Here is a 69,677-nt window from a genome sequence, read left to right as displayed (position 1 = left end):
AGGGAGCTGGGAAGGGAATGGAGAATCCCTGAGGGAGCTGGGAAGGGGCTCAGCCTGGAGCCAAGGAGGATCCCCAGGGATCTTTTCCCTCTCTGGAATTCCCTGCCAGGAGGGGACAGCCGGGGGGATTTGGGATCATCCCAGGGAATGGGACAGGAGCAGAGGGAACGGCCTCAGGCTGGCCCAGGGAGTTTTAGCTTGGATATTTGGGGAAATTCCACCATGGAAAGGGTTTTCCAGCCCTGGCACAGGCACCCAGAGGTGGAATCCCCATCCCTGGGAGTGTTCCCAAACCCGTGGATGTGGCACTTGGGGACAGGGTTAAGGGTGATGGTTCATGGCTCGTTCAGGTCTTTCCCAACCCAAACAATTCCATGATTTTGTATCAATTCCCCCATGAATTCCCAGACCTTTTCCCCATTCCACAGCCCAGAGCTGCTGTTCCAGGCCTCCCCAGGCCTTTAATCCAATTTCTGCCCCAGCTCCCTGGAAGCTTTGAGCTCTTTTAAAGCCAAGTTCATCATTTTTCCCAAAACCCTCACTTTAATTACTGTCTGGATTTTCCTGTTGTGTCCAAGGATGACCAAAGTCAGGGCTCATTAGCTAATTCCTGCTGGCCTCCATTTTCCAATAACATCCCCTTTTTTTCCCCAAGGGAAAAGGCTATCCCATGGATTTGCTTTGTTGCAGTTGTAATTCCTGCATTGGAATGGGCCTGGGAGAAGATGCTGTTGTTAAAATTTCACCCTGGAGGACTCAGGGAATTTTGGGATGAGAAAAACCAACCCTTCATTCCAACAGGTGCCTGAACATTTCAAAATAATTCCTGCAACGACCCTTTGACTCCAGAGTTTGGGAATTGAAATTGGAAAAGAGCAAAAAGGGATGGGAAGTGAAGGGAATGTGCAAAGAGAATTAAGATAATTCGTGGTTCCCTCGCTGCTGATATTCCAAAGGGGTTTGACTCATGGAATGAGGGATTATTTGCTCCTGGGATCCCACATTCCACACTCCTTTTCCATTTCTCTGTCCAAGGCCACACATTTTTATTTCGTGGATTTATTTCTTCATAACTTTTCCACATTCCTGGGGATTTTTGTTGCTGCTCCTCTCCCTTCCCAGTTCACGGGTGATATCCCAGTGAGATTTTGAGCTTCCATTATCCAGGATTGTGAATCCATTGCTAATTCCATGGCACATTCATAAATACAGCCCCAAACCAACCTGAGAATTCCTGTGCCAGGTTTTAATCCACGTTTACATTTTTCCCACTGTGAACTCATCCCTCTTTTCCTCTTAGGCCCAATATCCATGGGTGAATCCTCACGTTCCTCACTTCAGCTCCTTGCATGTTGCTGGAGATGAGAAGTCCCTGACTCCATCTCCTCCATCCTGGCTCCATTTATTTAATCCTGATTCCATCTCCTCCATCCCAATCTCCTCCATCCCCACTCCATTTATTTAATCCTGATTCCATCCCTACTTCATCTCCTCCATCTCATCCATCCCCTTCATCCCAATTCCATTTATTTAATCCTGATTCCATCTCCTTCATCCCAGCTCCATTTACGTTATTTCCATCTCCTTCATTTCCATTCCATCTCCTCCATCCCCACCTCCTCCACTCTGGCTCCATTTATTTAATCCTCATTCCATCTCTTCCATCCTGGCTCCATTTCCTTTATTTCCATCTCCTCCATCCCTGCTCCATCTCCTTCATCCTGGCTCCATTTATTTAATCCTGATTCCATCACTTACATCCTGGATCCATTTCCATTTTTTTCCATCTCCATCTCCTCCATCCCCATTCCATTCCTCATCCCGTCTCCATTTTCTTTATTTCCCATCCCATCTCCTCCATCCCTACTCCATATTTTCCATCCTTACTCCACCGCCTCCATTTCCTTCATCCCGATTCCATTTATTTCATCGTGATTCCATCCCCTCCATCCCCATCTCCCTCCCTGCTTGCTCCAGCCAGGCTCCCTGGAGACACTTCCCAAAGATCAGCGAGGAGCGGGGAGGTGAAGCGCTCCCGGTTTTGACGGAATAACAGCCGGGACAGTGATGGATGGCTCCGTGTGTTTGTCATATCAGGTGCTCCTGGCACTGCTTTTCCACGGGCTAAAAATACATCCCATAACTGTGGGAGAGGTCCCAAGCTGCCCGTGGCCAGATTGATGGATCTGCTCAGCCCTGGAAAGCTCCAGCTTCCTTCGGTTTCATCTTCCGAGGAAGCGTCTGGGCCCCAGAGATAAAAAATATTGGATTTTTGGCATCAAATAATAATACAGGTGTCCATGAAAAAACAGATCCCTATAAATGCATCAGCGAATATTGGATAAATCATGGAATTATGGGATGCTTTGGGATGGAAGGGACTTCAAACCACCACAATCCACCCCCTGCCATGGGCAGGAACACGTCCCACTGTGCCAGGCTGCTCCAGCCTGGCCTTGGGCACTGCCAGAGATCCAGGGGCTTCTCTGGGAATTCCAGCCCAGCCAGGAATTCCCAATTCCCAATCTCCCAGCCATCCCTGCCTCTGGCAGTGGGAGCCATTCCCTGGCTCCTGTCCCTCCATCCCTTGTCCCCAGTCCCTCTCCAGCTCTCCTGGAGCCCTTCAGGCCCTGCCAGGGGCTCTGAGCTCTGCCTGGATCCTTCCCTTCTCCAGGGGAACATTCCCGGGGCTCTGAGCTCTGCCTGGATCCTTCCCTTCTCCAGGGGAACATTCCCGGGGCTCTGAGCTCTGCCTGGATCCTTCCCTTCTCCAGGGGAACATTCCCGGGGCTCTGAGCTCTGCCTGGATCCTTCCCTTCTCCAGGGGAACATTCCCGGGGCTCTGAGCTCTGCCTGGATCCTTCCCTTCTCCAGGGGAACATTCCCGGGGCTCTGAGCTCTGCCTGGATCCTTCCCTTCTCCAGGGGAACATTCCCGGGGCTCTGAGCTCTGCCTGGATCCTTCCCTTCTCCAGGGGAACATTCCCGGGGCTCTGAGCTCTGCCTGGATCCTTCCCTTCTCCAGGGGAACATTCCCGGGGCTCTGAGCTCTGCCTGGATCCTTCCCTTCTCCAGGGGAACATTCCCGGGGCTCTGAGCTCTGCCTGGATCCTTCCCTTCTCCAGGGGAACATTCCCGGGGCTCTGAGCTCTGCCTGGATCCTTCCCTTCTCCAGGGGAACATTCCCGGGGCTCTGAGCTCTGCCTGGATCCTTCCCTTCTCCAGGGGAACATTCCCGGGGCTCTGAGCTCTGCCTGGATCCTTCCCTTCTCCAGGGGAACGTTCCCGGGGCTCTGAGCTCTGCCTGGATCCTTCCCTTCTCCAGGGGAACGTTCCCGGGGCTCTGAGCTCTGCCTGGATCCTTCCCTTCTCCAGGGGAACGTTCCCGGGGCTCTGAGCTCTGCCTGGATCCTTCCCTTCTCCAGGGGAACATTCCCGGGGCTCTGAGCTCTGCCTGGATCCTTCCCTTCTCCAGGGGAACATTCCCGGGGCTCTGAGCTCTGCCTGGACCCTTCCCTTCTCCAGAGGAACATTCCCAACTCTCCCAGTCTGGCTCCATATTCCAGAGGGAAGAAATTCTATATCCACCAATATTCCTTGGTCTGGAATTCAGTTCAGTGAAGGGAGAAGATGCTGTTGCTAAAATTTCACCTTGGAGGACTCAGGAATTTTGGGATGAGGAAAACCAACCCTTCATTCCAACAAGTGCCTGAACACTTCAAAATAATTCCTGCAACGACCATTTGACTCCAGAGTTTGGGAATTACAATTCCAGGCTCAGGGGCTGGGAATTGGCTGGAGAATTTTGGCTGCCAGGAACAGCTCCAAAATCCCGATTTTGAAAGAGCAGCTCTGGAGCTGGCGCTGCTGGGTCGGTTCCAGAGGAATCGAAGGGTCGCTGCCCCCGGGGCTCCCCAGCATCATTCCCGCTGGGATCAATGGGATCCGATCCATTCGAGGGCACAGACAGGCCCGGGAGGCGGAGCAGCCCCCTAATGAGCCGCTCGTTAATGAGCATTAATGGGCTCCTGCTAATGAGGAAGCCCACCTGAATATTGGGATTTTTAAAGTGGGTTCCCAGCTGAATATTGGAATTTTTAAAGTGGGGTCTCAGCTGAATATTGGGATTTTAAAGTGGGTTTCCAGATGAATATTGGGATTTTAAAGTGGGCTCCCAGCTGAATATTGGAATTTTTAAAGTGGGGTCTCAGCTGAATATTGGGATTTTTAAAGTGGGTTCCCAGCTGAATATTGGGATTTTTTACAGCGAGATTCCAGCTGAATAGTGGGGTTTTTTGAGGGGGTTCCCAGCTGAATATCAGGAATTCTATAGTGGTGAATATTTTACGGGTGAATATTGAACTATTTAAAGGGATTCCCAGCTGAATATTGGGATTCTTGAAGTGGGTTCCTAGCTGAATATTGGGAGTTTTTACAGCAGGATTCCAGCTGAATATCAGGAATTCTATGGTGGTAAATATTTTACAGGTGAATATTGGGCTTTTTAGAGGCATTCCCAGCTGAATATTGGGATTTTAAAGTGGGTTCCCAGCCGAATATTGGGATTTTTTGGGAACATCCTTCCATTACGAGCTGCAGGATCCAGGAGTGGATCCCACCTGGAAAAAGGAATATTAAAGCAAACCGGAAAGCTGAGCTGCTCCCTCCCTCCAAAATTTCACTTCTCAGCTCCAAATCAACTTGGGGTGCAGATTTCCCTGATTTCCCTCATTGGAGCCGAGCCGCTTTTAAAACTCGTTGGGAATTTGGCCCGAAGGGGGAATTGGAATTAACCCCTGCACGCCCGGAGTGGCAGCGCTGCCAAAGCGCTCCTGCCTCAGCCGGGGCTGGGCGAGGATGCCCGGGAAGAGGAGCGTGAAAATCCCGGAGCGTTCTCGGGGTTATCCAGAGGCGCTGGAAGCTCCGGCAGTGATGGGAAGGAATTTTTCCTGGCTGGAATATCGGCCCAGCCTCTCCAGAGGGGCTCTGGGAGCGCCCCGGGAGCCTCCGGGCTTGTCTGGAAGGGGAAAATCCGTTCCTGGGGCAGCAGCTGGCTCTGGGATCCGGGGGGATTTTGGGGGGTTTATTCCCAGCAGAGGGTTTTTTCCCAGGATTTTCCAGCTGGGAGCTGAGCGCTGAGGGGTGTGTGGCTCCCAGCTCTGCCCTGGAGCTGCTGGCGCTGGGATTCATCCATGGAAATGATGTCACAGGAATTGGGAATTCAGGGAGCCCGAGGTGAGAGCATTCCAGCCCTGTCTCCACAAAGTCACGCTGGAGTTTTCACTCCGTGAGAATTCCAAATATTCCATCGGGGGCCTGCTCTGCTTGGGGCTGCAGGGAATTTTTGGGTGTTGTTCACCTCAAAAAAGCCCTAAAAATCCAAAATTTGTCCATCCCACTGATTCTTCCTGCGGCTTTCCGGGTGTTTTCCTAAAAATGGTGGGAGCAGCTGGAAAACCTTTGTTCCCCATGAGGTTCCTGCTCCTCCATCGCCTCAAAAATGTGGGATTGAGGTGATCCCAGAGTCTGAGGGGTTCTTCCTCCCCCTCTGTCTCCCAGCCCATGCACAGGTTATAAATATCCCATCTGTTCTCCGTGCCAGATCCCAAATCCCCACGGGACAGAGGGAGAGAAGCCCAAATCCCATGGATGCACTGGATGTGTCCCAGCATCTCCGCATCACCCAGCAGGAAAAACCCTTTTCCCCGCATTTCCCTGCCTAAAATCAGGGATATTTTTAGGGATTAGAGCCACGAACACTGGATTAGAGTAGGGGCACCAGGCAAGGAGGGATCTTGGATTGAGGCTGAAAATTCCATCATTTTAGGTCAGAACCAGGAGTTTGCCTTGGCTTGGAATTCCGGTGGTGGGAATTAAGGTTCATTAAAATGTGTTCCACTCTAAGCACCCCGTGTAATTAATGAAGGATTCCTGATGAATTAACTCCCAAAAAGTGCCCAGGCATTCCAGGATTTGGGAATGCTCGTGTTCTCCACAACACCACCACAAACATTCCAGTTAAACAGCTGGAAATGCTTTGGAATGACTGAGACCTCTCTCTTCCTGATTTATCCAAAATTTCCTCTTTCCCTGGCGTTCCTCCGGCACTGAAGGGTAAAAAAGGGGAATTTTGGATGCGTCTCTGCAGCCAGCTCAGCCGGGATGCTCCGGGAACATTTCTGTTCTGCGATTCCCGATGCAGGGTGTGTTTGTTCCCGGGAGAACAGGCAGATCTGTTCTTTGTCCTTCCCTAAAGGCGGCTGGAAACGAGGGATCGCTGCCGAGATTCCTGCCGGGCTCGGGGGATTGATTCCATGGGGATGCTCTGCTCTGCCTCAGCCTCTCCCACAAGGGCCTCTGGCTTTTTCCACCCCTTCCAGCCCAGCTGCAAATGGATTTCACCTTCTCCATGCCCAGTTTCAACTCCCGATAACCTCTCCTAGGGGTGTCCATTAAATTTCGGGAGCCCGGCCATCTCCACCCCCGGGATAAACCGGGAAGCTCCAAAAGCTTCCAGCACTAAAAACGCGCACAATCGATATTTCCCGGCAGGAATCCGGGCGCCAGGAGAGCGATTTTCCCCCCGCAGGTTGTTGGAGCCTCTGCGACCCCATCCCGCTGCCGGGATTCCCGGGAAGCGCCTCTGGAGCTCCCGCTGCTCCCGGAGCCGCTGGGGAGGCGCGGATTTATCCAGGAGCCGCCGGGAATGGGAAAAACACCCCGGGAAGATCCCTGCGGAGGAATGGGGATGGACGGAGAAATCCAAATCCCGTGGGAGCAGCGGCTTCTCCCTCCCTGCACCGCATCGCGCCAAGTCACCTGTTGGTCCGGCTCGGAGCTGGGATAATAAATCCTGGATTTTGTGCTTTCCCAGAGCCAAAATCCCGCTGTATTCCCAGGCAGGGGATCCCCCGGGCTGGGCTGGGCTGGGCTGGGCTGGGCGTTTTCCCCGGCCACAGCCGCGGTCCAGGGGCAGGAGCGCAGTTCCCGCATCTCCCGGCGCGCAGGGATGCGGGGGGCGGAAAAGCGCTGGGAAAAGGCTGGAAAAGCGCTGGAAAAGGGGAAATTTAGGCCGGCTGGACGGGAAATCCCGCGGGGACGGGCCGGGAGGGACAGGGGAAGCTTCATCCCGGGCGCTGCCCGCTGCTCACCACCGCATCCCGGGACTCGCGGCGGCAGGGAAAGGGGAAAGGGGAAGGGAAAAGGAAGGGGAAAGGGAAGGGGAAAGGGTGGAGGCGGACGGAATAAGGAGCCCAGACCTGTTGCCATCAGAGCACGCTTTACTTCGGCAGCCGCGGGCGGCGGAACCGGGCCGGGATGGGCCGGGCCGGGCGGCTGCGGCCACCCTGAACAAATCCCGACCTCCGGCATCCCGGGATCCATCCGAATGCCTGGCGTTTTTCAGGAGGAAAAGCCCCGAGCCGAGCCCGCGCGTTCTCGGGAGGGCTGCGGGCGGTCACTCCGGTCAGTCCGGCGGTCAGTCCGGTCAGCCCGGCGGTCAGTCCGGTCAGTCCGGCGGTCAGTACGGCCCCACCACCACCGCCTCCACCTCCTTGGACGGGCGGCGCTCCTTGACCAGAAAGTTGATCATGCCCTCGGACTTGATGAGGAGGTTGCAGCCGAGGAAGAAGATGCCGAACACCACGGTGAGGGCCAGCACGCACATGACGGCGATCTGCACCACGCGCATGATGTACACGCTGCGCTCGTCCGCGCCCGCGCCGCTGCCGTCGCTCACCACGGAGGCGGCGGTGCAGCAGCGCAGCGCCCGCTCCAGCTCCAGCGCCGCGGCCCCGGCCCCCGCCAGCAGCCCCGCCGCCGCCGCGGAGCCGTTCGGGGCCACCGGGGCTCCCGGCGAGCCGCTCATCCCCGCCGGGGCTCCCGGCGAGCCGCTCGTCCCCGCTGGAAGCCCCGGCGGCAGCCCCGCCGCGGAGCCGTTCATCCCTGCCGGCAGCCCCGCCGCCGCCGCCGCCGCATGCAGGCGGCCCGAGCCGGGCCGGGCGGAGCCGTGCCGAGCCGTGCCGAGCCCAGGCGGGCCGGGCGGAGCCGTGCCGAGCCGTGCCGAGCCCAGCCTGGCCGCTCCGCGCTGCCCGCCCGGCACCGCCCGCTCCGCTCCGCCCCGCGGGGCAGCCGGGGAGGGACCGGGAGGGGAGGGGAGGGAGGGTTTGGGTGGGAGGGGAGGGAAGGGAGGGGAGGGGAGGGAGGGAGGGTTTGGGTGGGAGGGGAGGGAAGGGGATTGGGATGGAGGGAGGGAGGGTTTGGGTGGGCAGGGAGGGGAGGGAAGGGAGGGGAGGGGAGGGAGGGAGGGTTTGGGTGGGCAGGGAGGGGAGGAAGAGGGATTGGGATGGAGGGAGGGAGGGTTTGGGTGGGCAGGGAGGGATGGAGAGGGATTGGGATGGAGGGAGGGAGGGTTTGGGTGGGCAGGGAGGGGAGGGAAGGGGATTGGGATGGAGGGAGGGAGGGTTTGGGTGGGCAGGGAGGGGAGGGAAGGGGATTGGGATGGAGGGAGGGAGGGTTTGGGTGGGCAGGGAGGGGAGGGAAGGGGATTGGGATGGAGGGAGGGAGGGTTTGGGTGGGCAGGGAGGGGAGGGAAGGGGATTGGGATGGAGGGAGGGAGGGTTTGGGTGGGCAGGGAGGGAGGGAGGGGAGGGAGGGGGAGGAGGGAGGGGAGCAATGGAGGGAGGGTTTAGATGGGGAGGGAGGAAGGTGAGGGAAGGGAGAGGGGTTAGGATGGAGGGAGGGAGGGTTTGGATGGGGAGGGAGGGGAGAGGGGTTGGGGGAAGGGGAAGAAGGGAAGAGGAGGGTTTGGGGTGGGAGCGGGAAAAGGGAAGGGAGAGAGGTGGGAGGGAGGGGAAAGGGTCAGGGAAGGGTTTGGGGGGACACAGGAGGGGTCGGGCATGGGAGCGGCTTTGAGGGGGATCTTTGGGAATAGGGATGGGCGGTCAGGAAAACAGGGAGGGCGGCGGTTTTGGGAAGAGGGTCCGGCATGGAAAGGGGTCGGGAAAGGGAGCGGCTTTGGGGAGCAGCGGGGGCCGTGGGGCGCGGAGGGGCTGGGAGGGAGGATTCGGGCATCAGGAGAATGGGATTGGGGCTGGCAGAGCTGGAATGGGGCCGGGGGGATGTGAGGGGCGTTTAGGGGATGGGTTTTGATGGGAGAAGTTTGGAGCGGGATGAGGAGGAGGATGGGGGGCAACGGGCCAGCGGGAATTCTGCCCGTGGGATTTGTGCCGGGTTTTGGCAAGCGGATCTCAGGGATGGATTTCCTGAGGGAGGGGGCTTTGGGAAGTGGCTCTGAGGGAATGGCGTTTCGGAGCGTTTTTAGGGGAATTCGCAGAGATCAGATTTTGTGGGAGTGGGATTTCCCACCTGGGTTTCTGCCTGTGCACTCCCAGGGAAGCGGGGAGGGTTGCTTTTGGGAAAACACATTTTGGAGGAGGTTTCCGTGCTGAGGGATGCAGGGCCAGTCCTGGGAACTGCGGGAAGAGCCAGAGCGGCCCTTTGGGGCCCTGTGGGTGGGCTCGGGTGGTGGAGCCCCCGTTCCCCAAATTCCCCCAGCTCTGTTTCCATGGAAGATCCAGCTCCGCGTGTTTCGGAGCCTCCCCGTGGTCGGGGGCGGTGCCGAGGGAGCGGCGGCAGCCGGGTGGGACCCCGGGGACCCCCGGAGCCCACTGCCCATCCCTGCCGAGCCGCCCGGGCACCCCCGGGATCCAAACCCCTCCCAGGCGCCTGGAATTGTTGGGAATTCTCGTCCCCATCCGCTCAGGGCAGCGCCCAGCCCGGGGCTGCTCCAGACCAGTTTCCCACGGGTGGTTTTGGGGTTTTGGGAAGAGCTGGGGGGTGGCGGCAGCTCCCGAGGGCAGGGCCGGGCGCTGGGGGAGTATCCCGGGATTTCGGATTCCCGGGGATGGGCACGGCCAGGGATCAGGGATCAGCTCCGGCCCGGCCATGACTTGGAGATTTCCTGAGCAGAGCGTGAGCTGGGAGCTTAACCCTGCGCTGTCCTTCCCGAGTGGGATGGGATCACCCCAAACTACCGCAGGGATCTGCCTGGGATCATCCCAGACTGCCCCAGGGATCAGTGTGGGATCATCCCAAACTGCCCCAGGGATCCCTGTGGGATCATCCCAAACTACCGCAGGGATCTGCCTGGGATCATCCCAAACCGCCCCAGGGATCCGTGTGGGATCACCCCAAACTACCGCAGGGATCAGTGTGGGATCATCCCAGACTGCCCCAGGGATCCGTGTGGGATCATCCCAAACTGCCCCAGGGATCCCTGTGGGATCATCCCAAACTGCCCCAGGGATTCGTGTGGGGATGGGATCATCCCAAACTACCGCAGGGATCAGTGTGGGATCATCCCAGACTGCCCCAGGGATCTTCCTGGGATCATCCCAAACTGCCCCAGGGATCTTCCTGGGATCACCCCAAACTGCCCCAGGGATCCATGTGGGATCATCCCAAACTGCCCCAGGGATCCATGTGGGATCACCCCAAACTGCCCCAGGGATCTTCCTGGGATCACCCCAAACTGCCCCAGGGATCCCTGTGGGATCATCCCAAACCCCCAGGGATCCATGTGGGATCATCCCAGACCGCCCCAGGGATCCATGTGGGATCATCCCAAACTGCCCCAGGGATCCCTGTGGGATCATCCCAAACTACCACAGGGATCTGCATGGGATCATCCCAGACTGCCCCAGGGATCCATGTGGGATCATCCCAGACTGCCCCAGGGATCCGTGTGGGATCATCCCAGACTGCCCCAGGGATCCGTGTGGGATCATCCCAAACTGCCCCAGGGATCCCTGTGGGATCATCCCAAACTGCCCCAGGGATCAGTGTGGGATCATCCCAAACTGCCCCAGGGATCCCTGTGGGATCCGTGTGGGATCAGTGGGGCTGGGACAATCCCTCCCACAGGGGTGAGGTGGTCCTGGGCCACCTGGGGATTTCCTGGGATGTTCCTCACGGGAATAACCCGCTGGAGAGGCCAAGGCCTGGAGGGGGGATGTGTGCCAAAGCCCTTCCAGCTGCTGCGTCCTGCTGCGGTGGCACTTGGGGTGGCACTTGGGGTGACACGGGGTGGCACTTGGGGCAGCACTTGGGTGGCACTTGGGGTGGCACTTGGGGTGGCATTTGTGGTGACACTTGGGGTGGCATTTGTGGTGACACTTGGGGCAGCACTTGGGTGGCACTTGGGGTGGCACTTGGGGTGGCACTTGGGGTGGCCCTGGGCACTCAGCGCTGGGGCAGTTTTGGGGCTTTTCCAAGAAGCCATTCACGGTTCTGCCATGAGCTGGGTGGCGGATGTCACCCGTGGCCCTGTCCTGTCCCTGCCGTGCTGGCCCCGCTCCCGCGGGAACGTTCTGTTTTCCTGCGGGAAGGGAAGATGGGATTGCCTCTGAGGAGCCAAGGGAGGCCTGGCAGCTCCTGCAAGGGAGGGAGAGCTGGAAGAGCTTCTGGAAGAGCAGCGTTCCCGATGGGAGCGTGGCTCTCTCCATGCCCAGCAGGCGCATGCCTCGAGCTCTGTCCTTGAGCTCGTCACCTCCAGCCCTTGGCAACTCCGCAGGGAATTGCTTCCCATCCCCGGGTTATGGCAGGAACAGTCCCGTCCCGAAATTATGGACAAGGACAATCCCATCCCGAAATTATGGATAGGAACAATCCCATCCCCGGGTTATGGCAGGAACAGTCCCGTCCCGAAATTATGGACAAGGACAATCCCATCCCGAAATTATGGACAAGGACAATCCCATCCCGAAATTATGGATAGGAACAATCCCATCCCCGGGTTATGGCAGGAACAGTCCCGTCCCGAAATTATGGACAAGGACAATCCCATCCCGAAATTATGGATAGGAACAATCCCATCCCCGGGTTATGGCAGGAACAGTCCCATCCCGAAATTATGGACAAGGACAATCCCATCCTGAAATTATGGATAGGAACAATCCCATCCCTCAATTAGGACAGGAACAATCCCATCCCCAAGTTATGGCAGGAACAATTCCATCCCCAGGTTATGGCAGGAAAAATTCCATCCTGAAATTATGGACAAGAACAATCCTATCCCCAGGTTATGGGCAGGAACAATCCCATCCCAAAATTATGGATAGGAACAATCCCATCCTGAAGTTATGGCAAGAACAATCCCATCCCGAAATTAGGACAGGAAAAGTCCCATCCCTAAATTATGAGAGGAACAATTGGAGGCAGGAAGGCTCCTGTTCCCTCCTCCCGGTCCCCCCATCCCGGTCCCATTCCCGGTTCCTGTCCCACACATCCCGGTCCCATTCCCGGTTCCTGTCCCACACATCCCGGTCCCATTCCCGGTTCCTGTCCCACACATCCCGGTCCCATTCCCAATCCCTGTCCCCCCATCCCGGTCCCATTCCCATTCCCTGTCCCCCCATCCCGGTCCCATTCCCAATCCCTGTCCCACACATCCCGGTCCCATTCCCATTCCCTGTCCCCCCATCCCGGTCCCATTCCCATTCCCTGTCCCCCCATCCCGGTCCCATTCCCAATCCCTGTCCCACACATCCCGGTCCCATTCCCATTCCCTGTCCCCCCATCCCGGTCCCATTCCCTGTTCCTGTCCCCCCATCCTGGTCCCATTCCCAATCCCTGTCCCACACATCCCGGTCCCATTCCCAATCCCTGTCCCACACATCCCGGTCCCATTCCCTGTCCCCCCATCCCGGTCCCATTCCCAATCCCTGTCCCACACATCCCGGTCCCATTCCCCGTTGCCGTTCCCCCATCCCGGCCCTGTTCCAGCCTCATATCCCGGAATGCGGAGCGGGGCCGGGATTGCCGGGAGAGGAGTGACACCTAGTGACGCTCGGGACACCGGGACACCGGGATATTGGGATATTGGGACACCGGGATCCAGGCACCGGGATACCAGGATCCAGGCACTGGGATATCGGGATCCAGGCACCGGGATATTGGGATCCAGACATCGGGATATCGGGATCCAGGCACCGGGATATTGGGATCCAGACATCGGGATACCGGGATCCAGGCACCAGGATATTGAGATCCAGGCACTGGGACGTGGGATATCGGGACACTGGGATCCAGGCACCAGGACATGGGATACCAGGATCCAGGCACTGGGATATGGGATATCGGGATCCAGGCACCGGGATATGGGATACCAGGACCCAGGCACTGGTATATTGGGATACCGGGATCCAGGCACCGGGATATCGGGATCCAGGCACCGGGATATGGGATACCAGGATCCAGGCACTGGGACACCGGGATCCAGGCGCCGGGACACGGGAATGAGCCCGGGAACCGGGACGGGCACGGCCGTGGGCTCCGGGCAGCCCCTTCCCCACCGCTTCCCTTTTCCAAGGGCACAGATCCCATTCCCGAAATCCGGGAGCCGGGACAGCCCCGCTCGCTGTCCCTGCAGGGCTCCGGATTCCCGGGAATGCCGGGGCTGGAATCACGGACCGCGGAAGGCTTTGGGATTTTGGGAGGGAATTTAAATCCCATCCCATTCCACCCTTCCCACGGACAGGGATTCCTGCCCCCAGCCCCGGCTGGCCGGGACCTCCTGAGCCCCCCGTCCCTGCGGGAATAATCCCAAAATCCCGGTGCCTGAGGAAAACCGGGAATCTCTCCCAGGAAACTTCAGGGCCCTGGCAGCTTTGATTTTCCCGATATGATTTTCCTTACATTTTTCCCTATAGGATTTTCCTTACGTTTTTCCCATATGATTTTCCTTACGTTTTTCCCTATTTGATTTTCCTTACGTTTTTCCTTATATGCTTTTCCTTACGTTTTTCCCTGATATGATTTTCCTTATGTTTTTCCCATATGATTTTCCTTACGTTTTTCCCTATAGGATTTTCCTTATGTTTTTCCCATATGATTTTCCTTACGTTTTTCCCTATAGGATTTTCCTTATGTTTTTCCTATATGATTTTCCTTACGTTTTTCCCTATAGGATTTTCCTTGTTTTTCCTATATGATTTTCCTTACGTTTTTCCCTATAGGATTTTCCTTATGTTTTTCCCTATATGATTTTCCTTATGTTTTTCCCATATGATTTTCCTTACATTTTTCCCTATATGATTTTCCTTATGTTTTTCCCATATGATTTTCCTTATGTTTTTCCCTATAGGATTTTCCTTATGTTTTTCCTTATATGATTTTCCTTACGTTTTTCCCATATTATTTTCCTTACGTTTTTCCCGTATGATTTTCCTTATGTTTTTCCTTATATGATTTTCCTTACGTTTTTCCTTATATGATTTTCCTTACATTTTTTCCATATCATTTTCCTTACGTTTTTCTCTATATGCTTTTCATTACGTTTTTCCCTATAGGATTTTCCTTACGTTTTTCCCCATAGGATTTTCCTTATGTTTTTCCCTATAGGATTTTCCTTACATTTTTCCCTATATGATTTTCCTTATGTTTCCTTATGTTTTCACTTTGGTTGGGATTGGAATTTGTTCTGTTCCGAGCAGGGCAATGCGCACAAAATTCGGGAATTCTGGATTTGGGAAAGGATTGTGTCAGGATCTCTTTCATCCCAGGATGGCGGCAGGGCCCACATCCCACTCCAGGATCCTCCTTTTTGGGATATGAAAATCCCCCACTTTTATTTTATAAAGGGGAAAAAAACGTTTTATGAATTGTGAAGGGAAAAAAACATTTAGGAGTTATGAACAAAATAAAAGGAATTATTACTTATTTTATAAAGGAAAAAATGCTTTTATTCCTGATTTTATAAAGGGAAAAATGCATTTATTGCTGATTTTATAAAGGGGAAAATCCTTTTAAGGTTTATTATATAAGGAAAAAAAATCCTTTTATGACTTGAGAAGAAAAATCCTTTTATTACTTATTTTTTAAGGAAAAAATGCTTTTATTGCTTTTATTGCTTTTATTTTATACATAAAAATTATTTTATTACTTATTTTATAAGGAAGAAAAGGTTTTTATTACTTTATATTTAAGGGGAAAATGTTTTTATTGCTTATTTTTTAAGGGGGAGATGTTTTCATTAATTAATTAATTTTTCAAGGAAAAAAATGTTTTTATGGCTTCTTTTTTTTGGATGAGGCGCAAAATCCAGAGTGCCAGGGAGGTTTCTTGGGTCAAAGTGTTTCTGTTTGTGGTGTTCGTTAAAAAAATAAAGTTCTTAATTATAATATAATTAACACTTTATAATTATAAAATAATTATAATAATGCTTATTATGTAGCAATAATAATATTTAATAACCAACAAGCAAACGTCGGGAGTCCGGAGTTTCTGACACTGCCGGACCGATGGGAGAGGAGGGCAGGGATCCCTGAATCCAAGGAAAACCTCGCTGGGAGAGCTGGGAATGTTCCCCTGGAGAAGGGAAGGATCCAGGCAGAGCTCAGAGCCCCGGGAATGTTCCCCTGGAGAAGGGAAGGATCCAGGCAGAGCTCAGAGCCCCGGGAATGTTCCCCTGGAGAAGGGAAGGATCCAGGCAGAGCTCAGAGCCCCGGGAATGTTCCCTGGAGAAGGGAAGGATCCAGGCAGAGCTCAGAGCCCCGGGAATGTTCCCCTGGAGAAGGGAAGGATCCAGGCAGAGCTCGGAGCTCTGGGAATGTTCCTCTGGAATATTCCCCTGTTCCCTGGGCATTCCCTGCTCTCACCTCTCCCTCCCGCATCCCTCTCCCCTCCTCCTCAGCGCCCTCCCGCATTGTCCCGAATCCCTCAGCATCCCGACCTTCCCTCGGCCCCGATCCCATCTCCATCCCGGCCTTCCCTTGCTCCCCTCGGCCCCCATTCCAGCCCTCGATCCCCTCTCCATCCCGGCCCTTTCCCAGCCACCCTCGACCCCCGATCCCCTGTCCATCCCAACCTTCCCTCGGTTCCCGATCCCATCTCCATCCCAGCCTTTTCTCCTCTTCCCTCAACCCCCCAGATCCCCTCTCCATCCCGGTCCTCCCCCAGCTCCCCTCGGCCTCCATCCCAGCCCCCGGTTCCCTCTCCATCCCCGCTCCCTCCCCATCTCCGCCTCCTTCCCGCGCCGCCCCCGGCACCTGCCCGGTCCTGCCCGCTCATCCCTGCCTCCCCCTTCATCCCTGCCCATCCCTGCCTCCCTTCCTGCCTCCCTTCCTGCCTCCCCATCCCTCCCATCCCTCCCCATCCCTGCCCATCCCTGCCCGTCCCTGCCCACCCCTCCCCATCCCTCCCATCCCTCCCATCCCTCCCCATCCCTCCCCACCCCTCCCCACCCCTCCCCACCCCTCCCCACCCCTCCCCACCCCTCCCCACCCCTCCCCACCCCTCCCCATCCCTCCCCATCCCTCCCCACCCCTCATCATCCCTGCCCGTCCCTCCCCATCCCTCCCCATCCCTCCCCATCCCTGCTCCTCCTCTCCCGTCGCTCCCCGCTGCCCCCGGCCCCGCCGCAGCATCGCGGGAGCCGCGGCCATTGCGGCCGAGGCGGGGCCGCTCCCGGGGCCGCTCCCGCTCTGCCCCGGCCATGGGGAGGAGGAGGAGGGCGGCGGCTCCGCGCTGAGCCCCCCTGGATGCAGCTGAGCCCCCCTGGATGCTGCTGAACCCCTGGATGCAGCTGAGCCCCCCTGGATGCAGCTGAGCCCCCCTGGATGCTGCTGAACCCCCCTGGATGCTGCTGAGCCCCCCAGGACTGTCGGGGCTGAACCCCCCTGGATGCTGCTGAATCCCCCTGGATGCAGCTGAGCCCCCCTGGATGCTGCTGAACCCCCCTGGATGCAGCTGAGCCCCCCTGGATGCTGCTGAACCCCCCTGGATGCTGCTGAATCCCCCTGGATGCTGCTGAACCCCCCTGGATGCAGCTGAGCCCCCCTGGATGCTGCTGAATCCCCCTGGATGCAGCTGAACCCCCCTGGATTCTGCTGAGCCCTCCTGGATGCTGCTGAGCTCCCCTGGATGCTGCTGAGCCCCCCAGGACTGTCGGGGCTGAACCCCCGGGTGGTGCTGAGCCCTCCAGGACCCTGCTGAGCCCCGGACTGGAGCTGCTGAACGACCCCGGGCACGGCTGATCCCCCCGGGCACGGCTGAGCCCCCCGGGCACGGCTGAGCCCCCCGGGCACGGCTGAGCCCCCCGGGCGGTTCTGAGCTCGGGGCTCCGCCGCCGGTGAGGCCGGGAGGGTCCGTGCCGGGCTCCCCCCGCTCCTTCAGCCCCGGCTCCGTTATCCCGGGAATCCCCTCGCTCCGGCTCCGTTTTCCCGGGAATCCCCTCGCTCCCAACCCCATTATCCGGAAGGATCTCCCGGCTCCGTTATCCCGAGGATCCCCTCGCTCCGGCTCTGTTATCCTGAGGAATCTCTCTCTCCCGGCTCCGTTATCCCGAGGATTCCCTCGCTCTGGCTCCGTTATCCCGGGGATCCCTCGCTCCGGCTCCGTTATCCCGGGGATCCCTCGCTCCGGCTCCGTTATCCCGAGGAATCTCTCCCGGCTCCGTTATCCCGAGGAATCTCTCCCGGCTCCGTTATCCCAGCCCGGTCCCGGCTTTCCGGGAGCTCTCCTTAATCCGGGCTCAGCCGGGCGGGCGATGCGTGACCGGCCCTGACCCGGCCCGGCCGGGATCCGCTCGGGAGCTGCCCCGGGAGCGCCGCCGGGAGGATCCAAAAATCCCTGGAAAACCGCGCCGAGGCTGCCGCTGGTATGGAGCGTTATCCCTTCATCCCTGCCTTTTCCTGGAACGGCACTGAGGGATGTCAGCATTCCCGGGAATAACGGCTGGGGTTCTGGATTGCAACCCTAGGCTTCCCTGGAATTCTGCTGCGGGCTTCCAGGATTCCCTGGAATTCTGCTTTGGGCTGCCAGGATTCCCTGGAATTCTGCTTTGGGCTTTGGGCTGCCAGGATTCCCTGGAATTCTGCTGCGGGCTTTGGGCTGCCAGGATTCCCTGGAATTCTCCTTTGGGCTGTCAGGATTCCCTGGAATTCTCGATTGGGCTGCCAGGATTCCCTGGAATTCTGCTTTGGGCTGCCAGGATTCCCTGGAATTCTGCTTTGGGCTGTCAGGATTCCCTGGAATCTCGCCTGGGGCTCTTCCAGCCGCAGGTTTCCCTGGAAGCGCCTCAGCCTCGCTGCTTCCCGTTTTTCCCGGTGCTTTTTCCCAGTGATGCACCGGGATGATTCCGCTTAAATTCCACTGAAATTCCCCTGAAATTCCATTTCAATCCCACTTACATTCCTCCCGCGTGGCAATAAGGATAGAAACATCCCACGCTGCTGGAAGTGGGATTTGGCTCGGCTGGTAAAAACTGGGATTTTCCCAGAAAATCCTAAAGTTGGGATGCCCACTGCTTTCCCAGGAATTGGGAGAAAACCCCTTCCGAGCTGGCAGAAAATCGAGATTATTTTCCATTTTTTCATTAGAAACGGAATCAATCTGAATGGATAAAGAGAAAATAACTGGTAAAAGCTGTTTTTTGTCGGGAAAAAAGGGCTGGAATTTTCTTGGGCGCTGGGAAAAGGGGGAGGAAAGATTACCGGGAGATTAAGGCACGCTGGGAATGACGGAGGCCAAGATTATTTTAACTCTTGGTGGCTTTGAGGGGGAGGCGAGGCCTTAAAACTTGAGTTTTTATGGGATTTTTAGGAGTTTTGAGGTTATATTTGGGGGGGTTGTATGCGGTTTTTGGTATTTTTAAAATTTTCCCCTTGTGCTGTACATTTGGTGTTTTGTGTTGTCGATGAAAGCACACTTTAAGAAAATACCAGTAAAAAAAGCTGCTTTTGTGTGCAAAAATCTCATTTTCTTGAGTAAAATCCTCCTTTTTTTTTTTTTTGGTGGTAAAAATCTGTTTTTCTTGCATAAAAACCTCATTTTTTGGAGCAAAACCCTGCTTTATTTTTGTGCTAAAAAAAAAAGTGTTTTTTTTTTGTCTAAAAATCCGCTTTACTTGTGCTAACAAAAGTGATTTTCTCGTTTAAAAATCTGGGGTTTTTTTTGGGTCAATGTCTGCTTTTCTGGTGTAAAAAGCTGTTTTTTTTGAAGAGAAAAAAATCTGCTTTTTAATTTTTTTTTTTTCCAATTCAAGCTGGGAGGGGAGGAGGGGCACGATCCCACACAGTTCTGGGGTTTTCTGGCTGTTCCCACCTTCTTCCCACCTGCTCCAAAAACAGCTCCTGGTTTTTGGGAATGAGCACCCCCGGCAAAACTCGGGCTGCTGTAAATGTGGGAATGCGTGGGGCGGGATGGAATTCCTGCCTCCTCCATTTAATGGAATTTTGGGGTTTGCAGGAAATCGTGGCTCAGGATTTGCCTGGAAAAAAGGAATTTGGAGTATCTCCTTTATTCATTTATTTATTTTTATTTTTTTTTTAATGCTAGAAAATTCCACCGGGTTTTGCCCCTGCGGGTGAATCCAAGGAAAAATTTGCCTGGGAATGTGGGAGAATTGAGCTCCACGTGGCTGCACATTTATGGGCACGGGAAAAAATGGGGATTTTTCCTGCTGTATTTTGAAATCTCACAGAGTGAAAGCAGGAGAAGAGGCAGGAATGAGCCAGGGATGGAGAGAGGAGATTCCAGCCCTTTGTGGGGATGAGTTTGGAGTGGGAGCCAGTGAGATTTCCAGAATTTATTGCCTTTAAACAATTTATTTTCTTTAAACAATTTCTTTTCTTTAAACAATTTCTTGGCTGTCACGGGGGCTCTCGGCGCTCAGAAATTTGGGTTCTCTCCTGATCTGCTGCATGGGGAAAAGGGAGGGAATTCAGCTCCATGGGGTCTGTGCTCCACGGCTTCCTCAGATCCCAGAATCCTGGAATTCCCGGGCTGGAAGGGACCTCCAGGACCACTCCCACCAGTCCCACCAAGCCTGACATCCCTGGAGCCTCGGGAATGCGACATTCCCTGATTTCCCTGTCCCACCCCAGCCTGCTCCTGGCCAGGCCCAGCTCACGGAATTCCTCCTTTTTTAGGGATTTAGGGCGGCCTTAAAAGCACTTTTGGTGGGTAAAATGTTCAGCTCTGCTTCATTTCATTCCATGCAAATGGGAATTTTTAGGCTGGGAACAATGCTTGCCTGGTAAGAATTTTGAGTTTTGTATCCTTATCCAAGCAGATGGCTGTGGGCGGTCAGGGTTGGTTTTCCTGGGAGCGCAGGTGGCCAAGAAAAGTTGGAGTCCTGCAGGATTGTGAGGTCACGCTGAGGTCTCGGGGTGCTGATGTTAATTAGGAAGATTTAATTACGTGCCCGGGATGAAGCTGGACTCTGGAATTCCAACTCTGCCCAATCAGTGACAGAGCTGGGTGAGAAACCGGACAACTCCTCAGATTTTCTTTGGGATTGAATTTGGGGATTTCCATGGCCAGGTTATTCCTGTCCTGCCGAGGATTAGGACACTTCATCCGTGATGAGCCAGAGGATTAAGGAGCAGCTCAGGGCTCGGCTGAGCCGGATTTACAGGAGAGCCACTTTGGGAATGAGGGGCTGGGACCTCCTGGAGGGAGGCCAGAGGGGCTGGGAGAGCTGGGAATGTTCCCCTGGAGAAGGGAAGGATCCAGGCAGAGCTCAGAGCCCCGGGAATGTTCCCCTGGAGAAGGGAAGGATCCAGGCAGAGCTCAGAGCCCCGGGAATGTTCCCCTGGAGAAGGGAAGGATCCAGGCAGAGCTCAGAGCCCCGGGAATGTTCCCCTGGAGAAGGGAAGGATCCAGGCAGAGCTCAGAGCCCCGGGAATGTTCCCCTGGAGAAGGGAAGGATCCAGGCAGAGCTCAGAGCCCCGGGAATGTTCCCCTGGAGAAGGGAAGGATCCAGGCCCTGCCAGAGGGCAGAGATGGGTGGGAGATTGGGAATTGGGAATTCCTGGCTGGGCTGGAATTCCCAGAGCAGCTGGGGCTGCCCCTGGATCCCTGGCAGTGCCCAAGGCCAGGTTGGACATTGGGACAGGGATGGAATGATGGGATTTAAGATCCCTTCCCATCCAAACCAGTCTGGAATTCTCTAATTGCCCAAAATTCCGCTGAGTTTCTTCTGAACACGCTTTAATTTCCTTCCCCCCACCCTGTGCTGCTGCAATTTCCACTTTTTCAGTCAGAAATTACCCCAAGTTTCACTAAAGAATTAAATTCCCAGCACTGGTGGGAAAATGCAGCTCATGAATTGGGATTTTTGCTGTATCTTTGTTTATCTTACCTTGCAGGGATGTTGGGAAAGGGAATGAAGAGGTTTTTCAGGGAGCAGGGATGGATTCTGTGTTTCTGAGCCTCAAAAAATTCAATATTGGTCATTCTGGGCATGGCCTGGCTGTGGGGGTATCCAGGGGCTGGGGGGGGTACAGGAGAAAATCCCGAACTGTTGGTTTATATCCAGAGAAAACAGATTTTTAATCTCAAAAGGCAAATCAAGGATTGGAATCTGGAATTGTCTTGGATTTGCAGCCTCATAATCCCCACCCCCGGCATTGCGTGGGGTCAGTTCCAGGAAACGCTGGCAGGTTCCTCAGTTTCCTCCTGTTTCCTACCCCAAATCCTGCTTTTCCTGCTCCCAGCCCTGCAGGGTTTGGGGCAGGAATTTCCCTCTGCCTTGCTGCAGGATAATGGGGTAAAATTGGATTTATTCCAGGAAGTGGCAGCTCAGAACCTCAGGATTTTTCCCTTCCTCCTCTTCCTTCCTTCCTCTTTTTAGGCTGAATTTCAGTTAAAATAAATCTTTTTTTTTTTGGGAACATTGTTCCTTTTGGAGGTTTGGAGGAGGGGATTTTATGGAATCACAGAATCCTGGGATATTTTGGGGTAAAAGTGACCTTAAAGCTCATCCCATCCCATGGGCAGGGAATCCTTCCCCTATCCCAGATTGCTCCAGGCCCTTCCAGCCTTGGACACTTCCCAGGATGGAGCATCCACAGTTTTGCTGGGAAATTTAATTTTTCCTCCTCATTTTTTTCCTATTATGAAACTGTTCCCCGTGACCACTGTGGAAATGGATTGTGTTACCCTGGAACAGCAATTCCTGGAATGTTAAACCAGTGTCCTGGGAATCCCTCAGCAGGAAGAGCCATTGGTTGATATTTAGGACAGACAGAAATTATTATTAACGAGGAGTCGGTGCAGAAATGCTGCAAGAATAATTAAATAAATCATTTATTCAATTTATTTAAATTATTCCAGCTCTTCCATCCCTTTGGCTCGGATGAACATGGATTAAAATGGGAGGGAAAATGGAAAGATCCCATTTGGGAATGAGGATCTGAGGCAGGGAGGATAAAGAAGTTAAAATGTGGATAAAACTGAGGAGGGATTTTAATTTATAAGAAATTTGTTTATGTTTTAGGAAACATGGAAAAGTGATGGGATTTTCTTCTCTTTTTCTTTTCCAGGAACTTGGAGAATCATCCAGTGGTTCAGTGCTGAGGGAATTCTGTGGGAGCATGGCTGGAGCAGGACACGGGGTCAGGGCGCGGAATGCAGGCAGTGATGGTGAGCAGGGTCATTAATTACACGGCACTAATTACTGACAGCAGCCACAGGGCAGAGCCTGGGATTCTGGGATGGTTTGGGTGGAAGGGACGTGAAATCCCATCCCATTTACCCAGGGACACCTCCCACTGTCCCAGGTGCTCCAGCCTGGCCTGGGACACTTCCAGGGATCCAGGGGCTTTTCTGGGAATCCCAGCCCAGCCAGGAATTCCCAATTCCCAACATCCCACCCATCCCTGCCCTCTGGCAGTGGGAGCCATTCCCTGGCTCCTGTCCCTCCATCCCTTGTCCCCAGTCCCTCTCCAGCTCTCCTGGAGCCCTTCAGGCCCTGCCAGGGGCTCTGAGCTCTGCCTGGATCCTTCCCTTCTCCAGGGGAACATTCCCGGGGCTCTGAGCTCTGCCTGGATCCTTCCCTTCTCCAGGGGAACATTCCCGGGGCTCTGAGCTCTGCCTGGATCCTTCCCTTCTCCAGGGGAACATTCCCGGGGCTCTGAGCTCTGCCTGGATCCTTCCCTTCTCCAGGGGAACATTCCCGGGGCTCTGAGCTCTGCCTGGATCCTTCCCTTCTCCAGGGGAACATTCCCGGGGCTCTGAGCTCTGCCTGGATCCTTCCCTTCTCCAGGGGAACATTCCCGGGGCTCTGAGCTCTGCCTGGATCCTTCCCTTCTCCAGGGGAACATTCCCAGGGCTCTGAGCTCTGCCTGGATCCTTCCCTTCTCCAGGGGAACATTCCCGGGGCTCTGAGCTCTGCCTGGATCCTTCCCTTCTCCAGGGGAACATTCCAGGGGCTCTGAGCTCTGCCTGGATCCTTCCCTTCTCCAGGGGAACATTCCCGGGGCTCTGAGCTCTGCCTGGATCCTTCCCTTCTCCAGGGGAACATTCCCGGGGCTCTGAGCTCTGCCTGGATCCTTCCCTTCTCCAGGGGAACATTCCCGGGGCTCTGAGCTCTGCCTGGATCCTTCCCTTCTCCAGGGGAACATTCCCGGGGCTCTGAGCTCTGCCTGGATCCTTCCCTTCTCCAGGGGAACATTCCCGGGGCTCCCAGCCTGCCTCCACCCTTCAGAACTGGGTATGGAGGCCTCGCCCTCACCTCTGTTTCCCAAACTCCCTAATTCAGGCAGAGCCCAAACCCTGGATCAGTGACTCTGCTGCCCAAGGAATCTTTGGTGCTCTTGGGGCAGAGTCCGAAATACTTTGGCAGGATAAAAATTCCACATTGCGAAACCCAAAAGCGTTATTTGAGGGTGATGCCTATTTCAAGGTCAAACAATGTTCAATGAGAGGACGATTGTCGCTGTCGAGGCAGGACGGGAATGAAGAGACTCTGACTCCAAGGCTGCTGAGAGTAAAATTCTGATTTATTCAAAATACCCTGCTCTTTTATACAGAGCTTCACAAGGATCAAATCCATTGGTTCTGAAGTGAAAACAACTCAACCCATTGGTGTACAGTGCTTGATGCACAGTGATAGAACTTAACCATAAACAATGTGAATAACAAAAGAGATAAAGAATTATTTACATTCTTCTCCAGCTCTTTCCCAGGCTTTTTGCCTGGCTGGAACCTCTCCGTTTCTCTCTTTGCCTGAATCTGAGTCCCACAGATGATTTACCCACGGATCCATGGGAACTGCTCCCTTTTCCCTTCCTGCAGCGGGCTGCTCCTCCCTGCCTGCCCGGTGGATCGGCGCCCGGGGGCTGTGACCCCGCCGTGCTGCCTGGCCATGAGGAGGTTTGGCTACTGCCGGCTGGTGTTGGCCACCTCGCTGCTTTGGCTGCTGCTGGACGTGTTCCTGCTGCTCTACTTCAGCGAGTGCAACAAGTGCGAGGACAGCAAGGAGCGCTCGCTGCTGCCCGCGCTGCGCGGTGAGTGCCGGCGCCTCCGCGGGGTCCAGCACGGCTCTGGGGCTTGGATCCTCCTTGGCTCCCAAAACTCACAGGAAACCCCAAATCTGTGGGGTCCAGAGCAGCTCTGGGGTTTGGATCCTCCTTGGCTCCCAAAACTCACAGGAAACCCCAAATCTGTGGGATCCAGCAGGGCTCTGGGGTTTGGATCCTCCTTGGCTCCCAAAACTCACAGGAAACCCCAAATCTGCGGGATCCAGCAGGGCTCTGGGGTTTGGATCCTCCTTGGCTCCCAAAACGCACAGAAAACCCCAAATCTGCAGATCCAGCAGGACTCTGGGGTTTGGATCCTCCTTGGCTCCCAAAACTCACAGGAAACCCCAAATCTGTGGGATCCAGCAGGGCTCTGGGGTTTGGATCCTCCTTGGCTCCAAAAACTCACAGGAAACCCCAAATCTGTGGTGTCCAGAGCATGACTCTGGGGTTTGGATCCTCCTTGGCTCCAAAAACTCACAGGAAACCCCAAATCTGCAGATCCAGCAGGGCTCTGGGGTTTGGATCCTCCTTGGCTCCAAAAACTCACAGGAAACCCCAAATCTGTGGGATCCAGCAGGGCTCTGGGGTTTGGATCCTCCTTGGCTCCAAAAACGCACAGAAAATCCCAAATCTGTGGGATCCAGCAGGGCTCTGGGGTTTGGATCCTCCTTGGCTCCCAAAACTCACAGAAAACCCCAAATTTGTGGGATCCAGCACGGCTCTGGGATCTTTGGATGTTTGATCTGGGATCTGGGATCTTTGGATCCTCTTTGGCTCCCAAAACGCCACAGGAACCCCAAATCTGTGGGATCCAGCATGACTCTGGGGTTTGGCTCCTCCTTGGCTCCTAAAACACCACAGGAACCCCAAATCTGTGGGATCCAGCACGGCTCTGGGATCTTTGGATGTTTGATCTGGGATCTGGGATCTTTGGATCCTCCTTGGCTCCCAAAACACCACAGGAAACCCCAAATCTGTGGGATTCTGCTCTGGTGTTCTCTTGTTAGTGCTCAGGAACTCCCAGAATCACGGGATGTGATTCCATGCAGGAGCTTTTATTGGGAGCTCTGGGATCAGGGGTACAAACCCAAATCTGACTCCAACACAGCTTTAAAGCTGAACGTATTTTACATTCTATCCTTATATAACTTACATATAAATTATTAAACTTATATTGTTCTACTGTATACATTGACATGAGTTTCTCATGATCTTTCTTAGGCCCCTGACCACAGTTTCTCATGATTATTCTTACGATTAAACAGTAATTATATTTAATTACTAAACAATCATCACATCTCACAATTATATAATTTATCATGTACTAGCTACAAGTGCAGTTCTAGCACGGTACAAGGTTTACACTTTCCCAGGGTATTTTCTCAGGGCCTACTAAGCTTAATTTTCCTTTCAACTCTAAATTCCCATGCTTTTAAAACCCTTTTACTATCACTCTGAGTTTGTGCTTTATGGTGAAACAGAGTAAAATTTAACGGGGTAGAAAAATCCATCTGGATTTAGGTGAAGTGTGTTGTGTAGTGGCTTGGTAACATGTGTGAAATGTGCTGTTTATTTTAACTCTGCCGTGCTTGTAAAACCATCCTAGCCAAGGAGAAAAGAATAAAATCTCCAAAGTGAAAAGAAAAGAAGGGCCCCTTGAACTCCGAAACTAAAGAAAAAAACCAAAGTGAAGTCTGCAAAAAAATAGACCAAAAAAACCCCAAAAAACCCAGAGTCTGCAAAAAAATAGACAAAGGGATTAGAGAGTTCTCTGTACAAAAGACCAACTGTAAATTGTAATGTGATATCAGCAAAATGAATATATATGAACCTATTGTAAGGTTCTATGTATATGCAAATTAGTAAGAGATAATGAAAAAGATGGAGAATCCCCAAGGGGCACAGATGCCCTTTAAAGAAAAATCCCTGTAAGAAAAAAATCCCTGTAAGAAAAATCCCAGTGCTGTGATAAAAACATACAATTCCCTACAAATCTCTATTAGAGTTGTGGAATCTGAATTTTTCACCACAATTCAATGGGATGGGTGGGGTTCAAACGGACCTCAAATCCCGTTCCGTGGGCAGGGACACCTCCCAGTGTCCCAGGCTGCTCCCAGCTCCATCCAGCCTGGCCTGGGACATTCCAGGGATCCAGGGGCGGCCACAGCTGCTCTGTGAGGGTGCCTGGAGAAACTGAGGCTGCCCCTGGATCCATGGAAGTGTTGGAGCAGCCTGGGATAGTGAAAGGGAATAAATCCGGGAGGGTTCAATCATCTTGGAATAAAACTGGATGTTCTTGGATCCAGAGAGGGATAAAAGCTCCCAGAACAGCCGGGAGAATGGGGGCTGGATTTCCAGCATTTCTTGTGGGCAACCAGGAGCTTCCCAAAGGATAAACCCAATTCCCGAGTGCTGGAGGCCCCTTCTGCTGTTGGGTTTCCCAAAGGATAAACCCAACTCCCGAGTGCTGGAGGCCCCTTTTGCTGTTGGGTTTTCCAGCCGTGATTTCCCGGAGCCAGGAGGGCCCCGGGGAGATGGGCAGGGCCGTGCTCATCCCCAGGGAGGAGCAGGAGAAGATGAAGGAGCTCTTCAAGATCAACCAGTTCAACCTCCTGGCCAGCGACCGCATCGCGCTGAACCGCAGCCTGCCCGACGTGCGGCTGGACGGGTGAGGCTGTCCTGGGAATGCTGGAATGGCGGGAATGGGGATGGATACCATCCTGGGAGTGCTGGAATGGCAGGAATGGGGATGGATTCCATCCTGGGAATGCTGGAATGGCAGGAATGGGGATGGATTCCATCCTGGGAATGCTGGAATGGGGTGGGAAGGGGGATGGATCCCATCCTGGGAATGCTGGAATGGGGTGGGAAGGGGGATGGATCCCATCCTGGGAATGCTGGAATGGCGGGAATGGGGATGGATCCCATCCTGGGAGTGCTGGAATGGGGTGGGAAGGGGGATGGATTCCATCCTGGGAGTGCTGGAATGGCGGGAACGGGGATGGATCCCATCCTGGGAGTGCTGGAATGGTGGGAATGGGGATGGATACCATCCTGGGAGCGCTGGAATGGCAGGAATGGGGATGGATCCCATCCTGGGAATGCTGGAATGGCGGGAATGGGGATGGATCCCATCCTGGGAATGCTGGAATGGTGGGAATGGGGGATGGATCCCATCCTGGGAGTGCTGGGAATGGGGGGTTGAAATCCCATCCTGGGAATGCTGGGATGGAGAATGAAACCCATCCTGGGAATGCTGGGAATGGGAGCTGAACCCCATCCTGGGAATGCCAGGGAATCGGGGCTGAATCCCATCTTGGGAATGGGGGAACTGGAGTGGGATGGGGGCTGAAATCCCGTCCATCCCAGCCCTGCCATGGCAGGAACACCTCCCACTGTCCCAGGGTGCCAACCTGGCCTTGGGCACTGCCAGGGATCCAGGGCAGCCCCAGCTGCTCTGGGAATTCCAGCCCAGCCAGGAATTCCCAATTCCCAATCTCCCAGCCATCCCTGCCCCCTGGCAGTGGGAGCCATTCCCTGGCTCCTGTCCCTCCATCCTTGTCCCCAGTCCCTCTCCAGCTCTCCTGGAGCCCTTCAGGCCCTGCCAGGGGCTCTGAGCTCTGCCTGGATCCTTCCCTTCTCCAGGGGAACATTCCCGGGGCTCTGAGCTCTGCCTGGATCCTTCCCTTCTCCAGGGGAACATTCCCGGGGCTCTGAGCTCTGCCTGGATCCTTCCCTTCTCCAGGGGAACATTCCCGGGGCTCTGAGCTCTGCCTGGATCCTTCCCTTCTCCAGGGGAACATTCCCGGGGCTCTGAGCTCTGCCTGGATCCTTCCCTTCTCCAGGGGAACATTCCCGGGGCTCTGAGCTCTGCCTGGATCCTTCCCTTCTCCAGGGGAACATTCCCGGGGCTCTGAGCTCTGCCTGGATCCTTCCCTTCTCCAGGGGAACATTCCCGGGGCTCTGAGCTCTGCCTGGATCCTTCCCTTCTCCAGGGGAACATTCCCGGGGCTCTGAGCTCTGCCTGGATCCTTCCCTTCTCCAGGGGAACATTCCCGGGGCTCTGAGCTCTGCCTGGATCCTTCCCTTCTCCAGGGGAACATTCCCGGGGCTCTGAGCTCTGCCTGGATCCTTCCCTTCTCCAGGGGAACATTCCCAGCTCTCCCAGCCTGGCTCCAGAGTCAGTGGGATTCTGTGGGAATGGGATTCCTCAGCAGGACCCCAGAAATTCCCGTTGCTGTATCCAAGCAGGAGTGACTCCCCTTTCATCCCTGCCCTGGCACTGGCAGATTCGTTCCAGCTGATCCTTGGGACCTCACACACACCGATTCCATCTTCATCCCATTCCATCCCGAGGTTTCTGTCAGGGAATGTCCCTGCATTTCCTGTTGGAAATGGCCAAGCTGGAGATGTTAATCAGAGCCAGCTCTAATTAGGAGCTATTGATAGACCTTAAACCCAGCTTAGCTCTCCAGGGAAATGCCTCATTCCATTCCCAAGGATTTTCTCCAGCGAGGGAAGAAATCCATCCTCAATCTTTTCAGGATGAGTGTGGCTGCAAGTGCCGTTCCATGGGTTGCTGGAGCATCCTGATTGGATTTTCTCCTGGAGATTGCAGCTGGAATTGGCTCCTGGCCGTGCTCCAGTGCTTGGGAACGTCCAGGGCTGAGCAGAAACATTGGGATTTCTGGAACAGCTGCCAGGGTTCAACATGGAGCTGGAATTTTGTTGGGATTCTCCAGAAAAACCCCAAAACATCATCGGGAAGTGATGCTGGATGGGGAAAAGGGCTTGGGATGGAGCAGTGGATATGTGGGAAAACTCCATTTAATTGGGAACATCCTTCCCTCAGATCCATGTTTCAGGGCAGGAATTCTTGCTTGGATTTTGAGGTGACACCAAAATTTGTTATTACTGAAATTCAGCCCTCACGAGGAGAAAAAATTGGTTTATTTTGGGACAGCCGCACCTGATCCTGCAGCAGGACCTGTTGGATTTGGGGTTTTTCCAGCTCTAAGTCGTGGTGGATGAAAAATTCCTTCCTCAGAGGGTGAGGAGATCCTGGCACAGCTTTCCCAGGGAAGATTTCCCTTGTGGAAGCACGGTCCTTGCTCTCCTCCCAGGTTTTCCACGTGGGCTGCAGCTGCCTTTGCAGCAGCCCACTGCATCGGGAGATAGAATTGGGCAAGAGAAGCTGCCAGCTCCTTAATTAGTGTGAAAATCATGGAAAACAGATTTTCCTCCCTGGCAGCCTCGGAGGGGCCCCCAAGACATCCCTGGATGGAGGAGAAAGCAGATTTTATTGAAGGAAAATTGTTTCAAAGGGGATTTTTAAATTTCCTTTACTCCTGGTTTCAAGGGGCTTGGAGTTGCAGGAAATGCTGGAGCAGTTTGGAGAAAAGCCCAGATAAAGTCAGGGTGATTTTTGCAGGGATTTTTTTTCCAAGGGTGAATTTTCAGGCTGCCTTGGAAGGGCTCTCACCTCCTTCCCACGATACCTTCTCCCAGAGAATCTGCAGGAAATCCGGAATCCCACATTTCCCACAGACCTCTGGAAAGGAGGATTGTGGGAGGGGCATTTGAAGGCTTTGATGGATTAACTTTGGAAAATCCATGGCTTTAAAGGCTGTGCAGGTGCCCCACATTCCCGGTTTTCCCAGAAATACCCTAAATAATGGAATGGTGCTTGGCTGAACTGGCAGGCTTTGGTGCTGGAGTGGGAATTTTGGGAAAGCAGGCAGGATTGGAACGTTCCTGGTGGATCAGCTCTGCCTTTCCTTGGCAGCTCATCCCAGGCCATTCCCCGTGTGCTCCAGACCTCCCTGCAGCCAAATCCAGCTGGGAATGGCTCCACCTGGAATTCCTGACTGAGCAGCTCGGGGCTGGAGTCTGAGCCGTGGGGCTGAGCTGGATCCTTGCTTGGAATGTCCGGAGTGGGAGAGTGAGATCAGCCCTTCCTCCAGCTGTGTCATCCTTGGGGCAGCTGGAATTTGTCTCTGGATCTCCTGAGATCAGCTCCTTCTCCAGCTGTGTCATCCTTGGGGCAGCTGGAATTCACCTCTGGATCTCCATTCTGTGAGATCAGTCCCTTCTCCAGCTGTGTCATCCATGGAGCAGCTGGAATTCCAGTCTTGGATCTCCAGTTCTGTGAGATTAGCCCCTCCTCCAGCTGTGTCATCCTTGGGGCAGCTGGAATTTGTCTCTGGATCTCCTGAGATCAGCCCCTTCTCCAGCTGTGTCATCCTTGGAGCAGCTGGAATTTGTCTCTGGATCTCCTGAGATCAGTCCCTTCTCCAGCTGTGTCATCCTTGGAGCAGCTGGAATTCCAGTCTTGGATCTCCAGTTCTGTGAGATCAGCCTCTCCTCCAGCTGTGTCATCCCTGGGGCAGCTGGAATTCCAGTCTTGGATCTCCTGAGATCAGCTCCTTCTCCAGCTGTGCCATCCTTGGAGCATTTGGAATTCCAGTCTCTGGATCTCCTGAGATCAGCCCCTTCTCCAGCTGTGTCCTGCTCAGAGCATTTGGAATTCCAGTCTTGGATCTCCTGAGATCAGCCCCTCCTCCAGCTGTGTCATCCTTGGGGCAGCTGGAATTCCAGTCTTGGATCTCCTGAGATCAGCTCCTTCTCCAGCTGTGCCATCCTCTGAGCATTTGGAATTCCAGTCTCTGGATCTCCTGAGATCAGCCCCTTCTCCAGCTGTGTCCTGCTCAGAGCATTTGGAATTCCAGTCTCTGGATCTCCTGAGATCAGCTCCTTCTCCAGCTGTGTCATCTTTGGAGCATTTGGAATTCCAGTCTCTGGATCTCCTGAGATCAGCCCCTTCTCCAGCTGTGTCATCCTTGGGGCAGCTGGAATTCCAGTCTCTGGATCTCCTGAGATCAGCCCCTTCTCCAGCTGTGTCCTGCTCAGAGCATTTGGAATTCCAGTCTCTGGATCTCCTGAGATCAGCCCCTTCTCCAGCTGTGTCATCCTTGGGGCAGCTGGAATTCCAGTCTTGGATCTCCTGAGATCAGCCCCTTCTCCAGCTGTGCCATCCTTGGAGCAGCTGGAATTCCAGTCTCTGGATCTCCTGAGATCAGCCCCTTCTCCAGCTGTGTCATCCTTGGAGCATTTGGAATTCCAGTCTCTGGATCTCCTGAGATCAGCCCCTTCTCCAGCTGTGTCATCCTCTGAGCATTTGGAATTCCAGTCTCTGGATCTCCTGAGATCAGCCCCTTCTCCAGCTGTGTCATCTTTGGAGCATTTGGAATTCCAGTCTCTGGATCTCCTGAGATCAGCTCCTTCTCCAGCTGTGTCATCTTTGGAGCATTTGGAATTCCAGTCTTGGATCTCCTGAGATCAGCCCCTTCTCCAGCTGTGCCATCCTTGGAGCAGCTGGAATTCCAGTCTCTGGATCTCCTGAGATCAGCCCCTTCTCCAGCTGTGCCATCCTTGGAGCAGCTGGAATTCCAGTCTCTGGATCTCCTGAGATCAGCCCCTTCTCCAGCTGTGCCATCCTTGGAGCATTTGGAATTCCAGTCTTGGATCTCCTGAGATCAGCCCCTTCTCCAGCTGTGCCATCCTCTGAGCATTTGGAATTCCAGTCTCTGGATCTCCTGAGATCAGCCCTTCCTCCAGCTGTGCCATCCTTGGAGCATTTGGAATTCCATCTCTGGATGCCCACCTGGCCCCTTTGATCCATCCCCCCCCTCCCGAGCTATCTGGATGTGGAACCTCCCCTTGAAGAGGTGCCGTGGCCACTTCCAGGCCCCTTTTCCATCCTGCCTCAGCCTCGGAGCCGTTGGAATCCCGGCCCCTTTGTCCCCTCAATCCATCCCCCATCCCTGGGAGTGGCAGCAGAGCCCTGGTGGCTTCCAAGCCCCTTTTCCACGCCAGGAGGATGTGGATTTCTCCCGGGCCGTTCCTCCTTTGGGCTGAGCCCCCTCTCCGCGCGTTTCCGGGTGTTTTTGGGCAGGTGCAAGAGCAAGGTGTACCCGGAGGAGCTGCCCAACACCAGCGTGGTGATCGTGTTCCACAACGAGGCCTGGAGCACGCTGCTCAGGACCATCCACAGCGTGCTGGAGCGCTCCCCGCCGCGCCTGCTGGCCGAGATCGTCCTGGTGGATGATGCCAGCGAGAGAGGTGGGGCTGGGCCCATCCCAAATCCCATCCCAAATCCCGTCCCCTCCTCCCAGAGAGCCTCCGGCAGGGGTGGGAGTGTGCTTTCCACCAAGATCATCCCTCTGGCCCATCCCAAATCCCATCCCAAATCCCATCCCAAATCCCATCCCCTCCTCCGGCAGGGGTGGGAGTGTGCTTTCCACCAAGCTCATCCCAAATCCCATCCCAAATCCCATCCCAAATCCCGTCCCCTCCTCCGGCAGGGGTGGGAGTGTGCTTTCCACCAAGCTCATCCTGGCAGTGCTGGGTTCTAGAGGGGGGGTGGAAAAAATTCATGGAATCCAGGAATGGTTTGGATTGGTGGAGACCTTTAAAAGGCACCAAATCCAACCCCTCACCATGGCAGGGACACCTCCCACCATCCCAGCTGTCCAGCTTGGCCTGGGACACCTCCAGGGATCCAGGACAGCCCCAGCTGTTCTGGGAATCCCATTCCAGCCAGGAATTCCCAATATCCCGTCCATCCCTGCCCCCTGGCAGTGGGAGCCATTCCCTGGCTCCTGTCCCTCCATCCTTGTCCCCAGTCCCTCTCCAGCTCTCCTGGAGCCCTTCAGGCCCTGGATCAGACCCACCTCAGTAAATCTGGCATTCCTGGAGAGGTCAGTCCTTCCCTTCCTCTCTCCCCACCCTCCTCATTCCATGTTATTCCATTTCCTGAATACCCTCACTAAGGCAATTCCATGGAATTCCAGAATGGTTTAGGTTGGAAGGGACCATTTCATTCCAACTTTCCTTTTTTTTGCACCTCTTTGTGCTTCATTTCCTTCATTCTTCACTATTTTTTCTGGTTTTTTTGGGGTTTTTTTTTTTGCCTTTTCATTTCTGTTTTGACCCAAAGATTTAAAAAGCAAACTCTGCCTGTGGAACTGGGACTCCCAGGAAAAGGAATCCCATCAAGTTCCTTACATGGAATCCATGGGATGAGGAAGGATCCTGGAGCACCCAGTGGGTGCCGATGGCAAACTCAGCCCTGCAGCCACTCCATCCTTCAGTTCTGCCCATGGAGCATTAATTGAACCCTAATTACTCCCTGAATTTCCCTGCTCATTAAGTGGATTAAGGATTCCCTGTGCCAGAAGGTGGAGGAGGATTTGAGCCAAGTCATTCCCATTTTTCCCAAAGCGTGCAAAGAGATCCAAAGGGGAAATCCATCAAAAAAAGCCTTTTATTTGTATTTTTTTTTTTGTTGAACCAGCACCAAATTGTCCAAAGTGCCTTTGTTTTGTTTTGTGGTTGCTGGTTCATTCCGAGGAACTGATTATGCTTTATTTAAAATTCCTGGGATATTACCCTGGAATCAGGGAATGGCTTGGCTTGGAAGGGACCTTAACCCCATCTCATTCCCACCCCCATGAAGTGCTGCTCCAAGCGGAGAGCTTGGAACGAAACCTCCCAAAAAAATCCCATTTTCCTTCTATTCCCTCCCAAAAAAATCCCATTTTCCTTCTATTCCCTCCCAAAAAAATCCCATTTTCCATCTATTCCCTCCCAAAAAAATCCCATTTTCCTTCTCTCCCTCCCAAAAAAATCCCATTTCCCTTCTATTCCCTCCCAAAAAATCCCATTTCCCTTCTATTCCCTCCCAAAAAATTCCCATTTTCCTTCTATTCCCTCCCAAAAAAATCCCATTTCCCTTCTATTCCCTCCCAAAAAATTCCCATTTTCCTTCCATTCCCTCCCAAAAAAATCCCATTTTCCTTCTATTCCCTCCAAAAAAAATCCCATTTTCCTTCTATTCCCTCCCAAAAAATCCCATTTCCCTTCTATTCCCTCCCAAAAAAATCCCATTTCCCTTCTATTCCCTCCCAAAAAATCCCATTTCCCTTCTATTCCCTCAAAAAAAATCCCATTTCCCTTCTATTCCCTCCCAAAAAAAATCCCATTTTCCTTCTATTCCCTCCCAAAAAAATCCCATTTCCCTTCTATTCCCTCCCAAAAAAAATCCCATTTCCCTTCCATCCCTCCCCAACAATCCCATTTCCCTTCCATCCCTCCCCAACAATCCCATTTCCCTTCCATCCCTCCCCAACAATCCCATTTCCTCCTCTCCCATTTCCCTTCTCTCCCATTTCCCTCCTCTCCCATTTCCCTCCTCTCCCATTTCCTCCTCTCCCATTTTCCTTCTCTCCCATTTCCCTTCTCTCCCATTTCCCTTCTCTCCCATTTCCCTCCTCTCCCATTTCCCTTCTCTCCCATTTCCCTTCTATTCCCTCCCAAAAAAATCCCATTTTCCTTCTATTCCCTCCCAAACAATCCCATTTCCCTTATATTCCCTCCCAAAACAATCCCATTTCCCTTCCATCCCTCCCAAACAATCCCATTTCCCTTCCATTCCCTCCCAAACAATCCCATTTCCCTTCCATCCCTCCCCAACAATCCCATTTCCCTTCTCTCCCATTTCCCTCCTCTCCCATTTCCCTCCTCTCCCATTTCCCTTCTCTCCCATTTCCCTTCTATTCCCTCCCAAAAAAATCCCATTTTCCTTCTATTCCCTCCCAAAAAAATCCCATTTCCCTTCTATTCCCTCCCAAAAAAAATCCCATTTCCCTTCCATCCCTCCCCAACAATCCCATTTCCCTTCCATCCCTCCCCAACAATCCCATTTCCCTTCCATCCCTCCCCAACAATCCCATTCCCTTCCATCCCTCCCCAACAATCCCATTTCCCTCCTCTCCCATTCCCTCCTCTCCCATTCCCTCCTCTCCCATTCCTTCCTCTCCCATTTCCTCCTCTCCCATTCCTTCCTCTCCCATTTCCCTCCTCTCCCATTCCCTCCTCTCCCATTTTCCTTCTCTCCCATTTCCTTCTCTCCCATTTCCCTTCTCTCCCATTTTCCTCCTCTCCCATTCCCTCCTCTCCCATTTCCCTCCTCTCCCATTCCCTCCTCTCCCATTCCTTCCTCTCCCATTTCCCTCCTCTCCCATTCCCTCCTCTCCCATTTCCTTCTCTCCCATTTCCCTTCTCTCCCATTCCCTCCTCTCCCATTTCCCTCCTCTCCCATTCCCTCCTCTCCCATTCCTTCCTCTCCCATTTCCTCCTCTCCCATTTCCTTCTCTCCCATTCCCTCCTCTCCCATTTCCCTCCTCTCCCATTCCCTCCTCTCCCATTCCCTCCTCTCCCATTTCCCTCCTCTCCCATTTCCTCCTCTCCCATTTCCTCCTCTCCCATTTCCCTCCTCTCCCATTTCCTTCTCTCCCATTTCCCTCCTCTCCCATTTTCCTCCTCTCCCGTTTTCCTCCTCTCCCATTTCCTTCTCTCCCATTTCCTTCTCTCCCATTTCCCTCCTCTCCCATTTCCTCCTCTCCCATTTCCCTCCTCTCCCATTCCCTCCTCTCCCATTCCCTCCTCTCCCATTCCCTCCTCTCCCATTTCCTCCTCTCCGGGCAGAGTTCCTGAAGGCGTCCCTGGAGCACTACGTGCACGGTCTGGGGGTGCCGGTCCGGATCGTGCGGCTGGGGCGGCGCTCGGGGCTGATCCGGGCGCGGCTCCGGGGCGCCGCCGCTTCCCGGGGCCAGGTGCTCACCTTCCTGGACGCCCACTGCGAGTGCACCCTGGGCTGGCTGGAGCCGCTGCTGGCCAGGATCAAGGAGGACAGGTAAGCAATTCCCAGCTCCAGAGGCACGGTTCTGCCCCAGCCCCTTCCCTGCCTGCTGGAAAACAGGGATTCAAAGGATTCACTGAGCTGCAGCGACACCATCTTAAGATTTTTTTATTTTTTTCAATTCGTATCAAAATCTCACTCCTGAATAAATATGTGAGCAGCTTTCCCAAGGCCTGGATCTCTCCCATCCAAAGGAAGTTTTCTCCCTGGTTTTTACCAGGAACAACTTCTCTCTTTGACCCCTTGAACTCATGGAAATTTGCACCCTTTTTGTTCCTTCTCTTTTCTTGTTTTCCCTTTTTTTTACTCTTTTCCCATCTTTTTTTTCCTCTTTCCCCTCTTTTTCTCCCATTTCCCTCCTTTTTACCTTCTTCCCCATTTCCCCCGCTTTCTCCCTTCCATCTTTCCCTCCATTTCCCTCTTCCCCCTGATTTTCCCCATTATTCTCCTTTTCCTTTTCCCCCTTTCCTCTATTTCCCTTCTTCCCTTTCTTCCTCCCCTTTCCTCCCTTTCCCCCTTTTTCTTCCTTTTCTCCCCTTTTCCCCATTTTTCTCCCCTTGCCCTACCTTTACTCTATTTTCCCTCTCCTTTCCCTCCTTTCCCTCTTTTTCCCCTCCTATTTTCCTCCTTTCTTCTCCCTTCTACTTCCCCTTCTTTTCCCCTTCTCCCTCAGCTTATTCCCCTCTTTTTCTCCCTTTTCTCTCTCTTTTCCTCCCATTCCTACTCCTATTTCCCCCCTATTCCCCCTCCTATTTCCCCCCTTTTTTTCCCCTCTTTTCCCCTTCTCCCTCATTTTATTTCCCCCTTTTTCTCCCTGCCTTTCCCCCCCTCTTTTCCTTCTTTTCTCCACCTTTTCCCTTCTCTTTTCCTCCCATTCCTCCTCCTTTCCCATCTTTTCCCTTCTCTTTCCCCCTCCTATTTTCCCCTCTTTTCCCCTTCTCCCTCATTTAATTCCCCCTTTTTCTCCCCTCCTTTCTCCCCCTTTTCTCCCCCTTTTCTCCCCCTTTTCCCCTCTCTTTTCCTCCCCCTGTCCCACTTTTCCCTTCTCTTTCCCCTCCTATTTTCCCCCTTTTTTTCCCCTCTTTTCCCTTTCTCCCTCATTTAATTCCCCCTTTTTTCTCCCCTCCTTTCCCCCCTTTTCTCCCCCTTTTCCCCTCTCTTTTCCTCCCCCTTTCCCACCTTTTCCCTCTCTTTCCCCTCCTATTTTCCCCCTTTCTTCCCCTTCTCCCTCATTTAATTCCCCCCTTTTTCTCCCCTCCTTTTCCCCCTCTTTTCCTTGTTTTCTCCCCCTTTTCCCCTCTCTTTTCCTCCCCCTTTCCCACCTTTTCCCTCTCTTTCCCCTCCTTTCTCCCCTTTTTTTCCCCTTCTCCCTCATTTTCTCCCCCCCCAATCTCCCCCTTTCCCCCTTCCCTCATTCCCCTCCACCTCCCACCGTGCCCAACACCCCCATAACTCCCAAATTCCCATTTTCCCCCCAGGAAAACCGTGGTGTGCCCCATCATCGACGTGATCAGCGACGACACCTTCGAGTACATGGCGGGCTCGGACATGACCTACGGCGGCTTCAACTGGAAGTTGAATTTCCGCTGGTATCCCGTGCCCCAGCGGGAGATGGAGCGCAGGAAGGGGGACAGGACCCTGCCCGTCAGGTCAGTGCCCCCTTCCCAAAAATCCACCCCCCGCATCCCAAAATTCCGCTGCGGCATCGGAGGTGGGATCGCAGAGAAATCCCGGGCGCCACCTTGGTGCCGCAACGTTGGGCCGATCCCGTCCCGTCCTCTTCCCAATGGATTCCAGGGATTTAGGGATTCCAGGGGCTTGGGGATTCCAAAGATTTAGGGATTCCAAGGATTTAGGGATTACAAAGATTTAGGGATTACAAAAATTTAGGGATGACAAATATTTAGGGATTCCAGGGATTTGGGGATTCCAAAGATTTAGGGATTACAAAAATTTAGGGATGACAAATATTTAGGGAGTCCAGGGATTTGGGGATTCCAAAGATTTAGGGATGACAAATATTTAGGGAGTCCAAAGATTTAGGGATTCCAAAGATTTAGGGATTCCAAAGATTTAGGGATTCCAGGGATATGGGGATTCCAGAGATTAAGGGATTCCAAAGATTTAGGGATGACAAAAATTTAGGGATTCCGGGGATTTAGGGATTCCAGAGATTTAGGGATTACAAAAATTTAGTGATTCCAGGGATTTAGGGATTCCAAAGATTTAGTGATGACAAATATTTAGGGATTCCAGGGATTTAGGGATTCCAAAGATTTAGGGATTACAAAAATTTAAGGATTCCAGGGATTTAGGGATTCCAGAGATTTAGGGATTCCAGGGATTTAGGGATTACAAAGATTTAGGGATTACAAAGATTTAGGGATTCCAGGGATTTAGGGATTCCAAAAATTTAGGGATTACAAAGATTTAGGGATTCCAGGCATTTCTGCCTCTTCAGAACCCTCTGTTAATAGATTTTTATTCCTGTTTTCTTGGGATTTAAGGCAGATATTCCAAAGGATTTCTGAGCATTTTTGAGCTTTGAAACCCAGTGATTTTCACTCAGCCCCATCCCATCCTCTTCCCAATGTTCAGGAATTCCAGGGATTTCTGCCTCTTCAGCTTCCCTCCCATTTGTTGCAAATGGATTTTTAGTCCCTTTTTTTTTTTTTTTTTTTTTTTAATTTAAGGCAAATATTCCAAAGTATTTCTGAGCATTTTTGAGCTTTGAGCCCCAGTGATTTTCACTTAAATTCCTGGTTTATTGCTTGGAAAATGGGATTGATAACGGAGCACCCTGAGGGAAAAATGATCCAAGAGCGTGCCCTGACCTCTTCCATTTAATCGCTGGAATTACAGAGTGGAACAAAACCTCTTCCAGAATTGGAAATGGAGCTGAAAAGGGAACAAATGGAATAAATTCCTGGCCATGGCCATGCCTGCTCAGCTCCAATAGCTGCTGGGGCTTCCTGCAAAATTCCAAAAGAGACAACAAAGGGTTCCCGAGTGGATGGAATGGATTTAAATCTGGGAAGGGGAAAGAATTCCAATCCTGCAGGTGGAGGGAAGGGCAGCTCAGGGATCAGCCCAGGCAAGGAAGGGATGGAAGGGCAGGAAAAACCTTCCAAAATTGCTTTCAAAATTCCCATTTCTGTCCCTGATTCTCCTGGCAAGGCTGGAATCGGGGATGGGCGGATTTGGGGTTTATTCCCAGGATTTGGGGTTTATTCCCATCATCCATCCATCATCCATCCATCCACCCATCCATCCATCCATCCATCCATCCATCCATCCATCCATCATCCATCCATCCATCCATCCATCCATCCATCCATCATCCATCCATCCATCCATCATCCATCCATCCATCCATCCATCCATCCATCCATCCATCCATCATCCATCCATCCATCCATCCATCCATCCATCATCCATCCATCATCCATCCATCCATCCATCATCCATCCATCCATCCATCCATCCATCCATCCATCATCCATCCATCCATCCATCCATCCATCCTTCCATCCATCCATCCATCCATCCATCCATCCATCCATCCATCATCCATCCATCCATCCATCATCCATCCATCCATCCATCCATCCTTCCATCCATCCATCATCCATCCATCATCCATCCATCCATCCATCCATCCATCCATCCATCCATCCATCCATCCATCCAGTTGCCACAAGGAGCTGAGAGTGAAGGGTTGTGCTTTAGGCTGGATTAAATCCCAGATCTCAGGTTTTAGTCCAGGAATTTCAGCCTTTGGAGTCAGGGAATCCCAAAACCATTCCCAGATTGGCACATTTTGTGGATATTTCCATGCTTTTCCCTCCGTTTTCAAAGCTGAAGGCGCTTCAGGCTGGGATTAGAAAAACTAAAAATACGGATTGTGGTCTAGGAAATGTTTTGTATAAATTAGGGATTGAGAGGGAAAATCCAGGATTAAATCCTAGGAAAAAGGAAAGATCAAAAAAGATAGAAAAAAGACAAGATTAAATATCAGGAATGTGTTAGGATCATGGAATTTCCTGAGCTGGAAGGGACCCACAAGGACCATCAACCCAACCCCTGGCCCTGCAAGACATCCCAAAACCATCCCCAAATCCCTGTGCCTGGAACATTTTCCAAATGCTCCCGGAATTCTGGATATTGCTGGTACATTACTTATTATCTTGATAAAATATTAATATCTCGATTATGAATAATTAAACTCGGCGCTGATTGCAGTTAATGAGCCCTGCCCGGGCGGTGCAGAGCTGGGATTGATGCTGATCCTGGTGCCAATCCTTTATTCCCAGATGAATCCCCTGAGGTCTGCTTCAGTAGGAGTTTGTGCCCTTTGGGATGGGATTCCTTGGGAACAGCAGGATGAGGTGACGCCACGCTGGAATCCCTTTGCCAACCCCTTTTTGTCCCATCATGAAATCCTGGGATGGGCTGAGGCTTTTCTGGGATGCAGGAAACCTGGGATTGCTCCCGTGTTTTCTGTGCAGGAACGGGAATCCTGCTGGGAGCTGCAGGAGTGGGAAGGATGAAATATTTATTTTCCCAAATAAAACAGGAGCAGGTGATGAGGAGAGCCAGTCCCAGCAATTCCCAGGAGCTGTCAGGTGATTCCACAGGGAAAAGATGCAGAACTGAGGAAAACAATTTATTTTTACAGTTTAAAAACCACTTTAAGGCCTTTGATCTTCCTGGTATTTTGGTGGAGGTGGTTTTCCAAGGAAAGCTCTGCAGGTCTGGTTGTGTCCCATTAAATTCCCATCCCAGGGAATTTCATCCTGCCTGCTGCACTCCCCTTGTCCCAGGAGCCGGGCTGGGGAGCGGGGCACGAGTTCCTGAAATTCCCAGTGGGAAACTCGGCACTGCCAGGGTTGTTAGGGAGGGATTTGGGAAGAGTTTGGTTTCAGAAAGCAAAAGGACATTTGGGGTTCTCTGGAAGAATCCAGCTCAGTTTCATCCTTCAAAATTCGCTTAAGGCTCAGACTTGGAAAAAATGGGGAATTTTGTATGAAGCAAAGAATGTCTCCAGGCAGGGGAAGGAAGAAGGAGGAATGAGAATGTTTGGATTGGGAAGGACCTTAAATCCCTTCCCATCCATGCAGGGACACCTTCCCTATCCCAAGGTGCCAACCTGGCCTTGGGCACTGCCAGGGATCCAGGGGCAGCCCCAGCTGCTCTGGGAATTCCAGCCCAGCCAGGAATTCCCAATTCCCAATCTCCCACCCATCTCTGCCCTCTGGCAGGGCCTGGATCCTTCCCTTCTCCAGGGGAACATTCCCGGGGCTCTGAGCTCTGCCTGGATCCTTCCCTTCTCCAGGGGAACATTCCCGGGGCTCTGAGCTCTGCCTGGATCTTTGCCTCCCAAGGGTCACTCTATGGATTTTGGAGAAAAATCAATGAAAAGAAAATCCAGTTAAAATCATCTTTATTCCTCCCTGGAGTGTGGCTGGACCTGAGCTCCATGAATTTTGGGGAAAAGCAGGAAAATCCAGTTTAAAAATCTCCTTATCTAGTTGTTTTCCATAGAATTTCTGTGCGGTGAAATGTGCTGTAAATTCCAGAGTGTCCTTTAAAAAGTCCTTTTTATTCCCATGCAACTCCTCCCAAGCATTCCCGACTGGATTTGGGCTGCTGCTCACCCAGGGGACCCAAATCCCACCCACTTCACCCTCACAATTCCCCTGAAATAATCCATGGGAATGGGAGCGAGCCTGGAGTGTGGCTGGGCCCAAAATCTGTGGATTTTGGGGAAAAGCAGGAAAAATCCAGTTAAGATTGTGTTTATTCCTCCCTGGAGTGTGGCTGGGCCTGAGGTCCATGGATTTTGGGGAAAATCAGAAAAATCCAATTAAAATTGTGTTTATTGCTTCCTGGAGTGTGGCTGGGCCTGAGGTCCATGGATTTTGGGGAAAAGCAGGAAAAATCCAGTTAGAATTGTGTTTATTCCTCCCTGGAGTGTGGCTGGGCCCGAGCTCTGAGGGAAGAGTAGGGAATTTCAGTCAAAATTTATTTTATTGCTCCTTGGAGTGTGGCTGGGCCTAAGATCCATGGATTTTGGGGAAAAGCAGGGAAAATCCAGTTAAAATTATCTTTATTTTTCCTTGGGGTATGGCTGGGCCTGAGCTCCATGGGTTTTGGGGACGAGCAGGGAACATTCCATTAAAATTCTCCTTTTCTAGTTGTTTTCCATAGAATTCCTGTGTGGTGAAATGTGCTGTAAATTCCAGAGTGTCCTTTTAAAGGTCTTTTTTCTTTTTTTTCTTTTTTCTTTTTTTTTCCCTTTCCTTTCTCCCTTTTCTTTTTTTTCCTTTTCTCTTTTCCTTTCTTTTTCCTGTTTGTTTTCCACCCAGGACCCCAACTATGGCTGGTGGCCTCTTTTCTATTGACAGGAGCTACTTTGAAGAGATAGGAACTTACGATGCAGGAATGGATATCTGGGGTGGCGAGAATCTTGAAATGTCCTTTAGGGTAATTCCTGTTTTCCTTCCTTTTCTCTTCCCAAAAAAACCCCAAAAAATTCCTCCATTTGTGCTGTCATTCCTTCACGGAGCTCCTGCTTTAGCTGGCCTGCAAGTCATGAGTTAAATGGAATTTTTATAAATTGGGGAAACCTTGCTGGGTGTTCTGGGATATTTTTTTTTTGCGGCATGGAATATTTTAATATTAAATAAATATTAAAATATTTGTAATATTAATATATTAATATTTTAATAATACATATTTTAATTTTTGCTGCATTGAATATTTTAATATTAAATATTTAATATTTTATATTTTTGGGGGGGTTATCCCTCTGAAATTCCATATATTTTAAGCATTCTTTTATGGGAGAAACGAAGTGAATTTATTAAAAAATAAGATTAAGCATCAGTTTTAAGACGTTTTGGGAATGGTGACATCATGGACTTGCAAGTTCCAGCTGGAATTCTGGGTCTGTGGGAGGGAAATTCCATGTCCTGCAGAAAATGCAGATATTCCTGCTGGGATAGGTGTGAGCCGCAGCTCTGAGGGAAACGCAGCCGGTCACTGCCCTTGGGATGGAAAAGTGGGAAATGAGGAATGGGTGGAAAGGACGCTGGGAATGGCTTTGGACTCCTGATGTGTCCCAATTCCTGGATTTAGGGGTGGGAATCACCCCCAGGGTCCCTCTGGTGCCCACAGCCCATCCTGGGAATGCCCATTCCCATTTTTCCTGTCTTTTCCATTCCCCCAGGACTGTTTTCCTTGCCTCGGAAGTTTTTTAGGGAACACATTTTCCCAGGGGAGTTTGGAAGTTTTCCGGGCCGTTCCTCTGAACTTCCATTGTTCCCTTTGCAGGAAAATCAAAAGGTTCAGTTCCCCTCCTGAGCCTGGATGCCTCCAATGAGGAGATTCCCACATTTTTTGTTGCTTTAACCCCTAAAATTCCTGCTGGCGTGTGCCAAGGCCCCTGTGCAGGAATTCTTTCCCGTGGTTTTCCATGTTCTGCAGGAGATCCCTGGAGCAGGGAGTGCCAGGCACGGTTTAAACATTCCAAAAGTGCCTTTCCCACCCCAAACCATGGGGTCAGGGATAGAATAAATGGAGATATTCCCATGGGGAGGCCAGGGAATCACCTGGTGATGTTTTTGGGATTAATTAGAGCCTCTGGAAGGAAAACCAACCGCGAATCCAGGGATATTTGGTGTGACTTCAGCAGGGACATCAAAGGGTTGAAGTCCCAGGTGATGAGGGAATAAATCCATGGGAAGCTGGGAGCTGAGGGATCAGGATTCCTGCGGCTCCAGAGCTTCCCTGCCCAGCGGGATTTGGGAATATTTCCTGGATTATTCCTGGGGGCAGCTCCTGGCAGGGATTGGGGAGAGGCACAGGGAGCTGCTCCTGGAGCTGTTCTCACATCCAGGATTGCTTCAGCAAAGGGAGGGAGGAGATCTGGGACTGGCTCAGAATAATGAAATAACCCCCCAAAAAAATCCCCAAAAAATCTAAATCCCAAAATCTAAAATAAACCCAGCCCTTTCCCCTCCACCCCCCAAATTTTGGGAATTCCTGAATCCTCAAAAATGTTGTCCAGTGCCTTTGCTTTCCCTGGATCATGTCTGCCTCACCTGCATCCAGCTCCAACATTATCCCAAAGAATAATTAAAAGGATTTCCAGCTTTTTTGCTCTCAGGGGTGTTTCCAGGAGATGCATCCATGGGGTATAATTTGATTATTTTGGGAAAATCCATGGTTTTTCTTTTAGCTGCTTCTCGTTACTGATGGGTCTTTAATGATTCCTTTTAGGAATTTCTTTTAATTAGGGAAAATTAATGACAATTCCTGGCAAGAATCCCTTACAGCTCCAAGGGTTAGTCAATGAAAACAAGATTTATCCCTAAATATTATTTTTATTTATGTAATTACTGAATTTATTTTCCTGTTAAATTCTCCAAGTGGTTTTATCCCGCTTGGAGAATGCCCTGAAAATTTGATGAAAGGATTTCCTATGGCTTTGGAAAGGGAATCAAAAATGATCGGTCCATCAGAAAAAAGAATTCCTTTGAGATTGTTCCTTAGGATAATCCAGGCAGGGCTGGAAAAGGGAATGTGAGCTCTGAGCAGGGTAGGATGGGGTTTACTTGGGATTCCTGGCACAGCTGGAAGTGCAGAGAGGACAGGGAAAAGGGGGATTTCTTCAGGGATGGGACACTGGAGTTGTTCTGATCCTGCTTGGCTCTTGTGGGAATTGTGATGGGAAAAGGTAGGGAGCAGGAAGGGTTAAATCCTTTAATTAGGATCTTGGCTCTGGAGCCAGGCTGGGAGAGCTGGGAATGTTCCCCTGGAGAAGGGAAGGATCCAGGCAGAGCTCAGAGCCCCGGGAATGTTCCCCTGGAGAAGGGAAGGATCCAGGCAGAGCTCAGAGCCCCGGGAATGTTCCCCTGGAGAAGGGAAGGATCCAGGCAGAGCTCAGAGCCCCGGGAATGTTCCCCTGGAGAAGGGAAGGATCCAGGCAGAGCTCAGAGCCCCGGGAATGTTCCCCTGGAGAAGGGAAGGATCCAGGCAGAGCTCAGAGCCCCGGGAATGTTCCCCTGGAGAAGGGAAGGATCCAGGCAGAGCTCAGAGCCCCTGGCAGGGCCTGAAGGGCTCCAGGAGAGCTGGAGAGGGACTGGGGACAAGGATGGAGGGACAGGAGCCAGGGAATGGCTCCCACTGCCAGGGGGCAGGGATGGCTGGGAGATTGGGAATTGGGAATTCCTGGCTGGGCTGGAATTCCCATAGAAGCCCCTGGATCCCTGGAGGTGTCCCAGGCCAGGCTGGAGCAGCCTGGGATAGGGAAGGTGTCCCTGGATGGATTTGGATGGGGTTGAAAGCCCTTCCCAAACCATTCCAGAATTCCCTGACTCCCCAGCATCCCAACAGCGAGGGATGGATGCATTCCATAGTCTGGGAGGGAACAGATCCCTGAAACCCCTAATTCTTAGCCAGGATGGGAAATTTTGGGAAGCAGTTACATTCCCTGGGAGTGTCCAAGAAAGTTGATTTGTTTGGGATTTAAAAAAAAAAAGGGAAAATTCCTTTTCCTAGAAGAGGGTGCTGGTTCCCCCACATCCCATCCCAGCTGGCACAGGGAGCAGATTGCTCCAAGCAGAGCCAAAAATGGGCTGGAAAAGTGTCCGGGAGCAGAGGTTTTTAACAGTGGTGGTGTGGGAGGAATTTCCTGCCAGCTGGGATGGGAAACCAGCACGGGAACGCTGGGATTTGGGATGGAGGGAGCCTCAAATTGTGTCTCCTCCTTCCTGCCACGTCCCGTTACTCCCAGATCGCTCCACGAGCATGTCCGTGGTGAATATTTGGGGTTCTTCCATGGAATTATTTGGGGTTATTCCATGGAATTATTTGGGGTTATTCCATGGTGTTATGTGGGGTTATTCCATAGTATTATTTGGGGTTATTCCATGGAAATATTTGGGGTTATTCCATGGTGTTATTTGGCATTATTCCATGGTGTTTTTTGGGGTTATTCCATGATCCCAGGCTGCTCCATGGGCACATCCCTGGTGTATTTTTGGGGTTTTCCCGTGTTCCCTCTGGAATTCCTTGGCACCCCTGATCCCGAAGCTCCCCCTGAGTCCTGAGCAGGAACACAGGAATGTTTCACTGCTGATCCCACAGATCCCATCCCTCCTCATTCTCCTGGAATTCTGGAAATGGAGGGAGCCCTAATTAACTAAATCTGCCTTGGTTGCCATGGGAACTCAGGTCCGTGTCAAGGAGCCTTAATTCCAAGATTCCACCAGAACTCCTGTTTAAAACTCCCCAAAAATTCAGGGATTTAACACCAGGCTTTACAATTAAAATAATTGTAATAAAATTACAATATTGTTTACAAATCAAAGTTTTAATTTTATTACAATTATTTACTTCCAGGCCTGTTTTAATGGGGCCTGGAAGTAAAATAATTGAAATAAAAAACTGAAATAAAAACTTGAAATAAATAATTGAAATTTTAAAACGGAACTAAAATAATAGAAATAGAGAATTGAAATAATTAAGATAAATAATTGTTAAAATGTTAACAGTTAAAATACTAACAGTTAAAATTGTCATTATTGCTCCTTGGCATGTGGCTGGGCCTGAGCTCTATGGATTTTGGGGAAGAACAGGAAAAATCCAGTCAAAATTGTCTTTATTCCTCCCTGGGGTGTGGCTGGGCCTGAACTCTGTGGATTTTGGGAAGAGCATGGAAATCCATTTAAAATTCTCCTTTTCTAGTTGTTTTCCATAGAATTCCTGTGCGGTGAAATGTGCTGTAAATTCCAGAGTGTCCTTTAAAAAGTCCTTTTTATTCCCATGCAACTCCTCCCAAGCATTCCCAACTGGATTTGAGCTGCTGCTCACCCAGGGGACCCAAATCCCACCCACTTCACCCTCACAATTCCCCTGAAATAATCCATGGGAATGGGAGCGAGCCTGGAGTGTGGCTGGGCCTGAGCTCTGTGGATTTTGGGGAAAAGCAGGAAAAATCCAGTTAAAATTGTTTTTATTCCTCCCTGGAATGTGGCTGGACCTGAGCTCCATGGATTTTTTGGGAAGAGCAGTGAAATCCAGTTAAAACTCTCTTTTCATAGCTCCTGTTTTCCATAGAATTCCTGTGTGGTGAAATATCCTGTAAATTCCAGGGTGCCCTTTAAAAAGCCAATTTTTTTTCCCATTCAGCTCCTCCCAAGCATTCCCAACTGGATTTGAGCTGCTGCTCACCCAGGAGACCCAAATCCCACCCACTTCACCCTCACAATTCCCCTGAAATTATCCATGGAAGTGGGAGCGAGCCTGGAGTGTGGCTGGGCCTGAGCTCTGTGGATTTTGGGGAAAAGCAGGAAAAATCCAGTTAAAATTGTTTTTATTCCTCCCTGGAATGTGGCTGGGCCTGAGCTCCATGGGTTTTTTGGGAAGAGCAGTGAAATCCAGTTAAAACTCTCTTTTCATAGCTCCTGTTTTCCATAGAATTCCTGTGCGGTGAAATATCCTGTAAATTCCAGAGTGCCCTTGAAAAAGCCAATATTTTTTTCCCATTCAACTACTCCCAAGCATTCCCGACTGGATTTGATCTGCTGCTCACCCAGGAGACCCAAACCCCACCCACTTCAACCCCACGTTTGTTGCCACCCAGGGCCAAATCCCGGAATTTTCCCGTGGGATCGCGGCTGCGGTGGGGACGCAGAGGGGGACGTTTGGGGCAGGATTCCCGCACGTTCCCCACGTTCCCGTTGCAGATCTGGCAGTGCGGAGGTTCCCTGGAGATCGTCACCTGCTCCCACGTGGGACACGTCTTCCGCAAGGCCACCCCCTACACCTTCCCGGGGGGCACCGGCCACGTCATCAACAAGAACAACCGGCGGCTGGCCGAGGTCTGGATGGACGACTTCAAGGATTTCTTCTACATCATCTCTCCCGGTGCGCCCCGATTCGTTTGGGGTGGATTGGATTTTATTTGGGATCGGCCCGCGGCGCGGAACGCTGCCCGGAAACGGGGAGCTGGGAATGGGAGGGGTCGTGGAGGTGTTTGGGTTGGAGAGGTTCTCCGAGATCTTTGAGTCCAACCGTTCCCAGTGCTGCCGTGTCCCGGTGCCACGTCCACTTTGGAATCCCTGCAGGGATGGGCACCCTTTCCATGGAGGAATTTCCCAAAATCCACCCTGAGCTCCCCTGGGCCAGCCTGAGGCTGTTCCCTCTCCTCCTGTCCCATTCCCTGGGATGATCCCAAATCCCCCCGGCTGTCCCCTCCTGGCAGGGAATTCCAGAGAGGGAAAAGATCCCTGGGGATCCTCCTTGGCTCCAGGCTGAGCCCCTTCCCAGCTCCCTCAGGAATTCTCCATTCCCTTCCCAGCTCCCTCAGGGATTCTCCATTCCCTTCCCAGCTCCCTCAGGGATTCTCCATTCCCTTCCCAGCTCCCTCAGGGATTCTCCATTCCCTTCCCATCTCCCTCAGGGATTCTCCATTCCCTTCCCAGCTCCCTTAGGGATTCTCCCTGAGCTCCCTGAGGGTTTTTCCAGGGATTCAAGATATCAGGAGCCAGCACTTAATCCCAGCTGGAAGGAATCTCTGGGATTCTGCTTGTGGAATCCCTCTTCTCCTGTGGGTGCACAGGATGTGCTCATAGAATATTCCTAATCCATCCCAGAAATCCCTCAAAAAGCTGGGAAATTTGAATTTTAAAAAGTCTGTGCTCACTTTAATGGCACCCAATAATGGTGTAAAATGTATATATATTTATGGTTCTCTCCCTTATGGATTTTGTCCCATCAATTTTAAGGAAGCTGTTCATTTAAAACAGGAAAATTGGGATGAAATGCCAGCCTGCTTTTTATATTTATTGTGTGGTTATTCCTTATATTTCCATAAGAAAAAACTGGTTTTCCATTCTGGAATGAGCCCAAATTATCTGGGATTTCGTGCTCCTAGAAGTGCCCTCTCCTCTTCCCAGTTATACATTCCCAGGATTTGATACAAAATTCCAACAGAGAACCCCTGGAGAAAATTAGATTGCATGGAAAGGGTGGAATTAGGTCACTGCCGCTGACAATTTTATAATCCAAAATTTCAGCCACGTGGAAGAATTTGGGAATAGTCTTTGTATTCCCTGATCTCTTCCCACGTTATTTATTAATATCTGTATTAATTAATAGGTAAAATATAATGAGATTGTTCCCCAGCACTGAGGAGCAAATGGAGGAGAAAGGGAAATAAAACTAACATTTTCATGGAAATTCTCCATAAAAAGAAGTAGGAAATAATATTTTTTTTTAAAAAATAGGACATTCCTAAATATAAAAAGTATTCCTAAATATTTTTGATCTGCTTTTTGATCCTTTTCCCTTTCTATTAATGAGGAAAATGGGGCTGTCTGGATAATTCTATGGGAGGACAAAGGGATTTGCTCTGTTGTCTGGCACAGCCTCATCCCCCAACTCCTCTGGGAGCTGATTCATTCCATTCCCCAGCCGAGATCCCGGGAGAGAGGAGCCAGGGGCTGCTCCCAGTGGGAAGCAGACTTCTCAGCATAATGAGGGGCACACCTCGTAATTACATCCCAAATTAAAAGTCTGGAGAGATCTGGTTCCCTGGGAAAATGGAATTCTGCTGGAGGAGAGCTCAGCTCTACAATTTGGGCTTTTGAGCATATTTTTAATTGGTGCCTTCTCCTGGTTTTGTGTGGATACCAGGAAAATCTCTATTGGTGCTGAGATGAGTCAGGAGCCAGAGTTTTTAATAAATCCAAGCTGGATTTAAAAAAAAAACCAGGAGAAAAGCAGTGAGGAAAACTCTCCTTTTGGGTTTAGTGTAACCCCACATTACCAAGGAATTGGAGGTTTCCTTGGGATGAGCCTGGCTCAGCAGCTCATGAGCCAAATCATCCAGGAGAGCCTCAGAAATCCCGGAAATCCTGGAGGTGCTTCAGATGGGATTAAAGGAAGCCCCTTTCTTAGGAAGGAAAGGAAATGGGTAAATCTGGAATCCAGGAGCTGCTGCGTGTGGGTCTGTCCCAGCTGGGGCCAGCTGAGGTTCAGGTGGTCCTGGGAGAGGAAACTGGGAGGGATTTTCCTCCTGAATCCCAGCAAATCCTCACAATTGTCAGGCTGCAAAAAAGGTTCTTTCCTGCCTGCGTGGGAGGCCAAAAAGTGGGATTGGGATTCTCTCCTGGAACACAAACTGTGCCCAAAATACTCCCTCCACAGCCACTGGTTTCCTTTTCCTTTTCCTTTTCCTTTTCCTTTTCCTTTTCCTTTTCCTTTTCCTTTTCCTTTTCCTTTTCCTTTTCCTTTTCCTTTTCCTTTTCCTTTTCCTTTTCCTTTTCCTTTTCCTTTTCCTTTTCCTTTTCCTTTTCCTTTTCCTTGTTTGATCTCCTCCCCTTTCCCCTTCCAGGGATGGTGAAGGTGGATTATGGAGATGTTTCCATTCCAGGGGAGGTGAAGGTGGATTATGGAGACGTTTCCATTCCAGGAGTGGTGAAGGTGGATTATGGAGATGTTTCCATTCCAGGAATGGTGAAGGTGGATTATGGAGACGTTTCCATTCCAGGGATGGTGAAGGTGGATTATGGAGGTGTTTCCATTCCAGGGATGGTGAAGGTGGATTATGGAGGTGTTTCCATTCCAGGGATGGTGAAGGTGGATTATGGAGACATTTCCATTCCAGGAATGGTGAAGGTGGATTATGGAGACGTTTCCATTCCAGGGATGGTGAAGGTGGATTATGGAGGTGTTTCCATTCCAGGGATGGTGAAGGTGGATTATGGAGATGTTTCCATCAGGAATGGTGAAGGTGGATTATGGAGACGTTTCCATTCCAGGAGTGGTGAAGGTGGATTATGGAGACGTTTCCATTGCAGGGATGGATAAGGTGGATTATGGAGACATTTCCATTCCAGGAGTGGTGAAGGTGGATTATGGAGATGTTTCCATTGCAGGGATGGTGAAGGTGGATTATGGAGATGTTTCCATCAGGGATGGTGAAGGTGGATTATGGAGACGTTTCCATTCCAGGAGTGGTGAAGGTGGATTATGGAGATGTTTCCATCAGGAATGGTGAAGGTGGATTATGGAGGTGTTTCCATTCCAGGGATGGTGAAGGTGGATTATGGAGACGTTTCCATTCCAGGAGTGGTGAAGGTGGATTATGGAGACGTTTCCATTCCAGGAGTGGTGAAGGTGGATTATGGAGATGTTTCCATTGCAGGGATGGTGAAGGTGGATTATGGAGACGTTCCCATCAGGAAAGCCCTGCAGGGGAGCTGGAGCAGCTCTGGGATCTTCCCCAAACAGGGATGTTTGATGGGCTCTTCTCTCACCATTGCAGGGGTGGTGAAGGTGGATTATGGAGATGTTTCCCTCAGGAAAGCCCTGCGGGAGAGGCTTGGCTGCAAACCCTTCTCCTGGTACCTGGAGAACGTCTACCCCGACTCGCAGATCCCACGGCGCTACTACTCCCTGGGAGAGGTACGGCCCTGCCCGGGAACGGCGGCACACGGGAAGGGAGCGGCCGGGAATTGCAGGAAACCAGGGAGTAAACAGACCAGGAATTGCAGGAAACCAGGAATTGCAGGAAACCAGGGAGTAAACAGACCAGGAATTGCAGGAAACCAGGAATTGCAGGAAACCAGGGAGTAAACAGACCAGGAATTACAGGAAACCAGGAATTGCAGGAAACCAGGGAGTAAAGAGACCAGGAATTGCAGGAAACCAGGGAGAAAACAGACCAGGAATTGCAGGAAACCAGGGAGAAAACAGACCAGGAATTGCAGGAAACCAGGAATTGCAGGAAACCAGGGAGTAAACAGACCAGGAATTGCACAAAACCAGGGAGTAAACAGACCAGGAATTGCAGGAAACCAGGAATTGCAGGAAACCAGGGAGCAAAGCAGACCAGGAATTGCACAAAACCAGGGAGTAAACAGACCAGGAATTGCAGGAAACCAGGGAGTAAAGAGACCAGGGATTGCAGGAAACCAGGGAGTAAACAGACCAGGAATTGCAGGAAACCAGGGAGTAAAGAGACCAGGAATTGCACAAAACCAGGAATTGCAGGAAACCAGGAGCAGGAAACCAGGAATTAAAGGAAACCAATACATGCAGGAAACCAGGGAGTAAAGCAGACCAGGAATTGCAGGAGATCAATCCATGCAGGAAACCAGTAGTACAACAAACCAGTAAGTAAAGCAAGAACTGGAAACCAGTAACTACAACACAGCAGGAAGTCTGGGAAAGCAGGAAAACCCAGGAATAAAGGAAACCAGTAAGAACTGGAAACCAGTAAGTCCTTTTTAAGGAGAAGTTGCTGTTCCAAACAGATTCCCTCTCCTTAAAAATCTCCCTTTAAATCGAGTGTCTGTTCCACGTGTTCACCAGCTAAATTTATCTCCCAAATGGAGCAGGAGATTGGAAGAGTGAAGTTTGGGATTAATATTTTGACATGATGAATATGCAGCCCTTGAGGGGAACCTTCCATCATCATTCGTTGCTTAGAAAGAGACTAGAAATGGCTTTTCTTGGATTTTTCTTTAAATAAATGTTTGTTCACTGAGTGTTTCCAGCCTGGAGCTGAGGGTCAGGGACATTCCCGGTAATCACAAGGTTCTGGGATCAGCAGAGCTGGAATTTCTTTGAAATTCAACAAATTCAGGGATAAAAATATTACACTGAGTCGTTCCTATGCTGCCTTTTAAAAGCTCTGGAATGGGTTGATTTGAGATGATGGAATAACAATCACAGGATTTGATGATGGAATAAAAACCCTGGAACAACACTCTGAGGAACAAATGGCTTTTTTTGACATGCAGGGAGGTGATTTTCCACTGAAATCTGCCATTGTAGGCAGGAATAAAAGGCACTGGAGGATTCCAGGTTTAATCCTGCCAAAATAAAGGGAAATTGGGGGTTTCCAGCAAGGAGAGGACTTGTCTAGGGAATGTCAAATAAAAATGGGATTGTGCCACGTTGTCAGGCTGGAAAATGGGATGAGGAAGGCAGAAAAAAGCCATTGAAACACCTGATCTGTGCAGTGTGGCCTCAGTTCCCATGGAAACTGCAGCTCAGGCAGGAGCTGGGAATTAAAGCCCTGCCTGGCTGTTCCAGTGGAGCAGGAAAAGGGAATTGCAGCCTCAAAGAGGAAAAGGGAATTGCAGCCTCAAAGCCCAGGAGCAGCAGAGAAACGGGGAATTTTTAATGCACTGGAAGTGCATTTTTGGGACGTTTTCCTCCTTTCAGAAGAGATTTGGGCAGGATTTGATCCATCCAAGCTGGAGCAGCATCCTTAGGCCATAAATGATCTATGTCCTGCTCTGGATGGCTCCTCCTGGGCTCAAATCCAAGGAAAAATGGTGCCAATCAAAGGTGGGCGGCACCTCCAAGTGCATTTCCCAAGTGGATATTTTGTTGTTCTCTGGACAAACAGGGAGAAAAATAATGGAGATTCTGGCGGATTTGGGATAATCATCCTGAATTCCCTCATGGCTTGGCATGGAATAGTGAGAGGTGGCCATGGATGAGCTCTGGGGCCACTTCCAACCCAGCCGTTCCCTGACTATTTGGGAATGTGATCTGTTCACAAATTGCAGTTTTCTGCACCAGTCTGGCAGGTCCAGGGAATCTTTTAAGGAATATTTCACTTTTTTCCTTTCTCCAGATCAGGAATGTTGAAACCAACCAGTGCTTGGACAACATGGGCCGCAAGGAGAATGAAAAAGTGGGATTTTTCAACTGCCACGGCATGGGAGGGAACCAGGTAAATAAAACCAGGGGAAAGTGGCCTGTTTGTCCAAGAATTCCTTCCGAATATTTTAAATATCTGTTTCAGTTCTATTTTAGATTTTGTGTGAAAGTAATATCCAAATAATCAATGAAAATTCCAAAATATTTTCAATTTCCAGCTGGAGGATTTTAAGAGGACTCAGCAATTTTTGTTCAATTTCAGCTCCAGATTTTGGGGGAATATTGGTGCGCATCCATGGAAAGTATCCCAGTGAATAAATTGAATAGAATCCTGCTGCCATTTAATAATAAATGTAACATTCCAGATGTTTAGGAAATGTGATCAGGAATTTGAATTTATATTCGTAAAAATGGAATGGATCCATCTGTTCTGAATGTGTGTAGGGAAAATAAATATCCAGGATATTCATGGAAGTTCATCCGTGGTCCTGGGGAGTTTCTTTTGGAGGGGAGAAGAAAAGTGGATGGAATTCTTGGGCTTGTGACCAACGGCTCTGGCTTAATTAGAACAAAATTTGCATATTCCAGTGGATATTCAAATTAGCATAGCTGCTCCAGATGGGGTTTGGGATGTAAATTTTAATTAAGGGAGTTTTAAGCATATTTTAAATCAACTCTATTTTAATGAATTAGAATTTTTAATTATTTCTGTGTAGAATTTTCCATGGTCACAATTCCCTGGCAGCTCTGGTATACCAGACCCCTGCTCCTGGCCACATTCCTGGTGGGAAAGGCTGGGATGATCCATGTTCCCATCCCTGATTTATCCTGGAGGTTCATCCCAACTCCTGCCACCTCCCCCTGCCACTTCCTCCATCCTCACCTCAGCTCGGCCTCATTTCGCTGCTTTTTGGCTTGGAAAACCTTTCCTTTCCCCTGAATTCCCATGGATTTCTCCAGGGGAAAACCTTCCCCTCAATTCCCATGGATTTCTCCAAGGGAAACCTTCCCCTTCCCTTGAATTCCCATGGATTTATCCAATGGAGAACCTTTCCTTTCCCCTGAATTTCCCATGGATTTCTCCAGGGGAAGACCTTCCCCTCAATTCCCATGGATTTCTCTGGGGGAAACCTTCCCCTGAATTCCCATGGATTTCTCCAAGGGAAAACCTTTCCTTTCCCCTGAATTTCCCATGGATTTCTCCAGGGGAAGACCTTCCCCTCAATTCCCTTGGATTTCTCCAAGGGAAACCTTTCCCTTCCCTTGAATTCCCATGGATTTCTCCAAGGGAAAACCTTTCCTTTCCCCTCAATTCCCATGGATTTCTCCAAGGGAAACCTTTCCCTTCCCTTGAATTCCCATGGATTTCTCCAAGGGAAAACCTTTCCTTTCCCCTCAATTCCCATGGATTTCTCCAAGGGAAACTTTCCCCTTTCCCTTGAATTCCCATAGATTTTTCCAAAGAAAACCTTCCCCTCAATTCTCATGGATTTCTCCAAGGGAAACCTTCTCCTTCCCTTGAATTTCATGGATTTCTCCAGGGGAAAACCTTTCCCTTCCCCTGAATTCTGATGGATTTCTCCAAGGGAAACCTTTCCCTTGCCCTCAATTCCCATGGATTTCTCAAGGGAAAACCTTTCCCTTGAATTTCCATGGATTTTTCCAAAGAAAACCTTGCCTTCAATTCCCATGGATTTCTCCAGGGGAAAACCTTTCCCTTGCCCTCAATTCCCATGGATTTCTCCGAGGACAGGCTCCATATCCTGAGCCAGCCCGGGATCGCTCCCAGAACTGGGGTGGAGGTTCCCAGGGCCAGGTTTGGAGTTCCCAGGGCCGAGTTTGGGATTCCCAGGGCCGGGTTTGGGTTCCCAGCCCTTTCCCAGCCCCGCTCTGTGTTCCAGGTGTTTTCCTACACGGCGGACAAGGAGATCCGCACGGACGACCTGTGCCTGGACGTGTCGCGGCTCAACGGCCCCGTCCTCATGCTCAAGTGCCACCACCTGAGGGGCAACCAGCTCTGGGAGTACGATGCCGAGGTATCCCGGGCCCGGGGGTGCTCCTGGGACAATCCCTGGATCCCTGAGGCTGGAAAATCCCTCCCAGCCCCATCAGCTCTGCCTGAACCCCACCCAGAGCCCTGAGTGCCACCTCCAGAATTCCTGGGACACCTCCAGGGATGGGCACCCCAACCTCCCTGGGCAGCCCCTGCCAAGGCCTGAGCATGCTTGCCAGGAAGAATTTTTCCCCCAAAATGCAAAAAATAGGATTTTAAGGACTTTCCTGGCTCCTTTTCTGTTGTTGGTGTGAGGGGTTTGGAGCTGTGGGGGAGCACAAAATGTTCTCTGCCAGAAGAGGCTGGGGCAGGGCCACCTCTGCTGCTGGGGTGGGATTGATGGATATTCCCTTCTGGGAAAAGCCTTGGGATTCTGGTGCTCAGGATCCCAGAAATGAGGCTGGAAAAGAGCTCCAAGATCCCAAAGTTCCAGCAGTGCCCCATGCCCACCCTGTCCCCGCCCAGAGCCCCGAGTGCCACCTCCAGAATTCCTGGGACACCTCCAGGGATGGGCACTCCAAACCTCCCAGTGCCAATCCCTGAGCCCCTTTCCATGGGGAAATTCCTGCTGCTGGAACACACACAGAGGTTCCAGTTCCAAGGAAATCCTGCTGGGATTCGCCCCATTCCGTGCTTCCATCTCAATTTACAATTAATTCCCACAGGGATTTCCATTCACCCTGAGTGCCACCTCCAGAATTCCTGGGACACCTCCAGGGATGGGGATCCAAACCTCCCTGGGCAGTGCCAATCCCTGAGCCCCTTTCCATGGGGAAATTCCTGCTGGTCCCACCCTGAGGCTGGAAAAGCCCTCCCAGCTCCAAGCTGTGCCCCAGCTCCACCTTGTCCCCAGCCCAGCCACATCCAGGAATTCCTTGGGCACCTCCACCCTTCCTGCCCGGAATGCCGGAATTCTTCCAATGAAATACACACAGGGAATGTGCTGGTTTTTCCCGTAAACTGAGCAGAATTTCCCAGGAATTGTGTAAAGCTCAGCTCGGCCATGAGATGGAGCTCCTAAAACAGGAATATTCCGTGTTTTTATGGCATCTCCAAGGCCTGGCTGCTTGTTCTGGAAAACATCCCAGTGCATTCCCTGTCCTTGGATTTATAGAGTAAAGCTTTTTATTGCCAATTTTCCTTGAAATATTCAGATTTCACCTGCACATTTTCTCTTTCATTTCATTATTGCCATTATTATATTTTTGTTAGTGTATTATTAACCTCCAAACATTCCTAACATCCAGGACGTTTTTCCCAAGAAAACAACCAGTTGTGATATTCCAATATTTTTCCCCCCACCAGAGAAACAATTGCAGGATATTTCCTGAATTCCTTGTATTAATTAATTTGATTTTCCAGTGGAATTACACTGATTTTTCTTTTCCTTGCTTATTCAGGCATTGCATGGAGGGATTTGGGGTGGTTTTTAGGAATTTTTAGGAATTCTGGCTTGGCAATGGACAACAGGGCCACAGCTGGACATGAAATAATCCTAAAAAGGGGTTTCTCTGAGGGATTTTCATGGAATTTTCACAATTTCATCCTATTATTTTCATAATTTTCTAATTTAATTTGTGGTATTGGAATATTGAATAAATTCCAGGCCCCCACGCCTGGTGATTCCTGTTGTGACATCCGGGGAAACCTCTGGATGTGGAGAGGGATGAGATCCTGGGACGTGGCACGCACGAAGGGACCCAGGGGAAAAATGAAGTTGGAAATGTGTCAGATCTGATAGGAAGGAGCTGAATTCCTCGTGGATGGATGGCGATGTCAGCATTTATTCCTGACAAATTCCGCAGGATTTACGCCTGACAGATCCCTCGGGGTTTATTCCAAGGCTGCCAGAGCTCCAGGAGCGTTTGGACAACGCTCCCAGGGACAGGATGGGATTGTTGGGATAACCTGGCAGGGCCAGGGCTTGGATCAATGATCCCTGTGGATCCCTTCCCGCTCAGAATTCCATGTTTTTTTCCTGGATAATTGCCACTGTTCGTCCCCAGTCGCGGTGTCCCTGCAAAGATGTGGAATTTCCATCCAGGGAGAGCTCAGGGGCTGCACAAAAAATGTTCCTTGGGTCACTGACTCCGCTTTCCTTCTGTCTTCCCTTCCCTCAGTATTTTGGGAAATGGGAGTATAACTTTGAGGTAAGTCTGGTGCAATCCCTGTGCCAAATCCCAATCCCTGGAATAGCTCCTGTAGCAGTGCCCCGGCTCGCTGCTTCTCCATAGCTGCTGCTCCAACATCCCAGAGCTTCCTGTCCCTGAGCCAGCCTGGGAGAGATGGGAATGTTCCCTTGGAGAAGGGAAGGATCCAGGCAGAGCTCAGAGCCCCGGGAATGTTCCCCTGGAGAAGGGAAGGATCCAGGCAGAGCTCAGAGCCCCGGGAATGTTCCCCTGGAGAAGGGAAGGATCCAGGCAGAGCTCAGAGCCCCGGGAATGTTCCCCTGGAGAAGGGAAGGATCCAGACAGAGCTCAGAGCCCCGGGAATGTTCCCCTGGAGAAGGGAAGTATCCAGGCAGAGCTCAGAGCCCCGGGAATGTTCCCCTGGAGAAGGGAAGGATCCAGGCAGAGCTCAGAGCCCCGGGAATGTTCCCCTGGAGAAGGGAAGGATCCAGGCAGAGCTCAGAGCCCCGGGAATGTTCCCCTGAAGAAGGGAAGGATCCAGGCAGAGCTCAGAGCCCCGGGAATGTTCCCCTGGAGAAGGGAAGGATCCAGGCAGAGCTCAGAGCCCCGGGAATGTTCCCCTGGAGAAGGGAAGGATCCAGGCAGAGCTCAGAGCCCTGGGAATGTTCCCCTGGAGAAGGGAAGGATCCAGGCAGAGCTCAGAGCCCCTGGCAGGGCCTGAAGGGCTCCAGGAGAGCTGGAGAGGGACTGGGGACAAGGATGGAGGGACAGGAGCCAGGGAATGGCTCCCACTGCCAGAGGGCGGGGATGGCTGGGAGATTGGGAATTGGGAATTCCTGGCTGGGCTGGAATTCCCAGAGCAGCTGGGGCTGCCCTGGATCCCTGGAAATGTCCCAGGCCAGGCTGGAGCAGCCTGGGAGGGGTCCCTGCCCATGGCAGGGGGGGTTGGGATGGGATTTAATGTCTTTCCATCCCAAACCATCCCATGAATCGTGTACCAGGAAAAGCCTGCTCAAATTCTGGTGTTCAGGTTTATCCCCATGTGAGGAATCCACCACCTTTGGGTATTTCCTATTTCCAGAGGGAGAATTCCAAGTCCTGACTGATGGAGCTCTGCTTTCCCTGGAAGGGTTCACGGACAGGAGGGAACAGGGAATGCTGATCCAGCACTGCTGTCCCTGCCCCTGACTCCAAGTGACATTTTAGGGACACTTGACTCTGGTATTTTTAGTTCCTCCTTTATCCTCACGTCACTTTTTCCATTCCCAAGCCAAAATCATGGAAAAGGAGCGGGTGAGGGATGTGGGAAGAGCATTCCAGCTGCTCCAGCCCTCAGTGATAGGGTGACAGTGGGAAGAATTTAGGGAATTGGGAGCTCCCCTTCATCTCACCCCTCCTGGAATTGGCACCAGAAAGGAAAAGCTGGAATTGTGGAGAAAAACCACCTCATAAATGTTTAATGAATTCTGGTTTTAATTGGGTAATTCCCAAGTGGAGTTCAGGGTGGTTTGTGCAGGAAAAACCCCAGCTGTTCCCAGATCTTTCCAGTGGGGATCACAGCCATCCAAAGGGTTGGAGCCACACTCCATGAGGGATCTTGGGAATGCTCTCAAGAGCAGGGAGGAAATTTTGGGATATTTGTGCGGAACAAAACCCACTTCTGCCTGGATCTTCCCAATGGGGAATTGCAGCAATCCGAGGGGTTGGAGAGGCAGGACTGGGAGCCACAACCTGCTCTGGATCACGGGAACGCTCTCAAGAGCAAGGTAGAAGTTTTGGAATATTTCTGATAGGAAAATTCCGTCTCTGCTTGGATCTTTCCAGCAGGGAATTGCAGCAATCCAAGGGTAGGGAGACAGGGACTGGGAGTCACAAATTGCTCTGCATCATGGGAATACTCTCAAGAGCAAGGTGGAACTTTTGGGTTATTTCTAGGAAAACCCCATCTCCACCTGGATGTTCCCAGCAGAGAATAGCAGCAATTCAAGGGTAGGGACAATGAGCCACAATCCAGTTGGGATCATGGAAATGCTGTCAAGAGCAAGGTGGAAGTTTTGGGATATTTCTGCTGGGAAAATCCCATCTCCCCCTGAATGTTCCCAGCTGGGAATTGCAGCAATCCAAGGGTAGGGAGAACAACCTACTCTGGATCATGGGAACACTCTCAAGAGCAAGGTGGAAATTTTGGGATATTTCTGCTGGGAAAACTCCATCTCTGCTTGGATTTTTCCAGCAGGGAATTGCAGCAATCCGAGGGTAGGGAGAATGGGATTGGGAACCACAATCCACTCTGGATCATGGAAATGCTCTCAAGAGCAAGGTGGAATTTTTGGGGTATTTCTGCTAAGAAAACCCCATCTCCACCTGGATGTTCCCAGCAGGGAATTGCAGCAATCCGAGGGTAGGGAGAACAATCCACTCTGGATCCCAGGAACGCTCTCAAGAGCAGGGAGGAGATTTTGGGATATTTCTAGAAAAACTCCATCTCTGCTTGGATCCTTCCAGCGGGGAATTGCAGCAATCCAAGGGTAGGAGAACAATCCACTCTGGATCCCAGGAACGCTCCCAAGAGCCGGGAGGAGATTTTTTGCGCCACTCGATCCCAGCCCACGAGCCTTTCCCTCCGGCCATCCCGGCTTATCCGCGGCGCGTTCCCAGCCCGTTCTCCGGCGGCCGTTCCCGGTTTATTCCCGCCGAGCGTTCCCGCTTTTCCAGAGGCGCACGTTCCTGCACATCATCACGCAGTCATGCCTGACGCTGGGCAGGCTGGAGGACGGCTCGCAGGGCCCCACGGTGGAGGCGTGCGACGGGAGCGCGCGGCAGAGCTGGATCCTCCGCAACTCCTCCCGCCGGGAAATATTCCGGAGGGTTTACTCCAGCCCCACCGATTATTTCCTGTAGGGCAGCCAGGACTGCGAGGAAATCTAGGACGTGGTAAGGAATTCCTACGGAATCTTCCCGCTCCGCTGGAGGAGCTCGGCGGAGTCTCTGTCTCGTTTTATTTTTGGAGTAGAACATCTGTTCTTTCCATTTTTTGGTCTTTGAATTTTTTGGTCTTTGAATTTTTTTTGTTCTTTAAATTTTTTGTTCTCTAAATTTTCTTTCGGCCGCTGTGGAAATGGTCGTTTTTCACGGAACCCGTAGACCTTCAGGGAGTTTTGCGGGAATTTTTTGAAAGACGTTTTTCACGCGGTTTTCGTCGCTTCATGTCAATTTTCATACAGTTCGCATGAAATTGTTCCTAAAAAATTCATAACATTTTGATCAAATCCTCATGGATATTTTGTAGCATTTTCATGGATATTCTGTAGAATTTTCATACAACATTCCTAGAATTTTTCCTATCATTTTCATACCATTATCTCATAGAATTTTTTGTGGAATTTTCATGGAAAGTTGATAGAATTTTTTGTAGAACTTTGATAGAATTTTTTGTAGATCTTTAATAGAATTTTCACAAAATCTAATATTGTTTAGTAGAATTTTCGTATCATTTAAAAGAATTTTTCATGCCAATTTTTTCTATAAAACAAGACAGAAGATGATCTTATAGCTGTAGGATACAATGGATGTTTAATGTTAGTTCTTAGCTTTTAGTAAGTGTTAGTTACTAGTAATTATTGGTCTTAATTATTGTTAGTTTTGATTAATTTTGGACGAATTAAACTCCCTTGATCCCTTCCTGTTACCGTGATTGTTCCAGTCTGCAGGAGCTGAAGATTTAATTCCTATTCCAAGACATAAAACTAATTCCAGTTGCAAAATATTCTCTCAAAAAGGTTCAGCTTTCCCACAGATTTTTCCATAGTTTTTTCCTAGATTTTTCCTGGAATTTGATTTTTTAAATAGATTTTTTTCCTCGAATTTTCCTGAAAATCTTCCTATACCTTGGAGTAGCACAAGGGGATGGGTGGTAAGAAAAACAAATTCCTTGTTGGAATTTCTCACCAGTTTAGTTGGAACATCAGGGAAAAAATCTTTATACATATATATATATATATATATATACATACACACACATATATTTAAAATTTTATATATATGTGTATACATTTTATATTTTTTATTTCTATATAAAATTAAAATATATAAAACTATAATATATATGAATTTACACTCATAAATGCCCATATATATTTATTATATATAATATATATAAATAATATATAATTATATATTATATAATATATATAATTATTAAATAAACATACTGCTATATTTTTCAGTAAATATAATATTATAGAAATATTATAAATAATGAATAGAAATTATGTTTATTAGCTGTGAGAGCATCAGATTCTTGTGAAAATTATTCCTGATTTCCTTCAGTTAAGAGTATTATTATATTATTTTAATTTATATTTTATATTATTCTGTGCTATATTATTTTTATAGAGCACATTTTATACTATTCTAGATTATATAATTTAATCTATTTTTAGTCCCTTAAACTTTGTATTCTATATTATTTTTATATTTGTTTATATTGTACATAATTTAACTTATAGTAATCTATATTATATTATTGAATATATTATTTAATATTATCTATAATCTTACATTTTATATTAATTAGTATTATTTTTTCTATAATTTATCTATTTTATATATTTTTAAAAATATTATATCGATATTCATCCTCCTGGGCGAGCTCAAGCCCTCAAGCAGCTCCAGCCCCTCTATCCCTGAGGAGATCCCGAGGTTTGACATCAGCCTGGGCTGTTTGGGATGAATGTTGGGATTAATTCCTCCTTTCTCCCCTCTCCTGAGGGCTCCAGGATTTTCCTGCCCGTCCTGGTTTTCCCTGTTTGTTCCCTTGCCATAGGATCGGGCTCTGCTCCAGGGGATGATCGGCAGGCAGGATTTCCACCCTGGAATTCCCCATTCCCGGGGTTCTTGGGAGAGCTGGGGATGTTCCCCTGGAGAAGGGAAGGATCCAGGCAGAGCTCAGAGCCCCGGGAATGTTCCCCTGGAGAAGGGAAGGATCCAGGCAGAGCTCAGAGCCCCGGGAATGTTCCCCTGGAGAAGGGAAGGATCCAGGCAGAGCTCAGAGCCCCGGGAATGTTCCCCTGGAGAAGGGAAGGATCCAGGCAGAGCTCAGAGCCCCGGGAATGTTCCCCTGGAGAAGGGAAGGATCCAGGCAGAGCTCAGAGCTCCGGGAATGTTCCCCTGGAGAAGGGAAGGATCCAGGCAGAGCTCAGAGCCCCGGGAATGTTCCCCTGGAGAAGGGAAGGATCCAGGCAGAGCTCAGAGCCCCGGGAATGTTCCCCTGGAGAAGGGAAGGATCCAGGGAATCCTCAGAGACCTTCCAGGGCTCCAGGAGAGCTGGAGAGAGACTGGGGATGGATGGGATACTGGGAATTGGGAATTCCTGACTGGGAGGGGAGGCACAATCCCAGGGAATGGTGGTCAGAACGCTCCCAGCTCAGCTGGGACTGAGCCTCTCTGGTGTTATTTAAGAACAGAATTCCCTGTTTAACTTCCCGGGATTTCTCTGGGCATTTGTTCTCCCCGTGGAACAGGTGGTGTTTTCTTCCTTCCAATTCATTTTGTGTCCCTCTAATTCTCCCACCCCATGGAAATGTGGGATCCGAAGGGGTGTCCGGGAAGGAGAACAGGAGTGTTTCCATGGAATACTGAGCAAATACCTTCCCATCAGCAGCAATTCCTTTTCTGCTCCCAAACATCCCACATGTCCGTGGCCATGGGGACCAAACTCCTCTGTCCAACAGCTGTACCTTGGAAATTCACAATTTCCTTGGAAATTCACGATTTCCTTGGAAATTCACGATTTCCTTGGAATTATTCTCCCTTTGCTGAGGGCTTTGTTGGCTCAGCGGAGGGAGGAGCAGGAATTTGGTGGGACGCACTGGGGATGTCCTGGAGCTCCAGGAGATTCCCGGTGCTCCACGTTACCAAACCAGGCCTGGAATGCCAGGGAATCACATTCCCCGGCTGGAATTCCATCGGAAGGCCGTCTTTCATCGGGAATTGTGTGTCCCCTCCCTTGCAGAAGCTCACCCTGAGGCACCTGAACAGCAACCAGTGCCTGGCGGAGCCGTCGGCCGAGGAGCGGCTGGTGCCCACCATGCGCGAGTGCGGCGGCGGCCGCGCCCAGCAGTGGCTGCTGCGCAACGCGACCCTGGGGCCCTGAATCCGCCCTCGTCCCGCTGCTCCGGCTTCTCCCGCCGCCCCGGCCCGGCCGCCCGCGGGCTCCTGCTGCCGCCGGCCCCGGGGCTCCTCCGCGCGCCCCGAGACCTGCGGCGCCCACGCCAGCGGGCTCCAGATTCCAGAGGCAGCGGCTGGCCGCGGGGAAGTTGGATATGGAGGTGTCGCTGTCACTCCAGATTCCAGAGGCACTGACCTTGGAGAAATTTGGATATGGAGGAGTTGCTGTCACTCCAGATTCCAGAGGCACTGACCTCAGAGAAGTTGGGATATGGAGGTGTCACTGTCACTCCAGAGATTCCAGAGGCACTGACCTTGGAGAAGCTGGATATGGAAGAGTTGCTGTCACTCCAGAGATTCCAGAGGCACTGACCTTGGAGAAGTTGGGATATGGAGGTGTCACTGTCACTCCAGATTCCAGAGGCACTGACCTCGGAGAAGTTGGGATTTGGAGGTGTCACTGTCACTCCAGAGATTCCAGAGGCACTGACCTTGGAGAAGCTGGATATGGAAGAGTTGCTGTTACTCCAGATTCCAGAGGCACTGATCTTGGAGAAATTTGGATATGGAGGTGTCACTGTCACTCCAGAGATTCCAGAGGGACTGACCTCAGAGAAGTTGGGATATGGAGGTGTTGCTGTCACTCCAGATTCCAGAGGCACTGGCTGACCTCAGAGAAGTTGGGATATGGAGGTGTTGCTGTCACTCCAGAGATTCCAGAGGCAACCACTGACCTTGGAGAAGTTGGGATATGGAGGTGTCACTGTCACTCCAGATTCCAGAGACAGTGTCTGACCTTGGAGAAGTTGGATATGGAGGAGTTGCTGTCACTCCAGATTCCAGAGGCAGCAGCTGGCCTTGGAGAAGCTGGGATATGGAGGTGTCACTGTCACTCCAGATTCCAGAGGCAGCCACTGACCTCGGAGAAGTTGGGATGTGGCACTGGGAGCCATCCTGGGAGCTGTGGCCCGAGCTGATGGGATGTGCTGGGCTCTCCTGGAGAGGATCCTGGAAGAATATCCTGGAAGAATATCCTGGAGGATCTTGGGTGGTCTCTCATGCCCTGTGGGATTTGCCATCACCAAAACTTCCTGGGTTGTGCTGGGAAAAACCAGGATCCGGTGCTGGGAAAACCAGGCCAGGACTGCGCTTCTGCAGGAGCTCCAGCAGATTCCAACAGGAATTCCCACAGGGGACATGGGACTGCCGAGGGGAAGGAGTGACGCTGGTGGGACCTCGGAGTGGCACGGAGGGAGCTGTCCCCTCCTTCCATGGCGATGGAGCTGTCCAAAGCTGATCCCTCTGGAGCTTGGAGTCTCCATCCCTCCATCCCAACACATCCGTGATTCCCAGCACCCCACCAGGCCACAGGCACAGCTCCGTCCCCGGATCCACCCCCAGCTCTGCCTCCAGGTGTTCCCCCTCCTGGAGGAATCCCAGAGCTCCTTTCTGCCTCTGGGAATTTCAGGAGTTTCAGGAATTTGGGGGTTCAGTCCTTTTGTGGGTATGGCCCTGCTGGCGCTGGGAGCTGCTCCCTGCTGGGATGTGGGGACAGGGACATTCCTGGAAAGTGCTGGGGACATTCCTTTGGGAGCCACCCCAAATGCAGCTGTGGCTCTCTGGGCTGGGAGTTTGGGAATTCTCGCTGCCCAGAGGGTTTGGGAGACTGAAATCCCAGGGCAGCGGGATCCCAGCACGGGTAAGCGGGGAAATATTTCCCAGGATTTCCCTGGCAATTCCCAAAAATCTCTGTAAAATGCTCTGGGTGATTAAAAATGCCGGTATTTTCTGTATCTGCTCTGGTGGCTCTGGATTCATCCCGCGTTTCTGGGTGGAGAAAATGACAGAGGATGTTTGCTGGGAACTGAGCAGGAGGGAGAAAGGGAAAGGGATTGCTGGAATATCCCGGACTAACTCGGATTTGGGCTCATCTCCAGCCTCCTGCCCAAATATTCCTGCTCCTCCTCCTCCAGTTACCCCAAAAATACAAAAGGTGGTTTAAAAGATCCCCTTAAAAAGGGCGAGGTTTCGTTCTGCTTGGTAAAAGGAGCAGGAAAACATCAGGATCAAACTTAAAGAGGAATTTCCATGCAGGAAAAGAGGAATCCGGTATTTATTCCATCTCCTCCCGCAGGGTTTGGGCACAGCACAGCCCCGGGGGGGTCCCGAGGCCGGGAATTCGGGCTGGGCTGGGAAGGAGGAGGGGGGGAAGGTCCTGGGGACGGTGGGGGAGGGCAGTGGCACTTCCCTGGGAACAGCCCTGCTCCAAAGGGGGACAGCTCCACATTCCCAGCACTGCCCTGTCCCATCCCAAGGCTCCTCGGTGTCGGAGCCGGAGCTGTTTGCAGAATTAGAATTTTATAAACAGAATTTCTATATTCATATATAATTTTGTAATTCACCCTACACTGCTGCAGGGCCCTTCAATCAATCAGATCACAAAAGGGCTAATTAATAACTCATCCAATGAGATTCCCCACATCCAGAGTTGCTTCCTTGTCCAAAAAAACCATGGAAAAACACCAACTAAAATCCCTTTTCTCAGTAATTCCCTGTTCCAGGTTGTCCCTGCAGGTCTGGGGGGTTGGAGCTGCAGGTGACACCAAACCCTGGCGAGGCCCAACCTCCCCTGCTGGTAATTAAAGCCTTTAGAGTAATTAACTGCTCCTGTTAATGATGGGCTGTGGAGCCTGGGAATGAATCACCCAATAATCCCTTTGGGAGGGATGAATGCCGGCCCGGTATTTCCCCTTTTTTCTTTTGGAATTTCTCAGAAATGTTAGTAATTAGGATTGACAGAAAATTACAGAGAGGGAGCCAACCTCCATCTCATTTCCCTGGAAATCTGATTTATCCCTTTTTTTTTAGGATTTATTTAAGGGATTTAGGGATTCATCCCCCTTAGGATATTTTTGAGGTCAGGAAAATCCTGGTACTGTTGCCATGACCACCTGCTCCAACTCCCATTTCAAACTGGAAATGATTTTTCCAAGGGAAAACAGCAGGACCTGCCCTCAATCCACATGCAGTGGGATTGGAAGAGACAGCTCTGGGAATATCTGTTAATTCAGGGAATAAATAATTCATCCCATCATTTTATCTGTCATCATCCCCACACCAGCTAAAGCCTGGGAAAGCCTCGAGGTGCTGAATTCAGGGAATTGCAGGTAAGAGATGGAATTGCAGGAAAAGGAGCTCCAGAGGAAACTCCTGCCCCTTAAGGGGAGTTTAAATGGATCTAAACACGGACCTGGGATGGGAAACCTCACCCGGAACGTTCAGCTGGGACGGATCCCGGCACGGGAGGTTGGATTTGTGGGATGTTCAGCACAAGGAGGATGTGGAGATGCTGGAGAGTCCCGAGGAGGCCATGGAAAGGATCCAGGCAGAGCTCAGAGCCCCGGGAATGTTCCCCTGGAGAAGGGAAGGATCCAGGCAGAGCTCAGAGCCCCGGGAATGTTCCCCTGGAGAAGGGAAGGATCCAGGCAGAGCTCAGAGCCCCGGGAATGTTCCCCTGGAGAAGGGAAGGATCCAGGCAGAGCTCAGAGCCCCGGGAATGTTCCCCTGGAGAAGGGAAGGATCCAGGCAGAGCTCAGAGCCCCTGGCAGGGCCTGAAGGGCTCCAGGAGAGCTGGAGAGGGACTGGGGACAAGGGATGGAGGGACAGGAGCCAGGGAATGGCTCCCACTGCCAGAGGGCAGGGATGGCTGGGAGATTGGGAATTGGGAATTCCTGGCTGGGCTGGAATTCCCAGAGCAGCTGAGCTGTCCTGCCAGCAGGAGCCTTTGGTGACCCTGTTCCATGTCCACCATTCCCTCCCCACTCCCCCTATTCCCCCCATCCCAGCCCGGCTGGCAGAACGTGCTGGGAATGCCGGGAATCTCTCATCCCCCTAAAAGCAAGGATGATTTTAATTGCAGTAATTACAGGGAATGGCTCCCCTTGGATTGTCACTGTCACACCGGGATGGATCACAGGGAATCTTTGCCCAATTCCAGCCCAGGGAGAGGCCTCTGGGAAAACAGGAGCGATGAGGAAGGAGAAATAGGAGAGAGGAAGCTGGCAAGGCTGCTGGATCTGTGAGCCACGAGGGTTCTGGCAGCGTGGCCAGAGTTAGCCAGAGTCTGGGATGAATTCCATAAAAAATTTCCTTTAATCGGGTGGGGAAATTAACAGGCATTGTGTCAATCACAGGAAAAAAGAGTGGGGAACAGGAGAAATTTGGAATATAAAACAGAAAAGGGAGAAACTAAATGAATTTTCTGGGAAAAAAATAGAATATTTTTCTATTTCTGAATATAATAGAAATGCAGTGGCAAGAAAATCCCTGGGGATCAGTTCTGAGGGAGGTGATGGTTGAAAAACGAGGTGTGGCAGGGCTTTATCCCATGGTTAAAGCCACCAATCCCAGTTTTTTCTGGAGCTGATGGTGGCAGTCCGGAGCAGCAGGAGCAGGAGGGGGTGAGGAGCACCCTTGGGTGCAGTCTGGCCCTTCAGAGCATCACCAGCTCCCTTCCCACCCAAACTGCTCCATCATTCCCTGGGCATTTATCCACAGTTTTGGGCTGATTTCCTGCTCCCCGGCAGTTCTGGGGCAGAGCTGAGCTTTGTGGCTTCTCCTGGGGCATTTCTTCCCGGGTGGAAGGGGCTGGTCCCCTCCGGGTCCCCTCTGGGTCCTGGCAGTGCCCTGTGGCGGCCGTGGGCACCAAAACACCTCAAAAACCTGACACAGAATGCAGTGACGCTAAAAACGGGATAAAGGGGAGTGGAATGGAGTGGAATGGAATGGAATGGAGTGGAGTGGAGTGGAGTGGAATGGAGTGGAATGGGATGGAGTGGAGTGGAGTGGAGTGGAATGGAATGGAATGGAATGGAATGGAATGGAATGGAATGGAATGGAATGGAATGGAGTGGAGTGGAGTGGAGTGGAATGGAATGGAGTGGAATGGAGTGGAGTGGAATGGAGTGGAATGGAATGGAATGGAATGGAATGGAATGGAATGGAATGGAATGGAATGGAATGGAATGGAATGGAGTGGAGTGGAATGGAATGGAGTGGAATGGAATGGAATGGAATGGAATGGAATGGAATGGAATGGAATGGAATGGAATGGAATGGAATGGAATGGAGTGGAATGGAATGGAGTGGAATGGAGTGGAGTGGAATGGAGTGGAGTGGAATGGAATGGAATGGAATGGAGTGGAGTGGAATGGAATGGAGTGGAATAGAAATAGAATATAATAGAAACAGAAACAGAAATAGAAATAAAATATAACAGAAATAGAAATAGAAATAGAAATAGAAATAGAATAGAATAGAATAGAATAGAATAGAATAGAATAGAATAGAATAGAATAGAATAGAATAGAATAGAATAGAATAACAGCGCCCGACCTCCCCTCGGCCCCTCCCGGCTGGTTCTGCGGGAGCTGGAGCCCCTCCAAGGGAGAAGGAGGAGGAGGAGGGATGGTGCCCCGGGGGAGGAAGATGAGCGGAGGATGCTGGGGGGAGGATGAAGGGGAGGATGAGGATGCGGAGGGCGGGATGTGCGCGGGGTCGCTGCGCGCTGGGACG

The 69,677-nt window shown here is 51.2% G+C and overlaps 2 protein-coding genes across 7 annotated transcripts; one reads left to right on the top strand and one right to left on the bottom strand.

Moving 5' to 3' along the window:
• Positions 1 to 7,261: 7,261 nt before the first annotated feature.
• On the bottom strand, positions 7,262 to 8,117 carry RPRM (reprimo, TP53 dependent G2 arrest mediator homolog). Its single transcript, XM_021535441.3, has one exon. It carries the CDS (start codon positions 7,939 to 7,941, stop codon positions 7,519 to 7,521), a length of 423 nt encoding a protein of 140 aa, XP_021391116.3. The 5' UTR covers positions 7,942 to 8,117; the 3' UTR covers positions 7,262 to 7,518.
• Positions 8,118 to 16,375: 8,258 nt separating this feature from the next.
• Positions 16,376 to 65,896, top strand: GALNT13 (polypeptide N-acetylgalactosaminyltransferase 13). 6 transcript variants are annotated; one of them, XR_014956435.1, is made up of 15 exons: positions 16,378 to 17,655; positions 22,325 to 22,424; positions 24,078 to 24,289; positions 26,804 to 26,972; positions 32,259 to 32,425; positions 35,852 to 36,059; positions 37,544 to 37,714; positions 42,434 to 42,551; positions 47,819 to 47,999; positions 51,403 to 51,542; positions 53,728 to 53,826; positions 55,655 to 55,789; positions 63,949 to 64,499; positions 64,558 to 64,586; positions 65,011 to 65,896. XR_014956435.1 is itself a non-coding variant. In XM_085584074.1 (14 exons), exons 3-14 carry the CDS (start codon positions 24,148 to 24,150, stop codon positions 60,834 to 60,836), a joined length of 1,746 nt encoding a protein of 581 aa, XP_085440200.1. In that variant the 5' UTR covers positions 16,376 to 17,655; positions 22,325 to 22,424; positions 24,078 to 24,147; the 3' UTR covers positions 60,837 to 62,070. The 6 variants fall into 6 exon arrangements, 3 of the variants coding, with proteins under 3 accessions (XP_085440200.1, XP_085440198.1, XP_085440199.1); XM_085584074.1 differs by lacking the exons at positions 63,949 to 64,499; positions 64,558 to 64,586; positions 65,011 to 65,896 and adding exons at positions 57,927 to 57,956; positions 60,651 to 62,070 and having other exon boundaries at positions 16,376 to 17,655; XR_014956434.1 differs by having other exon boundaries at positions 63,949 to 64,586.
• Positions 65,897 to 69,677: the final 3,781 nt, after the last annotated feature.

The sequence above is a fragment of the Lonchura striata genome, chromosome 7 (assembly GCF_050655825.1).
Source record: "Lonchura striata isolate lonStrDom1 chromosome 7, ASM5065582v1, whole genome shotgun sequence".
In the NCBI taxonomy this organism is placed as follows: domain Eukaryota; kingdom Metazoa; phylum Chordata; class Aves; order Passeriformes; family Estrildidae; genus Lonchura; species Lonchura striata.
The sequence above is the reverse complement of the archived record's forward strand: the minus strand, read 5'-3'. Positions and strand labels throughout refer to the sequence as shown.

What these genes read in the sequence shown, in the direction of transcription:
- RPRM (XM_021535441.3), bottom strand. Translation starts at nt 7,941, where the DNA reads ATGAACGGCTCCGCGGCGGGGCTGCCGCCGGGGCTTCCAGCGGGGACG.
- GALNT13 (XM_085584074.1), top strand. Translation starts at nt 24,148, where the DNA reads ATGAGGAGGTTTGGCTACTGCCGGCTGGTGTTGGCCACCTCGCTGCTT. An exon ending in GCCAGGATCAAGGAGGACAG is followed by an intron (nt 36,060 to 37,543) that starts GTAAGCAATTCC and finishes TTTTCCCCCCAG; the next exon opens with GAAAACCGTGGTGTGCCCCA. An exon ending in CTTCTACATCATCTCTCCCG is followed by an intron (nt 48,000 to 51,402) that starts GTGCGCCCCGAT and finishes TCACCATTGCAG; the next exon opens with GGGTGGTGAAGGTGGATTAT.